The following is a 72089-nucleotide window of genomic DNA, read 5'->3' as shown; positions in this document are numbered from 1 at the left end:
ATCCATCACTGCTTGCACACATGAGCTGTGTGAGAACCCCAGTATCATCTGGGATATCACGAAAGTCAACCCTTCCTTTTTGGTATATTTCAATCTGGATCTGTATTATGGGGTTTCATAAAATTAAGTACATCCAGAAAAATCTCATTCAATTCTCTTATTTCATACTGGGAGAATGAATATTAAATGACTACGCATAGTATACCGAAGACTTCCACATGTAACATAAGGGCATGGGAATGTTTTCTTCTTTCTGTAATAAATGAAAGAATTATGAAGCCAGAAGGCTTAATCCAAAGTTTAGAGAAGGGCAAATAGTCAAACAGACCAATCTGTTCTGTGACTTCCCTACATGGAGGGGGAAAAAGGTCCATTTATTTAATACTTTCGGCCTGGGAAGGTCTGAGAAACTATACTTAGTCTGTTATGGATAGTAGAACTAAACTGTAAAAAAAGTGGATTTTGAAAGAAAATCTGTTATATTTTGATGAACAAGAAGTCAGGAGAAATAATGCTGGGATTTAAAACTTCTGGTAATAAAACAGAACCACAGAATCATGGACTGGTTTGGGTTGGAAGGGACCTTAAAGGTCATCTTGTTCCAATCCCTGTGCTTTGGGCAGGGACATATTCCACTAGATCAGGTTGCTCAAAGCCCTGGCCTTGCATTACCAGCAATGTGGAACCACAGCTTCTCTGGTGAATCTGTTCTAGTGTCATGAAGACTCTACTAAACACATTTTTTTGTTTCAAGTAAAAAAACACTGCTTGACTAACAGCTAATGTTATTAATCTTGACAAAGAAAGGTACAATAGTCTGGAACTGCTGATTAACTAGGACCATGGATTACATGTTCAATACTAATCCTTACATAGGGGGATCTTCTGTATTTTATCCTTGTCCCATATCAGTCCATGGCTGTCCTTCCTTCTGGCTTAGGAAGGGTGCTCAGCTATTTGAGTCCTTACAAATAGACTGTCATTATTTTAATTTCTGTGAATCTTTCCTTTTTGTCCAGTCATTCTTCTACTGTTCACTGATAAATAGCTAACTTTTACTTCTACAATGCCACAAAATGTATGTGCATTGTGTTGAAAAATGACTACAGATAATTCTTTCTAAATGAGACCAAGACTCTTAAACAGTTGTCATATTTAAGTTTTTGTTCACGTATAGGCCATTGCCTATGTTAAGGTTCATCAATCTGGATTGTTTTGATAGAACACTTTATTTTGGCATGTTTCATAATTTGCAATGCAATTGGCTTTTAATCAATAAACCTATCTTCATACAATGCATTCAGAAGAATTTAAGAAGGTTCAAAGTTAAGAAGGTGCCTAATCTTTAAACTGTGGTCTCAGAACAGTTATATCTAAAGCTGCAGTTATTTATTCCACTATTATTGTATTATTCATTATATTAAGGTAATATATTTTATTGTATTACCATTTGTAAATATTTGTGAATTGAGTGTGGTTTGGTTTTTTTTTGTGAGTTCAAAAAATATAGGCTTACATAAAAAAATATCTTTACATAAAATATGTAAAGTTAAAATACTTCCAATTATTTGCTGTTGTTTCAGGACAGCAGTAGAATACACAGCATATCCACTTGTAATGTATTCTCTCTGCCATTCTTTGATGAGAACACTGCTTTACTAGGTATGCATTTCCTGGAAATCACTGTCAAATGTAGAGGAAAATTCTGTTTCTGGAAGACACAAAGTAGTTGTGTCTTTGCTTCTTCAAACACAGAATACACCTCTTTGCTTATAATTCACTTTTTTTCTTTTCTCATCAAAGTCTCTTTCATCTCTTATCCATCAGTGTCCAGTGTCCAAAATAACTGAAGAGTAAAGCAAGATTTATGCTATATGATCACTGTTGAGGAGTACTTTGTCTTTCACCAGGGTTACTTTTGGTGCTCAGCTTCTTGAAGAAGAATAGTTTGTAATGGGCTACTCACACAGACACAGTGCTGCAGGATGGCAGCCTCAGTGTGCTGATCTTTTCCTGATACTTTATATCCTATTACTAGTATTTACAGAAAAAAAAAAAAAGCCCATACAGATATGTAAGAAGTAGTAGTCCTCTCTTTTTTTTTAAAGCCACTTGCACTTTACACTTTAAAAATTGTAAATAGCTTTATTTCCTGTTAATGGAGTAATTTATATAGTACCTACTATCTACATTGACAGCACTTTTTATCCACTAGCAAATGTGAGGCATTTACTGAATCAATTACTTGAGTTATGAAGAGGAGCACAAAGCCTCATTGCCACTCCATTCTTCTCAATAACAAAGGAGAAAACACATTAAAAACTAGCATTGATGGGTTGTTGTGAGATTCAGTCAATGAGCACTCCCAGAGTTGAAATTAAAAGGCAGTTAGGAGAAAATTGTTTTCTCTGGTCATCAGTCACAATGTGAAAGGCCTTTTTCACAATGATTAATTAAAAGCTGAAAAAAGACTGAGCTTTAATAAAGTGTCTGGATGGCTTTTTGGGAGCATCATGAGTTAATGGACAGTGGCTTGCCTTGACTAAGTGTTATTGCTCTAGTCCATAATTTCATCTTGAAAATGGGCAAGGGAGTGAATCTTCCTCTTAGTAATTGAGTATTGATTTGAAAATAAATGGCACTGAAACTCCCACTGAACTGTCAGGATATATTCTGGACAGCGCTGACAAGCAATGGCTTTTGGTTGCTGTGAAAGTTATGGATCAGCTTGATACTTAAATACATAGAGCTCCACTGCAATCTATCTTGTGATTTATCAAGATTCAGATGGTCAATACATGACATTTCAGAGGAAATAACATTTATGTGCCTGAAGCAAGAATAGGGAAACATTATCACCTTCCTTTTCAAATGCTTCCTTCAATTTGTGAAGCTATTTAAAAAGCAACAGCAAAACGTTGGTTGATGCCTTAAATAAATACTGTAACTTGTAGAAATTAAGCTTGAAATTATTTTAAAAGTGCTTTCAATTAAGGTGATTAATTTTGCATAGGCCCATTATTTTCAAATAACTTGGAGGCATTCAATTAGGGGCAGTATTGTCTGTGTAAGCTGGGAGGTAACAAAAGTCACCACCTTTAAGGTTTCAAGTACTGTACTCTGCTGGCTGCATTTAAAGGTATATAACCTACACTGTCACAGTCTTTAAACTTTGACTAATTATACAAAATAGACGTTGGACATTAAACTAAAATACTGTAGTGAAAGATTAGAGAAAAAAAAAACCAACAAAATTCAGCCAAACTTTTTAACCTAGTAAAAAATAAAGCCGAGTTTTAAGGGTGGAATTGTGCCAAACTGCCATAGAAATTAACAGGTATAAGATACCAGAATCAGAGGGGTCTTTTCTTCCTTCTGAAGTAACTTTAGACTTTGGATGGCAACAGCTCTGTATTGGTTGAGATCATCGCAGTATATCAAAGGGTTAAGTACCAGGTTCCTCAAAAGAGTGAAAAAAGCTTCAGACACAGGTGTGGAAGGGGAAATCATTTAAACACAGACTCAAGAAAATAAGTACAACCATGACTGCACAGTTTTTACCTGGGAGAAGTCTGTCTTTTTACCCTTGAAAAAAAATAAATTACAGGAGGTTATTACTTTTGCAGCAAAGCCTGATGACACTCCAGCCTGTACAAATGAGTTTAAAAAAAACCAAAACTGTACAATTGATATTCATGTCAGATCTCATTTTTTAGGTCTTTGTCTTTCTGAGAGTTCAAATGCCAAAGTCCTTGGAGCCTCTTGGTTGTCCCTCAATATTTTGAGGAAAAATTCCATGGGGTGTTTGTGTACTTGAGCACATCCATGTTCAGAAATGATTGCAGGGTCAGGGAAGACAGAAAGGCAAATACCTCCACAGCACATTGTTTATGAGCCTTACATAAGGAGATTAGAATGTCCAAATAAGAGAAATAAGTTTCCATTTTCAAACAAGGCTGAGCTCTGAGGCTGCTGTGCTGTGATGTTACAACAGTAGATCTTGTAAGGGTGGAAGGAAGCCGCTCTCCTTTTTCTGGTTGATCTTCAGAGGTGTCACAGGGTACTGTGATTCTGTGGCACTTCTAGAAATTTTGTCAGCCTGCTCTGCTATTTCTGGTTGCTGTCAATACACTTAAAAGAGTGCCTAGAAAGACATTGTTTTCACAAGGACTTGGCAGGTTTTCCTATTCAATTGTCAAACATCTTAAAGAGGTTTTCATGTCAACTATTTCCATTCACCTGCACAAGAAAAAGAAAACAATCCTGTATTCATAACAAAGCCTTCTTTCAAGTTCTTACTCATGACATGCATTTGCAGTTGATGGTTTCCAGTATTGTCTGTTCCCAGTTCAGCTGAGAACCCAACAGGACACAGAAATCACAAGTCAGAATACACTTCAAGGCTGGCTGCAGTTCTTGAGCAAACAGAGAAACAGGAATTGTATTCAGTGCTACCTTAGAAACAGATGTTACTGTGTTTTCAGAGCTTCAGGGGTTTTTTTTGTTTGTTTGTGGTTTTTTTTTGTTTGGTTTTGGGTTTTTTTTGGTTTGGTTGGTTGGTTTTTTTGTGTTTGTTGTTGTTGTTGTTTTGGGTTTCTTTTTTTGGAGGGGGTATTTTTATGTGTTTTATTTTGTTTTGCTTTGGTTTGGTTTGTTTTTTTGGTTCACTTAGTCTAGGAGTTCTAGAGTCTAGAACTTGAACAACTTTTTCACTCAGGGATATGAGAGCTCTGAGCTCTCTTACATTCATACCTCCCCTTTCACTGAAGGAATTGAAATCAGTAGATCTGGATTCCCAAATATGTGTCACACTCTAAACTATTGTTTTGTTAGAAAGTAAGAAGAAAAGGAAATGGGAAAATTCATGTTAGAATCATCCCTTTGCTGTTCTACTACTGTGGAGAGAGAATTTAAAATTCACAGGAATGGAGATCTAGCACATGAAAAGGATCATTATTCTTTCACAGAACTGAGAAGCACAATAGTTGTAATGTTTATAATGCCTATAGCTATCTCTTTGAAATGAATCCCAAATTAGTACTTTAAATGGGAATAAATTTAAAAAGAAAATGCTGCAAGTGTTTTTCACTAATCATCTTCTTAATGAACAGCTACCATATGTAATTTTGCAAAGTGACAGCTAACAGTTGTCAGTCTGTAAAATACCCCCCCCAAACCCTGGAAACAAAATATAGTTGTTCAGTTTGTTAATCACCAATATTATCAGTTGAGGAAATATATTATACAGAATGAAATGTCTTTATTTTTTCTTAATCCTTTTTCATACTTATAAAATTCATATTTAAGCAAATTGATTTCCTAAGTTCTTAGACAGAGTCTGACAGTTATAATTAAAAAGAAGAAATTGTATGGTGAGTGAAGCAGTGCTTTTGTAAACTTCTCTAGCTTAAAACTATTTGTTTCAAGATATATATTTTCATGTAAAGACAAATTCCTTTTACTGTTGTTTTATGACTGTTTTTATGGAGCTAATTTTTATGAAAGATTGAATATTGGCAATAAAATAGTCAGGATTTGTGACAGAAACACCCTGACAATATGAAATACACATTTTGTCAGTAATAAAAACCTCTCACTAAAACTTCAGCTAAATTTTTTAGCAGCACAGTTCTTGGAGCCAGAGATAAATTAATGCATGCACTTTGTGAAGCAGAAAGAGTATTACTGCTTCATCAATACCAATCGTACTAGTAATCATTTTGAAATTTCCTTTAAGTTGAGTATTTTCTTTTTGTGTGTTAGTAGAGAAATGTGAACCCAAGAGTCAGGATGTTTCCAAGGAGAAAGGAGGTCTAGGAAAATTACAGGGATATCCAAGATGTTCCTTCAAGAGATTGCTTCTTTCTAATGCCAGAGAAAGAGAAAATAGAGCAGCTTGCAGCCTGATACACGATGGTAGGAATTGGAATCTTTGGAGCACCATGGGCAGAGAAAACCTTAACCAGGCCTTGCATGTTCCCCAGCCAGTGCCTGACAAGCTCTTCCTCACTTCCAGATCTGCACAGACACATGTGGATGGGACAGAAAAATATTTTTTTGTGCCATTCATTTTTCACAGTTAATTTTTCTCTCCTTGTTTTAACATAATTTTGCCCACACATTCTGTAGGCAGCAGCTTTTTGAAAAATTGCAGTGAATTCAGTCAAGCTGAAACTCATCCCACCTCCACGGTCTGGACAGCTCCTGTGGCTTGGAGTGTCTGGGTTCAGAGAAAAAAAACTATTCAGGTGGGTTACCTAAAGGATTTTATAACATCTACAAGTGCATTATGCATACTATAAATACACAGACATTTTTGCTTGTTTGATCCCTGATGATTTTTAACTAATACAGGAGCCTCAAGGACTATTAATTTCAATTATCTCATGTACTGCCACAGGAAACAACACTGTTTCTAATATTAGAACTTATATAGAAACATACAGATTTTTTTTTTTAAAGCAGAAAATGGCTTGTAAGTGATATCTTTTATAGACCAAGCAACATAATTGGAAAGAAAGCAGACAATGTTCTGGACACACAAGTCTCCTTCAAGTCTGAAATAGAAGCAACAAACTTCAAGTAAAATACTTCTGAGTTTTAGAGCTTCAGAAGGAATTTTGGCAATGTTTGCAATAACGGGTAAAGTACTGATAAGGCTGAGAAATGAATGCTGATGTGTGAATGTACTCAGCCAGGAAGTGAAACAGCAAAAAAACCCCACCTGTGATGACCTGAAAATGATGGTACCTCAAGTAAGTACGTTAAAGCATGACAACAACAGCAGTTTAAATGAAGGTAAGACCAAATAAATCTGGTTTTAACTCTTACAATTTCTCTCACTCCTCCATGCTTCTGCCTCCCTCCTAGCACCCCCATGGTCATCCAAGTGGAGTCATGTCAGTGAGCACCGATTGCTGAGTAACCGTGGGTCGCTCTCTTGTGCTGAGCACTGGAGTTTCAGAAAGCCATGCAGGCACTTGTGCCCCCCATCACTGCCATGGATACCATAAAGGAGCTAAAACAGAAGGTCACTCAAATAATTTATAGGACCCAGATGTGGTTACTCAGAACACTGAAAACCAGCAGATGACAGTGTCCCTAAAACGGCCCTTTCTGAGGCAAATGAAACAAGCAACCTTAAAACAATTGTGTGTTTCTATCTCCATGTCTTTTTTTTTTTTTTTTCACCCTAAGGATATTTTTCTGTGTTTCAAATTTAACATGCTGTTGGGGACGTTAGACACAGTAATAAACATCTGCCTTAAAAAAAAACCAGGAACAACAAATCAGTACCTGGATGTGGTGCATAGAGATTACTGCATTAAGATGTCCCACCATGGAGAATTTTCCTGACCTTGGTATGCTTTTGCCTAGCTTTGTAGGTGAGTTTCATAAGCTACTTTCTTACAATATCTAGACAAGTAGTGTCCTAAGTGACCTTTCAAGGTTCCTTCCAACCTCACCTATTCTATGGCTCTTTAGGGACAGCCCTCACTGGGGCTCAGCAGTGATGGGTACCCCGGGCTCAGCTCCTGACAGAAGTTGTGCTTCCCACATGATGAAATGGAGGATGAGAAAAGGGGGGCTTGTAATGAAGAGCCAACAAATACCATGACAGGAAAAAAGGGTGGGTTAAAGAGGCTTGGTTAAAAGAGGGGGTGGAGACTTTTTAAATTGACACTGATGGAGAGTAGGTTTAGGTTAGATAATAGGAATAAATTCTTTAGTGTGAGGGTGGTGAGGCACAGAAACAAGTTTCCTAAGGAAGCTGGGGAATGTATTCCTTAAACATCTGGAACTGTTCAGGTCCAGGTTGGATGGACTTTGGACAATCTGGGCTAATGGAAAGTGTCCTTGCCCATGGCAGGGGTGTTGGCACCAGAGTAAGGTCTCTTTGCAATTCTGCAATTCTGCAATTCTATGACTTCTTGTGCCAGTGGTGCACGGCAAGGCAGTGGCTTCTGCCCAAAGCTCTGCAATGGGAGGTGGTGGTACAGGAGCAGCTCTTGCCTCCCATCAGGAGTGGTGGTGCATGGAGAGCTCGTGGGGAGCTTTGTGGGGAGGTGGAGGCAATGCTCAGGGTTTATGAGGGGGTTGCAGGCGCTTAACACCCTCCTCTGAGGAGCAAACCTGCCTGGCCCAGTCCTGTACTGTGATTTGTATTGTCTCATTTGTTTAAATGAATTAAACAAACTGCCACTGCTGAAACTGTCAGGTAACATTTTCCTGTGTCTCTGTGACTTTGATTTCTCTTCTTAGTTCATCTGACTCAGTTGATCATATGTTCACCTCCTCTATAATGTAAATGAAGACACTGTCATTGCTCTAGCAGGCTCTGATTATCTCCTGAAATTAAAAATATGTATGTTATTTTTAAATGAAATTAAAATGCTTAATAACTTAAGAGCATTAGGATGGATACTGTCTAGTTGCTTTGAAATAGATCTAATCATACAGAATGACATTAGTCTAGTCTTACAGTAGCACTGATTGCTGTTATGCTACCATGGTAACTTGTAGCAAATACTAGATTTTGTAGAAAAACATTTCTTTTTCCCATTAAAAAAAAAAATCAGTTGGAAGAATTTGTGGAGAATTTTCCACAGGTAATTTTAAAAGAGATATTTAAGAACAAAAATAAAATTTTCCATATAATTTTGTTTTTAATTATAATTTCAATTAAACCCTTATTTTACAAAGTGAAAATAAAATGAAGAGTAAACAGGTGTAAAACCCTTCAGCATGTTTTTATTTTGGCACTAATTATTTTTCTAATCTGTCTGCTTCCATGAAATATTAATTTCTTTGTTAATTTTTTTCTGAAAAGCAGGTGAAAAGCCAGTGAAGTCTAAAGTCTGCAGCAGAAAAATCACTTCCCTCTCCCCACAGTTAAGGACTAATTTGTTGGGCAGGGAAACAAGGGGAAAAAAGGATCCTGCAATTGGAATAGGACAAAGTTTGTCCAGACAAGGATAGCGTTTCACACCTGTACATTTGTATCTTCCTTATAGTGGAGGTTTTCTGAAAGTTTTTAGAAGCCATTCTGTGTTTAAAACCACTGGGTTTATACGAAAATATAAATATTGTATTTTCAAATTATCACAGAAGGAACATGCATTCCAACCATCCCCTTGCCCAATAATTTTCTTCTATGGATTCTCTCACTGGGACGTGAAGAAAAGAACCAAAATCAGGGAAATTCTGCTCTCCATTATGTCTATGTTTTTTTATCACACAGTCACAAACTTTCAGGCTTCACCTTACAAACCCTTGAAGAAACAGACATGCACATGTGAGGAAAATGAATATTGGTTAACTTGTCCTGTAAAATGTCTTTCTGTCAGAAGCACCTTAATTTCCATGTAGTGAAAACATCTCTAATTAACTAATCTGATTTCTAATCTCTTTCCTTTTGTTCCCTTTTGCTACCTTGAAGGATTCAAGGCAGGAACCTTTGGGAAGGTGAGCAGAGGTGCCACAGCAGCTCTCTGCATAGCACATTCCTGCAGACCTCTGGTCATGCTGTTTTGACCTCGAGCTTCCTGATAAAACAAATAAATTGCACTTTGAGCCTTCCAGAGAACCTGATTTTGTTTTTTAGTTTTTTGTTTTCTTATTTTTCTAATGGGAAATAGCGGGGGTTTTTCACAGAATATTGTTTCCTGGCAATAAACCAGCTTTTTCTCCCCTCTCCTCTCCCCTCCCTTTGCCCCCCCATCTTGAACTGAGATTTAGGAAGCAGACTAGAATCAGAACCAAAGAAAATGATTTCTCGTTACTCATGTTTAAAGATATAAAGGCTTTGAGAGTTTCTGCCATCTCATTTAGTACTTCTTTCCTTGGTACATCTTGTTCTAGCCATGTCATTATTAACTTTGGTTTGCTCCTGTAAATAGTATACTAATAAAAATAACATATACCAAGGACATGGCAGTTCACACAGCAGAGCAGTCAATTCAGATAATGTGGATGAAGGCAGTAAGGATTTTAGAGCAGGGGTCATTTTATTGCCTCTGGCATGGCACAAATCTTAACAGAATGGCAGCCTGGGTCATGATGGGTGACAGGAGGTGCATTTATTCTGTACAAGTATTTGCAATGAGGACCGTAATTATTGTGACAATAATGTTTACATGATTTAATGTGTCTGTAAACCACTGCAATTTGTCCCTTTCCTATGCAAAAATTTTCCAGAACTTATGTCTTGGAAAGTCTTTATTCCTGAAAAGATTCAGCAGTTTTAACTGGTTAATTACTTTTGCATTTAGTGCTCAGGAGATGTTGCTGGCAGCTAAGTCCCCTAAATCAGTTGTTGGGTGTAAAGGGAGTGGTTCAATGACAGCATAGACAAGGGTCTATTTGTGCACATATAACCTATCCTAAAAGAGGTCATCAGGCCCCTTTTTCCCCCATTAGCAACTTCTTATTCACAGAGAAAAAGACAAGGACTTCTGGCAATGAGCTATATTAATCTCTTAAATCAAGCAGTACTTTTGCTGAGTGCTTAATGTTCAGATTCTGCATCGATCCCTCACAAGATGACCTGTGTGAGAAGCTGCTGAGTCCATGTTTGCACAGAGTTTTGCATATAATGCAAGAAAGACAAAAAAAAAATCCCACCACAGGAATAATTTTCTAGTATTTTTAATGAATTTGGATGGCTGACCATAGAATTAATCTAAAAATTAAATTCAAATTCATGCATGTATGCTACCCCTTCTGGAGGCAGAGACCTTGCTTGGTACAATTGTTTTTCTAGATTAGTCCTGGTTCATGACCATTTCTAAGCGCATAATATTTTCTGCATGAGGCACCAATATGTTCTGTAATTAGTAGGGATTTATGACAAAGAAAAATAATGTGATAATTAATTATTCACTTGGTGTTTCTTAACAGCAAAAAATATAGATAACAATGAAAATAATTTTTCCTTTAGTTTATGTTAGCTAAAATAATCTTGGATGAATACAGAACATACAAAAAATATTTATTTTAATGTGATACTAAAATAATTGTTTTAAGCTTTTGTAAAAATAGAACAAAAGAACATTAGAAAAATAATCATTCTTCAATGTTTGACATTGTCTGGACAATAATATAGATTTCCTATAAAAATTACAAACATAATAACAGTTTAAGCAAACTCGATTCAAATCCTCACTGTTATTCTCTTTATGTGCATGTATAATTCCCATTGACTGAAATCAAGGGGAAAGCAAAGTGCATTCTTGATTGCTGAAAGTCACTTAGCCAGTCACCTCATCTGGGCCACAGATTTTTGATCCCCCATATTCCTTCCCTCAAAACAAAATGTTTGCTTGCTATTAATTTTGGGGTTTTTAAACTTTTTTTCACTTTGGTTTTGTTGAAAATACTGTATTTCAATTTATTTTAATTTAGATCACACAGTATTCTCTTTAAATTTAAGTGTGGAAGGGATAAAACACACAATTTTGAGTAGACCATGTCAAATCTTTCTGAACTCTTTTGCCATTTCAGCTTCATTTTCCATTTTAGCTTTTTCTTATGTTTTTATTAGAAGGCGAAATGCTTTCAAAAGGTCTTTAGAACTTATCTCATTGACAAAATGTGTCTCAGAACATGCTTGGTGACACTCAGAGAAACCAGGGGCTCTTCCAGTGACAATGCAAGGTTCTGTGTAATACATCACAAAAAGGCTCCAAACAATGGGTAACAAAGCAAAGAGAATTCTCAAGGCAAGCAGAAGAACAGAAAAATTGCATGTAAATCACAGAGCATGCCATGGCTCACAGCACTACTTGAGAGAACTGATGCTCTGATGCCATGCTATCGGTCTCTTTTAATTTTTTTGATTTTACATTTCCTGCTGTGTAACCTGCAGGCAGGAAATTTAAAGGACTTTTGTATACATGGAAGAATTCCTTCACTCTCTTATTGACATTTTCTAATCGTCTCTTAGGTGTCTCTTGCTAGAGACACTTTTTCCCTGCTTGTTACCTTGGAGGCACATGAGAATGGCATAAGGAATCAGAGAAGATCGATTCCCTGAGCTGCAAGTTCTGCCTTTGTTTAACTTTGTTTTTCTTGTGTTTATACTCTGGCATTCTACTCAAACAAAATCAACAGAACATTGACAAGAATTTGAAAGTAGAAGTGCAAAAAAGGTGAAAAAGATTTTTCTATTTCTTCCTCAAAATTAGGTATTTTCTAAAGGACAGACCTTGGCTCATCTCAAGCTGTAGAAAATAATGCTGAAAGGAGTGAAATTTACTTGTTGTTATATTGCCAGGGAGACCCACCCCCTTGATTGATGAGGTGCAAGCCAAGCAGGCAGCTTTGTAAACTCAACCATAGCTCTGTCCTAAGTGCACTGTGCACCAAAACTGATTGACAAACTCCTCTGCTTGGATGCCTCTGCTCTGCCTGCAGTGGTCTGGACTCCAGACATTGTGCTACACAAAGCAGGAGATGAAAACCACCAGCAGGAGAAAACCTGGGGTTTATAAAGATTTTATAAAGATACAGTGCCTTGAATTTAAATAAAGTCTGATATGCAAGAAACAATGTTTGTAGAAACATAATATTCTTCATTAGTATTTTTACACAGTTACCAAAACAGATTTATAGGATTACTGAAAGTCCATTACATTTAAAGCTGATCTTTAAGGTGCAGCATTAATGCAAAGCAATGGAAAATACCAATGTGACCTTCAGAACACATTAAACTTGCTAGAATGCAGAGGTGTGTCTATCTTAAACGAAACATGGGGAGTACGTTTTTTCTCTGTCTCTTTCTCTTTCTTTTTTGTTTTCCTTTAATAACTGGAGAGTGCAATGATGTGCCACAAATACTAACAAAAGTTGTTTCGTAGCACTTGACATTTTGGAAATGTTTATAACAGGTCTTAAAAGGATTTAAATATTTTGAGATAACAATAAAAACAAGTCTGCATTATCAGAGGTAAGCTGCTAGAATCTCTAAGGGTTTTTCCACCTTGTAATGTTTCCAATAATAGATTAGTGTCTAAGAAGCAAAGGAATTTATAGAGGTATTACACATTTAATTTGCTGCTGTGGGCATGTAACTAATGAATTAAAGTACATAGGGTTGTATCTACTTTGAGCATAATCTTGGTTTTGGGCAAAGACTTTCCTCTGCAAAAGCATTTTCTTATCTTAAGATAGTAGAGAAATAGATTTAACTCCTCACATAAATAATTGTTTCTTGACTATAAAAAACTGAGAAACTGCATATCTGTATTAACCAAGTTTCCAGTCTAAACATGTGTTAGGCAAAGAGTATAAATTACAAAAGTTTGTTTTGAGACATAAAATTTTATGTCTTTCTCAGGCCAAATGAGGTCCTGTACTAAGAGCATGACCTGATTAATGCAAAAACTTTCTCTTCAGTAATGACTGTTTACTATGAGTTGGCTGGAAAACACATTTATGATTATCACTTCATGAGTCAGCTGAAGAAATTGCTTGGTTTTAGGTTAAAAATGAGAATAATCCTTACTATCAGGGCTAGAAATACTCCCAGCACACTCACTTCGTCCCACAACTTTTTGTGGGGTGGGTACAGAGGAAGGCACTCCAACATGAACCTCCTTCTGGCCTTGGTGTCTTGGGAAAATTTGAATGTACAATTTTCTTAACCCTGTTCTGCTCCAGCAGGTAGGAGTTTCACATCTTTTGTGATAATATGTCCAAAGTGAAGAGCTGATAATTTATTTGAATTCTTATAAGGACAAATCCAATAGTGTGACACTTTTAAAAACACTCTGTTCAGACCTTTTTTCTGGTGGTGGCCTTCTCATAACTATACTAGGAGTGTACACAGGCATGAACATATGCTTTTCAAAAAGTGATGTACAAACAATAAAATATATTAAATATGTCTGGTTATATCATGATTGCAGGAGGACATGTTTTGAGGGATTTTATGTATTTTAGATTGGGTGACTTGTTGTCAAATCACTTATGGTTTTTATCTGTCCTTTTTTGAAAGCCTGGAAGGGCTTTAACCAGAAAATAATAGCATAATAGGGCAACTCTCTCTAAAGTTATTGCAAAATGAGTCATCAGCTATGCTAAATTTCTTGAAGCTCTCAGGTCTAACCCATATTTCCTTAAATGCTATACTTCAATCTGAAGAATGGGAAATCAGGCTTTGAATAACCATTGCCCAAATTGTGTGATTTTGTTTTCAAAAATGTTATGAGATACTTTTTGTCCTGGGTCAGCAAGGAGCTTTTAACTCCCTATTACTTCTCAGTAGAGTTGGGGATTTTAATAATTATTCTTCTTTCTCCTTTGCTTCTGGATGACCAACTCCGTTGGTTATTCACTCATTCCACTTCAGTCATTTGCACCTCTGAAATGCTTATCAGATTTGTTATTGATATATGAACTTAATTTGATAACATGAATTTTGTAGGTAAGGAGCTGAAAATGTTGCTAATTGGTGAAGAGGAGAAAAAAGAGGTAAAATAATCACCAAAGAACAGCCTTTTTACATAAAAATTTGAACATGGAACAAATGAAGCATTGCATTTCATTACACTCTACATTTCATGCCGTTCTTAGAGAAAACTTTGAAAAGAGAGTCTTACTTCCAGTTGCTACTGTTAATGAAACTGCTTGTTTCTGAGCTGTGCAAACTCCAGTGATTCGGAAATTAATCAGAAATAACTGTACAGATGAAACAAAAAATATATATTTAGGAAGAAAATTCTCTGATTTCCATGCTGCCTCATGCCACAATTGTCCTGGTTTCTTTGATGTTGAGCTGAATCTTTGTTTTACTAAAATAGATATGCTTCATTTTGAATTTTTTATGTTTCTACTTAAAACATATTGCCTTCAAGCTAAAAAAAAGTGACAATGGACTGGATTCAGAGAGAATATTCAAGAGTATAGATGAAAGTTAAAGATGGTGCCTGTCTGGTTTTGTGGGTAGGTCATCTTTATTTATTATTGTATTCTTGTTTTTTTGTTTGAAAATGAAAAATAAACCACCAAAAAATCAGTATTTGTATCTAAACCAATATCTACATCTGTACCTAAACATTTGATGTTAGGTGTTCATTTAATTCTTGAACTAAGTTGAATTAATTGAAATTTCATTTTTGAAGCAGCATAGGTTAACAAAAGATGTCACAGAAAAGTCACCAGCTTCTGCAGAGTGAGGCTATTATCCCACGTCCTTTGCTCCTCAGTATAATAAAAATAAAACCATATATTTTTCTTTCTCAACTGACAAGATTGTTTTAAAACAGGTTATTCAAGAACAACTCCAAACTCTTAAAATCAATTTTTTTTTACATCCACTTAAAGAGTAATCATTTTTCAATAATTAATTTAAGAGAATATTCCTTAGAAGTGTATACAGAAGGAGAAATAATGTCCATTTCTGTGATTTTCACAATTAGCTGCAATGTGTTTTCAGCTTCTAGAATGTATTTCAAGTTTCACCATTCAAGTAGAACAATTAGAAATAGTAAATGCAATCTCTTAGAAAAAGTTAAAAAACTGGGGAAGAAACTTTTCAAATTCTGTTAAAATATTCTTGCTAATTCTAAATAGACCTCTAACTAGGTAACTGTTGGCCATGTTAATTCAAGTACTTTGTCAAATTATGACTTTAATTTTCACCTATATTTGATATCATTGTCCACAGACAGCAATGCTCAAACCCAGCCTTATTCTTCCTCCAACTCTGCTGTAACTGTGGTTAATAAAGAATTCTCAAAATTATTACTGAAAAACTTTAGCAGTCACTCTTACAGTAGGCTTTTAATCAGTCTTCTTTTTTTAAGCCCAAAAAATGTCTTGAATAAGCTTTCATAACCAAAAAATAATTTTTAATGTTGTCATAACTTCTTAAATGAAAGGAATTTAATTTGTTTTTCAATGTTGGAAGCTGTGAGAAAAGAAAGCTCAAAATTCTATTCAGAACCTCCTTTTTGATAAAATTAAATGGAAATAACTTGTTTTCTGCCTGTTTAAATTTATAGCAATTCCAGATGAGGTGAAGTGGTGATGGAGGGAGAGAGCAGGAAAGTTTCCTTTTCTTTTCATGTGAAAATACAGCCCAGTGGGGTGGCTGCAGTGAGATCTGTGATGCAGCCCTGCCTATGCTCACTGTTCCCCATCTGCACTCGAGTCCCATTTGCTGCACTAACAGGCACTATTCCCACACCACTCTCTCTCACAGCTGTGCTACCAGGCAGCTGAAATGTGAGCTGCAAAGCTGTGTCCTGCTTATAAATGCATCTTCCCACCCTTTCTCTACAGGCAGCAGTTGTCTTACTTTGGAAAAGAAAGGATAACAGCAAAGCGTGTCAGGAGCTGGGACAGACAGCAGCTGGGGCAACAATTCAGTACATGATGTGAGAATTTTCAAATATCAAGAACTACTTAAAAGTTTTGCCTAGAATATAAAGGACCCTAAATGAAATTGAAAACTATATTTAAACAGCTGCTGCATTTTATATATTTGATCAGAGATTCTGCCCTGGTGTTGCCAACAAAATAATTTAATTATGAATTTCAGATCTTTATGTATCAAAACAGTAAATAGCTTATTGTAGGCTGTATTTAGAAGTAGGTATTTGCTTTATGTCTCAGGTTTGAATGAATTTGTGCTTTTCCAAATAGCCTTGTAGATATGATGAATTCATAAATTAATTTCCTGTTTGCATTAAAATACATAGATGCTTTTCCATTAATTTCAGGAGTAAAAGTAGTTTTTTATCATCTCTGTATCAGTTATCAACTGTATTTTTAATTTGATGCAAAGGAGTATTAGATTATTATTTACATGGTTCAGTTACAATAGTCATTGTACTGACCTTTCAATTAATTCTTGATTTCCATGGTGAACGTTTATTCATTTTTAATTGTTACTGCTTTCTCACTTATAGTGATCAAATTACACCTGATATTTCCATTTTGCAAGGCAATTCACAGCCCCTCTACCTACAATGTACTTCTCCATGAAATCTGATTAGAACAAACAATTGAATTTTGATTAATGCTTGCAGCATTTCAAAGGACCAGAGCAGTAGAGACAGACAGTAAAATTTTGAGGCAGTATAGGTACAAGATGACCTCAAAGCTTTGAATCACAAATAGATTTTCTGAATTTCAAATCAAATTATAGCTGTGTCATGAAAAAAATCTGTCAGTTTTTTTACCAGCTGATCTGTCCTTTGTCCATGCAGGACATTGCTGTCACCTGAGATATCAGCAGGTCCTGTGACTCTACTTTGTTTGTAAGAAGGAAGAAATTATACAAGTTTTCAAAAATGCAGCACAGTCATTATGGTTTTTGTATTCTGCAGTTACAAAATTATTTATATAGATTATCCCAGATCTATAATTTTGCTTTCTAACAATGCTGATTCTACATACAAAACAGAATTTTATGTGGTAAAATTCTTAAATATTCCATGATGACTTTGTGATAAGTAACTCAGAGGCAACCACATAAAAAATCTATACTTATAAAATATATGTGTGGCTGTAGTATGACCTATAACCATGTTAAAATTCACTCGAAGGAAGTAGTATTTTAAAAATGAAACAAAATTTTTCAGTAGAATTAAGAGAAAATTGATCTGGTACTAAAGATACACAGACATGAGGTAATATTGACTCCCAGATCATATTGCTAATCCAGAATATTTTGACATGAACCACTTTTAGACGAGTCAAAGTTCTTACTCCTTCAGGGTAATAAGTACCAGTAGAAATGTACAATTTTCATATTTACTATGGGGTGTTCTGGATTCAAAACAAAAATAAGACATTATTATATTAGATTATGTACCAAACACAATCAAGATTAAGTACTAGTTTAGATTAAACTACACAGGAGTGAAACAGCAAATGTGTGTTTTACCTGTGATTATTGGTCTTGAGAACCTTCTCTTTTCTGTTGAATCTTTCTTAATCTCTGCACTTAGCAGAACCACTGCCCTTTTGCCATCACACTTTGCACCACAGTGCACTGGAAGAGAGAACACACATAACAGGGGTTCTAGGAGAAAAACACAGCAAAATTTTTATTGTTTATATTTTTAATTCATTAGGACCTTTCTGTTCCTCAGCTATTCAAATATGTTATGAAAAAGTTCATCTGAATGGTGTACTGCATTTTTACCCAGACTTTCCTTTTTCTGCAGGATAGCAGGTCCTCCTGATGGAATTATTAAAAATTGGCTTTGGGAAAAAAAATAATTTTTTTTGAACAAATCTACAGATCTTGATTAATGATTACAGCCTGGTCATTCTGTAGGTCCCAGGCAATTTTTGCACTTGTACAATCCCTGGCTTTGAACACTTTTGTTGGATTTCCATTGCAAGATGGTAAGTGATAAAAAAAAAACAACATACATAATGGACAGTTACCTATATTTTTTCATTAATCCTCACAAGCTTCTATCAAATATCTTAATCTCAAACTATTGAAAAGATTGAGAGATTCTTTAAACAGCACTACAAATGTACCAATTCACACTGAAAGGAGTGAATTCTGAATTTAATTTTTAGATCTACATTATTCACAGAATTCTTCAGAATGAGAAACCAAGGACAGAAGGGAAATAAATCTATTCACAGCTGGAAGCTTTGACCAATAATATACCTGTGTAAAAGGGAACACACATTACTAGGAAGAAATTTTTTTTTTCCTTCAGTTTTGGGGAATTTCAATGAACTTAAAAATCATTGAGGTGCTTAATGTAAAAGAAAACTTGAGTCTCGTTTCTGATTTTTTGGCAGCATGATTTGATACGTCGTTTTCCACAGCATTTTTTTCAAATGAACCCCAGATAAAGGAAGAATTCAACACATACAGGAAGAGGCCACAGGGACAATAAATATTCACAGAACTGGTATAGTTTAATTAGGAAAATTTGTTGGCTTTAAAAATTTATATCAAGATTGATGTAAAGTGAGAAATATCAAGCATAATGAATGGCAGGAAGAAGTACCTGTCCTTTTCATCCTCTATGGTACTGCAGCTTCTTTATAATTGAACATCACATTCCTTCCTTACTGAGACAGAAGCCTTCATGGAATTCACTGTTCTCTTACTCTTCAGAAAATATCAGTTTTGAGGCACTACCTGTTATAAGGAGGTTTCAGCAAAGAAGACAGAAGTTAAAGACTGATGTCAGGCCGAAGATGTCTGTGAAAACTTTGTTAGTTGTCCAAGGAGAAATGGCATAACTCTTTCCATAAGAAGAAAAATTCCATTCAGCAACCCCTGGCACTGCTGTGCTCTCTATATCTGCCTCGAGGTTCTGAGTATCATCAGAGGGAACTTAACACTCACTACTCCAGCACTAATCACTGTGCCTCTGGATAACGGGAGAGAGATGGTGAAACCCATCTAAACAGACCATAAACCCCTAGAATGTTTGCTGTCATCTTTTGTGCAAGCTCGTGTGTGTGTATGTAGATATAGGTGTTTATAGGTACACCCACATATGTGTGGGTATACATGTGTGTGCACACATACAAATACACACAAACATAATGCACCAAATCAGACTGTGAACCACAGAAAAGTTGCGTGGTTTCTTACTCTGCAAAAGATGTAAAGTATCGCCCAGCATGAATCATGAAGTGTGAACAAAGACTTTCCATGGAGTAGCTTAGTATACTAAAAACCCAAACTTGTAACTATGGACCCGTTTGTGTACCCATATGGGAGAGCTGTGCTTTAAAGAACTTGGATTGTGCTGTCACTTTATACAGCCATTTGAGTGCTGTGAGATATCTGCTAATTATGACTGAAATACATTACAATCTGGATGTCTTCTCATCTCAGTGGTGACATGCTCTTGCATATTGTGTGGTCTGGAGGTGTACAAGTGAGAAAATGGCAGCGTTTTTTGCAGGACTGCTTTGTAGTACAGTAGGTTCAGGAATTTGTGAGTCATATTCAAAATGAAGTGTGGTTTCCAGTCTGGTTTCTCACACCTTATATGCATTTTGAGCTCTCTATTTGAAATAGATCTACTTATGTTTACAGAATTGAATAATCATTGATTAAAATGTTTGAACCTTGGCTTCCCATGGTTCTGCAGTGTACCTTAGCTGTTGTCAATTATTTAGCTGTCCACTTATTCTTCTGATTGCAGTTACAAACTCTCATCCTTAGTTGAGAAACTCCTCTTGATTATGTTTGCACTGAAACTTGATCTGTGGAAAGTTTAAATTTCAGCAAATTGACATTTCTGTAGAAACCCACCCCTACAAAAGTCATAAAAGAATTCCTGACAATTTTCAACTACAAAGTAGAGTTCAGTAAAAGAGACACATTTACGGCCTGTCATAGAGGTTATGTAGGAAGGTCCTTTATTTAAAGATTATAACATTTAATTTTTGATTATATGTGTAATTTAGAATTCAAAATGAAATACCACAGTGATAAATAGCAATCTGTACAGAAATGGCAATAGGAGTGAATGACAGGAAGAGGTTAAATGGTATGCTGACACTAATTTTCCACCACATCTTCTATGTGTTATAAAAAGAAAATTCATCACCAAGATAAAATCACAACACAAAAGATCAGGCAGGTAATACAAAAGGTGAACTAAAATTCAGTGTCAAAGTTCAGATACCTTCCCACTTCAGCAGGGATTTGATACAAAACCCAACAAACATATCTTTAATTCTTAGTATTTAAAAGATTTTAGTCACTGACAAACTCTTAATCATTCACTGAGGACAAAATTCTTCACTAACTTCACTTGTTATTTCTGTTAATCCAAATTGGGTTTCAAGGCTGTCACTGCATAAATTCTCAGTCCCGAGGGCTGGGAAAATAGACTAATTCTGTTTTCATTTAACCTTGCAAAAAAGTACATTTTGTGATACTGATCCAACATTTAACAATCATTCTCCTTGTACTGAGAGTTCCTGCAGGCTGTCACATTGCAGGAAACAGCAGAAGAAATACAAACCACCTCAGATAAAATTATTCAGTCTCATTATTAATTGTCAGAAGTGTGACCTGGCTCACTTTGTGACTCACAACAGCTGCTCTCCCCATGGGTTATGCAGAATTGTAGGGGGATAAGTTTGTCTTTGCTTTTGCCTTTACCTTTGCAAACATTGAGAAAATTCTTCAGCTTCCTACGTTTCTTCCTTTCATAGGAGCATAAATAATGTCTTGATACAAGGTGTTTTGTTAGGATTAATAAGTAGGAGGCAATAATAATAGATGGTAAAAATAGCCGATGCTATAAGGTGATGTCAAATTTATTGCAAGGATGAACAAATATATGTCCAGACAGGTGGAATTTATATATTGAGCAGAAAGAATAGATACAGGATTTTAGAGGATTTCAACCTCTCCCCACAAAACTTTTCAGCTGAGCTTTGCAATCAGATCTGGGAAAATATAATGATGCTTTTCCCATTTTTTTCCTTCAAGCAAATATCTTTCTACAGAAGAGACTAAAGTTTAATTAAGAATTTGCAGCACAAGTCTTTTATAATTCTACTCAATGTGGTAGATTATGGGGATTTTGTTATTTCTATATTCTACATTAGAACCTGTTGTAGTACAATGCCAAGTTAATTGGAACTGAATTACTTAGCATGCAACTCCATAGGTTTGAATTCCAAGATGGCAAAAGGTTGATTTCTTTTATTTCAACTTGTTCTTCCTGGCAATTGTCACTAAAAGACAATGCATTTAAACATTTGGATGAGGTTGCTATTCAAATTTTTTTTTTAAATTGTCAGTGGAAAAAATGTCTGCCATCTCTGACCAGCCCAAAATTTTATTCACCTCATATCACAAGCTCTCTTACAGTTCAGTGAGTTCCCTCCTAAAATAATTTGTTTTTTCATATACAAAAAATATCTTAGGACACAATATTGCTTGAAAAGAGGTACCCAGGTTATGTAGAGTCTTTGATATGTCTAAATAAATCTAAAATTGTCAGTAGGGCTAAGCTAAATAGTACATGTGAACAAATACTGAAAATGCTTTACTTGATTCACTGAGGTTTCTAAAACACTGCACAAGCTGGCCACTGCCAGGGGATGGCCCCCACATTGTCTTTATCCCTGATGGGTAAATTGTAACTGTATTCCTTTGTTCTCTTTCCATCTTTTGGACAAAGGTGTCACCGAAGGTCACAGTCAGAGGACTGACAGAAGATTCCATCAGCTGGAACTTCCATGCAAATCAAGTTTTTCTCAGACTTAGGAAAAACTGAAATTTGAAGGGCGAAAATGTGTGTGTCTGCACTCCAAACTTTCTTAAAAAATAGATAACTTCTCAAACATCTTTGGTAAAATAGAAAAACTCCTTTAAAAATTGTAGAACAAATTAGCTGATAATAACAATAATAGACAATACAATTTCTAAATAAAAATAAGAATTTTTAATTTAAAATTAGTGTTCATGCAGCGATAAAATTTGTTATGGTCTTCTTTAAAACTTAGTAAATGCATGTATTTCTTTAAAAAATACACTTAAAACCACCTCTTCTCATAGCTTTCAGGTATTATATTTAGTGCTATTTTCTGGTTAAGAAAACAAAAAAGAAATTTTTCCAAACAACACTAATTCATCTTTCTTTCCTTACCTTACTCAGCAGTCCCCTTGCTAGTTACATTTCCACTGACTGGCCCTTCCTTTTTAATTTTTGATTTGAATTTGGAGACTATGGAAGGTGTACTTGAATATGGATAAACTTGAGGAATAAACCTTCCTCACTATATCTGTCTTTACTAATAATTTTAGCATTAATTAAATTTTATTAGGTGGGTTTTTTGTTGCTGTTGTTTTGTTTTTTTATTTCTGATAGTATCTATTCAATGTGATTGTATAAACAAAGCTAGTTTTATATACATAAAAAAGTCTCCTTTGGGGAGTAGTCCAATGATCACAGTGCTAAAAATCTGATACACTGGTGTCAAAGTACTTTTAGTATATATATTACTTGAACTTCAGTTTTCCTTCTGAAGGTCTATAGCTTCATGACTGTGAGGGTGACATTCTTGGAAAAGTCTGTAATTTCCCTTGGCACCAGGTTTCATTTGTTCAAAATATTCCAATAGCTGATGCTTTCCTCTCACCATCAGGATTCTGATGCCTTCTGACAGTGATGATGGTGGCAGAATAAATTCTGGGGTTCTCTCCTTGATTTATTGCTTCAATATCATATTTTTCCTTTAACATTCATGGCTGTCCTTAGCAGAAAAGCCTTGCATTCAGCTCTTTGTAGCCTTCTTTATAGTCAAGCAAATGTCTTAAGATGAAATAAGGATGGGATCCTAGCTTCTCCCCGTTCTATAATAATTTGGAGTTTCAGTTTATCATCTTCACATATGTTGTTTTGATCTCTCTGCATTTCTTACTTCTCAGTTGAAACAAAAAGGCTGTATCTCAAATTCACCTTTTCTTAAAGGATTCATGCACCTTTTGCCAAGCAAAAGAACTGAGATCTTAAATACTTTTGTATGTAAAATAATTTTTTGTGTATCTTCATCAGCCAGTTCTCTAGAGGTCATAAGTATTTCTGAAGACACTGACAAAGGCATGGACAAGAACTTTGAGGTGAAAGAAGAGGAAGTAAAGGAAATACTGGAGGGCGGGAGATATCAAGGATGAAGTAAGGACATGCAAAGACTGACTTGGACAAATTGCAGTTCAGACTGGGACTGCAAAAACATCTAACCATCACTTCTTGTCTCTCTCTTTTCCCCAGCAGCCTACAGCTATAGGTCCTCCAGGCTTTCAAAACTGGCCCTGCTGATGAAAAACAGCAACTATCATCAATCATGCTGATTCAAAGTCAAGTACAGTGAAGTAGGAGCGTTCCCAAAAATCTTATGGCTACTGCATCAAAAGCTACAATAAACATGCGTGTGGACATGTGCAATTCATCATTTAAAATAGCTGGGGTACCTCTGGTATGGGTAGCTAAATAAAACAAGCATCTTCCATATATAAACTGAACATAATCAAGCGGATGTGTTTATTTTTAAAGGAAAATTATGACTATTCCCATTAGGCTCTTTGAGACCATTTTGTTAATAGTTTATCTAGTTTGTGATTATAATTTTTTCAGGTTAAAAAATTATCCTGGAGGTCACTGAGAATCTGGCAATTAAATGTTCAACTGTGCTTCTATTCATACTGAAAGGGAAAAATTTATCATGGTAGCACATTAGCTCCAGCTGTAGAACTTAATTTCCCTGAATGCCTAGAGAATTTCAATGACAGTTTCAAGAGAAGTAATAACTGTGGAAGTAAGGTATTAAAAGTATTGATATTAACTCTATTTACTTAGAGTTAGCAATTATATAACATTTTAATGCATTTTTCTGACGTTTAAATATTTGTAATGGGAGAATTTTGACTGTATAGGGTACTTATTTATTTTTCACCCTACCTGATAGTTAAGAAGACTGATACACAATCCCATTATATTAGTTACTTGCAGATTTTGTCAAAGAGTAGTCTAAGTACAATAAAGGAATTTGAATAATAATCCAGAACATTTAACCACAAGAAGGTTAAAGTCTACAGAATACATTAAGTGGATGCTCTTGTGCAGTCACAGAGCATTTGTTTCCCTGGTTTTTGGTAGTGCTCTCTGATACAAAGCTGAAAACAGTCCTTCACAACCACTAGAGAAAATTCAGGATCTGGACATGAAGCAAAGCTAACAAAGATGTGAAAAAGAGTAGTGCTGTTTCAAATAAATATTTTAGGCCATACCTTCTAACAGACAGTTGTGTGCTGTCTTGTAGTCAGCTTCTTACTCTTTTATTTGGGTGAAACGCATTGCAGTGCAATAAGAAATTACATGAAGTATGAAAAAATACACTCAAACAGGTAAAGATGAAAAATGAGAAAATTAACATAGTGTAACATTTACCTGTGTAGCAGCCAGACAGAGATGTAAATAATCTACTCGGTATACATGGTCAAATAAGGTATATTTGTTTCAGATCCCTTTGTCATTTAAACATTAAGTGTTTTTACTGAAAATACTACTAGCCAGAAATACTGTGCTTTGTTCTATGGGAAATAGACAATTTTTAAAATATGATTTTCTACTATAAGAAAGAAAAAAAATGAAAATAAAGGGGAATATATGCACCCCTAAATATAAAATAAGCAGGAAGGGAAAATTTGAATATCACTCAGTACAAAATTATTTTAGCACAATCTTGATGTGCAGTTCATATAATCCCAGATTCTAAGAAAAGAAAGGAATGGTTTTCATTTTTCCCTTCCTCTAAACTCTATTGTTGTAATCTTATTTCCATCAGATATCAAGACTTTTATTTTTTGTTGTTGCTTTTGTGTTCAGCCATTTTGTCAAAGTTGCTGGAGGAGACAAAAGTGGCTACTTACAGTCCTAGAAATGAATCTCTAGGCCACCTTTAGGGGTGAATTATGTGTACACTTGCAGGCTGGAAGGTGTCAGAGCTAGGAGTGGAAACAGGGATGTAGGGAGTCATACATATTCACACACATTTTTATTATCTCCCTGTCTGCATGGTGCTCACTCTGCTGACACATTGCCCTCATCTCTTTGTGTCATTAAAATGATAAGCCTGAAAAAACCCAAGTTTTTGTCTTTATCTGACACATGTATTTCACTAAGGTGGACAATTCTCTTTCCTTGCAGGCAGAACCATAAGACCAAGACATTCTAGCAAATGAGAACAAAACATGAACAAATGTGATGTGCTCTGGAGTAGCCTCTGGTCTTGAGCTGAGAGAAATATTTCTTTTGCACACTATGGGGTCCTTCTTCTGGGATACAGAGCAGTTGTGACTTGTTATCACAAAGAAAATTACATTATTTTAAAACTCTTTTAAAATATAAAATATTTAAAACTAAGACTTAAAATTAAAATGTTAAAATTTCAGTACCAAAAATTGCTGAAAAATATCTTCAAGAAAATTTCTGTTGGAGGGACTAGTAAAGAGACTTTTGCTCACCTCAAGGTTTGCCACATTCAAAGCCAAACACCTGGGCTTCTTGGACTCATGAACACTTTATGGTTTGACTTCCTACACCCTTCTTTTTTCACTGTTATGCTAAATACAATATAACAAGGAAATCTATGCTATCTCTTTCTTACAAAGGAATGCTTTAATAGGTAACTAAATGTTCAGGCAACTATACTGTTCACTAGGTGCAGTACTACCTAGTGAAATAAAAGCTTGTATTTTCTTGAACAAATCACAGTACAATTTTCAATTTTCCAAGCCTTTTAACAAAATTGAGGCAAAATTAACCATTTGAATTACTATGTATCTAATTCCATATATCAAAACACTACTAAGACTGACATGGCTAAATCTTATGCCTCTGTGCAACTAAATATTTTTGCTCCATGGCACTCCATGTAAATGACTTTTAATACAAGTTTATATTTTTATACCATTAATGTTTATACATATGCAACACACAGGTAAAACACTGAGTGTGGCAAGTTGTAAAATACTCATGGGGCTGAGATCACCACCTCCATGAAGGAGCTATGTCGTCATACTATATCTTACACTAACTTCATTAAGAAAAGGTGAAAAATAGAGAAGAGTTTCATATCTTCAATAGCTATTACTTATTTGATAGAGAAATATGAAATTTCAAATATATATATACATAATAAGTAAAATATTAATATGTCTCCTGCTCAGATGACATGGAAAAGCTCTTCACTTCTCTTAGCCACCACTGCCTGGTAAATCTCACCACCCTTCCTCCCCCTGCTGCTGAGAGGGGGGTTTCTGTGTTTTACTTTGACAACCATTGGATGAAACCCATAATATACAGTGCCTAGCACAATAGGAGGAATGGACTTCCCTTGGTAAGAAGAAAATATTAATGTTAATATTCAGTTTCACAGAAAAATTAATTCAGCCTAAGAGGTACAAAGGAGCACAAACACAGCATGGTAATGGCTCTTCACTGGCACCTTATCTTTGGCTTCATAAACATGAAGCATCTGAGGCAAACATCAGCTCATCTCCCAATAGTCACAACCCTGCCAGTAATGTTTATCATCACTTTTGCCTCCAGGAGGGAATCTGATCAATAAAACATATTTTTAAACTGACTGCTTAGCACAGTATGAACAATGCCATTTAGCATTTACATATCAGCTTATGCTTGTGCTGCTGCACACACACTGACTAATTAATCAATTAAAACAAAAGAAAACCTTGTACTGTCTCTGTCTACCTGGTGCATTAAAATCAGAGGGTTTTTAGCAATTTAGTTTAATAAATTGAAAATCTCTCCATCAATGTAGCTTGACTTGTACTCTTGTCTTTTATATTTTGTGTATGTTTGTGTGCTTGTAATAGTACTCTCTCCACACAGTATTCTGAGCACTAATTTAACAGCAATGTCACTTAGAAAGCTGTGATCCTTGTCTCAGAGCACTCAGGGATATGTACAATTACATCTCAGTGACTAAATGTCACAGACACAATGAAAACACTGAGGCAAAGAGTTCATTCATAAGGATATCCTGATTGAAGCAGAACAGGTTTTCTGTAATGGAAGAGCTTATAGCAATGAAGCAATGTTTTAAAATGAAAGAGCTCTTCCTACGTGCAGGAAAATATCTTCAATATTGCAAAAAAGAAGAGGGGAAAGAAAAAAGATCTCTAAAAGGAGGAAGCCAGTGCCATTGCTTTGGAGAAACAGCAAGGTTGAAGGTCAACTAAACTGTAACTGTGTCCCATGAATCTGCAGGTGACAGTGCCAGAGTACAATTATCTGTCACTAACACGGACTTAAGCATGGCCAAGGCCTGTGCTGAAAAACTCCCTGGAAACCAGCTAGATCATACAGAAGTAATCATTTAAACAGAATATCCAGTTTCTCCTAATTTAAGGTGTGATCTCTCAGGCGTCTTTTTCTGGAATAAATCTTAGTGAATGTCTATCATCAACCCTTACCTGGATGCCAAGAATTGATTGTACAAGTACCTCAAAAGACAATAGTTGTTCATGTAGTGTGGTGTTAACCCACGCTGACAAGGAAGAAGAATGGGCCAGTAAGTAATTAGAAAATTCTTTTTTGTGTATTATTATTTTTCATGCTTAACAAACTTTTTGAATGACATATTTAATTTTTACCACATATGAATTCCTTGGTAGATTTTGTGTTCAACAGAAGATAAAAATTCATTCTCAATGAACTTGGCAAATTCTGGTTTCGGTTGCTAATGGAAATTGTTAAATGCTTTAAAAGTGCACATCAATACATACGTACGTTCCCCCTCTTGCCCTGAAAATATCTATTTTCTTGCTTCTCAGTACAGTGAGTATGGGTATCCAACCATTTTAAAGTGTTCCCCAAAGTGAGAGCACAGAAAATTTTAGGCCAGTCAGACCAAGATGGTAGCTCATGATTCTCAGAGAAAATTAAAAGTCCTCCATCTCCAGATCTTTAGTGTAGGCCAACTGCCTCAGGCCAGACCAAGTGCTCCAGGAAGTCTCATCCTGTGTATTTTCAAGGAGCACTGGTAGAGAAAACAAAATTGACATTTTAGGGGCTGAAACAGGAAAACAATTACTGGTGAATATATGTTTCAAGAAAGGAAATCTTAAACTAAGTCAGGACAGTAAGATCAATGGATGTCTGGAAGGTGGATTTTAAATGGAGTACAACAAAAATGAATAATTTTCAATATTAAATTGTCTTCCATCAATATGTCAATAAATATTTCCAATTTAAAACCGAAATGGCAGACTTCTTTGGATTACCTATTACTAACATACAATAGAAAGGAAATAAGCAGAACATGTCTGTGAAATCTGAGATTGAAGCATTGAGTGAGACAGTGTGTGTTGTCACTCAGTATTTTTGACACTGTTTTTGGGTGTACTGCCATTGTTCCTACAAGAACCATGGACCAGCACACCACTGTGTAAATTGCCATTCAGTTTTACTGTAGAAAACATGTGAAAGGTTGGCTAGTTGTAGTGATTGCAGAAAGTGCTTCACTTCTGTGTTATTCCAGTACCCAAATTCCCCTGTGGACTCTGTATGAATTTACTAAGATATTTCAAGCATTCATGGCAACAGTTCATGCAAAGGATCAAGGAATCATAGAATAGTTTTGGTTGGAAAGAGGCATATGTGGATTTTACTAAAGGTCTAAAATTTTACCCAGCATTACCCTTTCATTACCAGTGAAAATACTTCAAATACTCCTAATTATAATCATTATCCTTTAATTCTGTGTACTGCAGTAAGTTCTCAAAACTACTGGCTTTGCCATAGTCTTAATACATGCAAAAGACCAATAGAAAATGGGGAGAAAAATCCAACAATAAAATCAAGAAAATCTTTACAGTCTCCCATGATTGCAAACAGTTTTTAAAACATCTTATGGATGTCAATGCAGTTTAAGATATTTAAAAGTAACATCTTTGTAAAGACATTTGTTTTGCATTAATCTCCTGACAATGGAAGATGGAAGGAGAATAAAAAGGGATGGCAAGGGAGTTCCTAATTCTATTGGCCAGGAAATAAGTCATGGAAAGTCAGGTTACAGAAAGGAATGAAGATCCATTTAATGTATAATTAAATATCCCTTTTAACAAATCAAGCACATATAATACCAACAAAAGAAAGCAGGAATTGTTTAGTACAAAATATGCTGAATGAAATGGAGATTTCTTTGATGTTAAGAAATGAAACAGATTTCTGAAATCGCATTATCTTAGTCTGAAAATGCTTCCTCCTCAGTACACTGAAATGTAAGAAGTTTCAAGAGAGGATAACAACAAAAACTAGAATAAAACTGAAGTAAAGTCTATCTAAGGATATAACTGTGAAGGATTATAACATAAAGAGACAGTCCAGAGCTGCAGACTGTAATACATCTGAGAAGAATTGGATATTCTAGTTTTCTCTTTGCTGGTGATTAAAGCTCATGAAAGTAATATAAATAAAAATGCAAGAATGAAAAAGTACGAGGCAGGAAGAGATATTGTTGATAAAGCAGTAAATGATGGTTCAAGGTTTTTAAATACTTGGGGTTTTTTGATTAAAACTATATTTCTAGCTAGTGTGAAATTTTCTAACTACACGTGTACACTAATATATGTGTATGCATGTAATTATAAAAGGTAAATGCAGACTTTTCCATAGCACATGTGGGAAATATACTTTTTTTCAGTGTACAAAATTGCCAGATAATCCTTGGCTTCTGGGGCAGTATTTTTATAATCCTGCAGTGGTGATCAAATTAGCTGTAGGATGTGCTGTGAGGTGTGCTTGCTTCGCCAGGCATTTGAGAAGAATAAGAGTTGCTATTCTGGTGTTTTTCACTTCATCTGGCTGTGGTATTGTCTGCGATCTAAAAATGTCTTCATGAATAACCTTTCCCAGAGGCCAACAGAAGATCATCCTCAGGACTGTTTCCTGTCAGAATCTTGTCTCCTGTCTTCTGGAAATATATTCTACAATGGACCTAAGTTTGCCCTTCCTTCCTTCCTTCCTTCCTTCCTTCCTTCCTTCCTTCCTTCCTTCCTTCCTTCCTTCCTTCCTTCCTTCCTTCCTTCCTTCCTTCCTTCCTTCCTTCCTTCCTTCCTTCCTTCCTTCCTTCCTTCCTTCCTTCCTTCCTTCCTTCCTTCCTTCCTTCCTTCCTTCCTTCCTTCCTTCCTTCCTTCCTTCCTTCCTTCCTTCCTTCCTTCCTTCCTTCCTTCCTTCCTTCCTTCCTTCCTTCCTTCCTTCCTTCCTTCCTTCCTTCCTTCCTTCCTTCCTTCCTTCCTTCCTTCCTTCCTTCCTTCCTTCCTTCCTTCCTTCCTTCCTCCCTCCCTCCCTCCCTCCCTCCCTCCCTCCCTTTCTTTCCCTCTCTCTCTTTCTCTCTTTCTTTCCCTCTCTCTTTCTCTCTTTTTATGAAATAATCAGAGTTTAGTAGCTTCCTAAGCATGTTGTAAAAGACAAAATAATTAACCACTGTGAAAATTCATATGTCAGGACAGCAGTATTTATTCCTAAAGAAAACTAAAGTCAGAATAGAATATTGAAGGGGAGCAGTAATTTGCTGAACAAGTATTAAAATTAAGATGATGGGTCAATTATTTTCCAAAGAGCAGTTGTACAATAGTACCTTCCAGTCTTGAAATTTGATGTCAGTGTGATACCTTTTTCAGACAGACCAAATTAACATTTCCAGGGCAAGGAAGGAATAGCAAGAAACTTTCAGGTATGAAAAAAAAGACTGAAGGTCCTTTTAAAATTATTTTTAAAGGTTTATTAAATATTAATTTGAATACTATTTAAATGTCTTAATAGTGATTCTTTGTCCAAATACCATTTCATAAAAGCTCCCCAGAAAATATGGGTTTGATCTTGTCACAAGTTCAAAAGGTGCTCTGTGTATTGTGCTCCATCTTCACTACTTAAAGCCAAAGTAAGTCCACTGTCTTTCAGACCTAAATATATTAAATTCAGAACATAATAGAAACAAAAAATCATTCCGCCTAAATTAAACTTCTTTTAAAGCCTGTGAGCAATAAGACTGCATCATCTGTTTGGAAAGATGTTTCAATTTTTCTTCACTCATTGCATGAGGTTACATAATAATCAAATTTACTGTAAATATTCACTTTGTAACCTGAAGTATAATGAACTTCCTTTTATCCTTTATGAAGGTTGTTTTGCAGGTCCTAGCTTTTTTTAAAATCATACTGCTTTGAGTCATCTTATAATTTAATATATTTTATAAAAAAAATTTCAGAGCACATTTTTCTCATGGAATTTAACCAAACTGCCTAAAAGAAGCAAGTCCCCATCCATGCTCCTAATTGATTTTCTCCTTTCAGATATTAGAGAATCACCTCAGCTTTTTCAGGGAGCAGAATTTCCAGTGCATATGAACTCACTTATTTATTCCTGGCTTTCCAGAAATGACTTGCTAGTATTTGGCAGAGCACTAAATTTCATAAATCACAACACTGTCTTTGGAATATGTGTGGAAGGAGATCTTCCTTGATGGGAATAGAAACACCCTTTAGGCACAAGATTCCTTATGACTTTTTAAAGGAGATTATTTCTGATTGTTTTTTCAAGCATTCCTGAGCCTAGGACATCCTTTTTTGTTTTTAGTTCCTGGAAAAATTATAATGTATTTGAAATGTGCTTGTTTACACTTTTAGATTAGCAGGATTGGAACCTAATTATACGTATTGCAGTAAAGAGGAGAGAACTTATTCATGAGACATGAGTGCAGAGGGTGAAAGAAGCAGGAATCCAAGATATGCCATGGTATTTACACACTGTGATTGCAGATTAAGACACTTATTTAAAAATTAATTTTTTTAAACACCACCTGCACCCTCCCATCGAAAAAAAAAAAACCCAAAAAACCAAAAACAAAACAAAACAAAACAAAACAAAACAAAAACACACAAAAAACCCCAACCAAAAAACAAAATGAACAAACAAAAAAAAAGAAACCAAACAAAAAACTAACCAACTATTTCTGGTTTGGAGCTTCTAGAATACAGTTCCAATGAGCACATTCCACTCTGTCTCTTGCTGTCTGTATGTCTGTCTGTCTGTCTCTCTTTCTATCTATCTGTCTATCTATCTATCTATCTATCTATCTATCTATCTATCTATCTCTCCATCTAATCTCACAGAAGCCATCAAGGACACCATATGGAGATGACTTTCCTAGACATTTACATCATGAGGGGTTCAATTTTACACTGAAAACTTAAAGTGTTTCAATATGTCCTCTTTTTTTTTTCCTTTTCCTCTTTTTTTAAATAATGATTGGCATTCACTTAATACATATGATTGATGATATTTCAATACTTCATGGATATTAACCTGTTCATAACGCCTCTTCATGGGTTTTAATCCAGCTATTTCATGAGTTTTAATCCAGATAGTAGGACTTTCATTGAAATTCACAGTGTTTTCCAATTTCTAACTGGAAATAATAAAGAAAAATAAATTACCATTCTTAATTCTTAAATTAAACCACTTTGAAAGCAAAGAAATTAAGTAAAACTACAGGAACATCAGCTTCATGGGCCAAGCTTATCTGAAGTTTAAGGGTTTTTCCTGTTAACAGGTAGCACTTTACAGGATGGCAAATTTGACAAAGTATTGAGCTTAAACAGATAACACCTAAGTTAATTTCAAAAGTAGTATAGGAGGAAGGGATATTACATGGAGAAAAACAGAACAGAAAGGTAGTTATGAGATTTTCAGGTTTTGACCATCATAGATTCATGGAGAGACAAGAGTCTTTAAGAGCTGTGACAGTAGCAGGACTGTAATAACCATGGAATAAAATACAGTGGTGGTTATTTGGCCTTAATAGGATTCTACTTTTGTGAAACATGCTGGGAGATTTAGAATAGGCTACAAAGAGAGAGACAGAGTGACACAAATTGGATTTAGCTACTAGTTTCATATGAATTTATGGGACCAATAAAGCAGGTGGAGTCACACTTGACAGTTTTAGGGGATTGAAACAAGGGAGTTCCAAGGCAAAAGCTATATAAAACATACAGTTGGAAGGACAAAGTTCACAAAACAACAACAGAAAAATGTGCACTTTCTAAAAGGAAATTGCAGCATTTAAGATTACATTTTTCTTAAAGACATTTACAGGTTTCTTTTCTTACACCACAGGTCAGTAGTATTAATATTTTTTTGTAAATAAATTGACCAATAAACTCTGTCAATTTTTTGAATACCGCTTTGTCACTCACTATTGTTAGCTGATATTTTATAATACTGTTAGAATGAGACATCATGCCATTGGCACATGTTTATTATTTTACTATAATAATCATTGTAAAATTATTAGGAAATTCATTATGCAGAGTAAATAAAGAAGAAAAAACTCACAAACAAAGAAATCAGTAGCTATTTTTTATCATACACTTCTTTATAAAACAGACTAATACATTTCACTGCTATTTATCACATATCCAACAGAATGCCTAATGAACCATGTGAAAGAGTGGTAAGTAGGTGGTAACTAACAGTGTAGACAAGAAATAAAAATGTATTAGGAAGTCTAAGATTTTTCCCAAGATAACATTTTTCTAAACTTAAAAGTCAACAACAACTTATGAAATATCTAGAAAATATTAATATTAAATTCAGCATTTTCTGGAATAAATATTGAATATTAAAAGCAGAGTAGAAGAGATTAGAAATTATGGAAGATTATGTAAAATGCAGATTTTGCTTACAGCTTCCTCCCTTTACTATGCTGCATTCTTTGAAACCTCCAGCTGTTACTGAGCGGATTGAGCAGCAACAAAACAGTATCCATATGAAATGCAGAGTCCACAGTTTTACCAACACTTCTGCATTAAAGTCTCTCTGACCAGTTTATGTTAAAAATGATGCAGGAAATCTTATTTAAAAGTAGAGAAGGGTAGAGGAGAAAACAGGTATGAAAAAGCTGTTGGTTGAAATATTAGGACATGAGCTTAAATGACAATGTACTGATTAATGAGTATGGGATTACATCAGCACAGGTTCTTACAATTTATGTAAATTTACAAAGAAAAGCAAATACTTCATGGAGCATTCTAATACTCCAGTTCTAACTTTTAACTCAGTATAAGTCATAAATTTCCTTCTTTAACTGAGGCTAAAAGAAATGAATATATATGTGTCTGTGCATGTGAAAAGAGATATAAAAGAGATATCTTTTGATATTAAGTAGGTGGCTCTGGGCATTTTATAATTATGAAATCCATTCACATCAGACAGGTCAAAGCATTTCTATAACTATCTTTCTCCTGTCTTATATTCATATTGTTTGTGGGAATGATTTGATACATTTTCAAGTCCTGACAGTAATAGCAAATGTTCAATAAAAAGTTCATTATACACCTAAAATGATATTCTTTGAGTATTTTAAGATGGGCGAAGTCTACTTCTTCCAAATTGTCTCATTACAACTTTCACAAAACCTTTCCCTAACCCTCATGCATTTCAACAATTCTATTAATGATGAAAAACATGAAATCTGGTAGCTTTGGACACCTTTTGACTTGACTGAAGATTGTTAAATAATTCATTCCTGGCTGTCCTCATTTGTTTCCTGCTTTTAAGTTACACATGGGATTTAACTGGGGTTTGTAGCTATTTCCTGCTTAATGACAAGTTACTCAGTAGGAAGATTTTTCCAGGCTCTTACAGCTTTACCACAGGTGTACATCTGGGTGATTAGATGAAGAAATGCATGATTGAGCCAAGATATTTGCATGAGTAGATGGGAACCCATGAGGCAAATTAAACAGCTCCATTAGCTAAAGCCATTTTAAAAATACATATAAGGAGGAATGCACTGTGTGCAAGCATTCTGAGGCAGTCAGGTGGACTGAGGTGCTGTCACGTGGAAGGCAAAGAGCAGGGGTGTTAAGCAATGCAGGCTGTGTTTGTAGATTAGATGACAGGTAGAACTTAAAACCTGCAGCTGTTGGCAATGCCTGAGACAAAGGAAACTCTGGAGGCTACACTGGGCCTTGCATGTTGTGTTTGACAGACTTGCTGCTTATAACTTTTAATTTCGTGAGCACAGGATTGTCTTTGCTTTTATTGTCTGTTTTATTGTCACACCTGACAGTCAAGTGTGATACATTGGCTCTGTAGAGGCAGATGGATGTTCAGAAAAGCAGCACAGTCATTGAAATGCTGAGCACTGCAACGTTTCTGATGTAGCAGCTCAACTCCTTGAGTAGGGTAAAGAAAGCTTCCAATGCTCTGATACATTGAATAGATAAACATGTATTAGATGGGGATTCATCAAAGGCAGAAAATGTGCATCAAAGAGAAGCACACCTGAAGGTCTGCTTCATTATAGTTGTAAAGCTGAACATAGCAGGAAATATTTGGTAAAAGAGAGGCAATAAATTCAGAAAAAAACCTCTTTTCCTCAAACCTAATTTTCCAGTATCTTTTTCTTGTTTTCCATCCTTGGAAAATGGAATAATTAATTAATTTTTGATAACATTTCATGTAATCTTTGTGTCTGGAAATCAAAATTATATTCACTTTACTGATAAAAACACTATTTCATAATTATGCAGTAGGTGTACTTGTAAAGATAGTGATTCTTTGGGGCAGAAAATATTTGAAAGCCTAAATAATAAAGAATTTTATAAGCTATGATTTTCATTGACAGTCAAGCAAGACTGAATTTGCTTTTTAGCATATATGTAATTCTTCAATGTATAAATTGACTTCCATGGCTGAAGTTTGATTTTTTTTTTCTCTACACTAAATTTGCACAATATGAATAATGCCATTATGAACCTGTAAGCTAAAACACACATATCTGCATGTGTCTGCAAACTTACATCACTCATTCCATGCACTTTCTTTCCTGGTAAGTCATGTTGCTTTTCAGGTGAGTGGGTCCATATCTAAGGCTGAAGGAATCTTTTTCTAAGTGAGTGGTTGTGAAGCAGGGCTCAAAATTTTGTCTCCTCAAGAGGAGCAGTTCTGGAAGCCAGAACAACCCTGGACTCAACAAGAAACTTCAGTGTCAAATGGGCCCAAGAGCACATTAATGGAAGTATGAGTAAAACATGAGGTTTGCATTCAATGTCCTTTAAAGAGAACTTTGCACGATTAAGTTTAACAATCAAAGCTGACTGAAATAATTGTGAAACACAGGAAATTTGCCCAATACAATGGAAAGGAGCAATGGAGATATTTTTGAGTCCTACTCCAGTCAGTAAATAGTCTAAGCAGATAAATAAAGGTGTGTGGAATTTCTGAGAACAGAAGGATCCTTTTCCCACAGCTTTATTCATAATTCAAGAAGTGTGTTAATAAACTGAAGAGGGCTCAGAGAAAAGCTGTGGCTAAAGGACTGTATAATTTGCTTCTATTCTAAAAAAGGAAGGATCTCTCGCTGTTTATCTTACCAAAGAGAAGGTTAAAGGTGCTCCCTATGCAGCAGAAGAAAATTGGTAATAGAAGGATCCTCAATTTACTTTACACAGACAAAATAAGACTGAGAATGAGGTCTGGCAAATGAACACGAGAATGTTAATGCAGTTTTTGGTGAACATAGTAAACCACACGAAAAACTTCTGGAGAATTTTGGTCAGCTACATGCCAGCAGGAATAGAAACAGGGTATTCTTCTCAAGTATGTCCTTTATAGTTGTGGGAAGTGGGAGTGAGAATTTGTTTTGGAAAATATGTGACCTGATGTGCAAAATTTCAAAATAGAATCAGTGAGATGTCTACCAGATTTTAGTCTATGGCTGTATATTCTGTAGCACCATGCTAGTTTTGTCATTCCTTTCAGTGAGTCAAGATCTTCATTCTAGATTATCTGTGTTTTTTCTATATTGTGGATTCCATAGACATGGGATTCTGAAATTTGTACATAGATTTGCTCCTGATAGATGAGCCACAGATAGAAGAAATAAAATAGAGGTAGGTGAATTTGAACTAAGGGTGATTTCACTATTACAGAGCCAACAGATCATTAAACAGACCAGCAGAGCTATTTTATTAGATGATATTTTAAAGTGCAAGCTCACAGGAAGTCATAGGTGTTAAGAGTAACATGAACTTCTACAAAAATTAACAAAATAGAACCACCCCATGAACTAGTCTGTCTGGAGTGAATTAATTATTGATTAGTTGTGTTCAAATGTTTGGTGAACTAGCAAAATAATTTTTGAAGTTTACTGGAAAATAATCTTTTCTATTCAGGAACAATTTGAAAAGAATAAGTTAATCTAGAGAGCCTCCTCTAGCTGTAATTCCTCACATTGAAAGCCATTTCCAGGATGTAATCCCTAATGCTGTTATCAGGATTTTTACCTAAGTTTAATGCTACATGTGCCTCTAGAAAAATTTAAGCTGAAATGAGAATGAAATATGTAGAAGCAAATCCTGTAGCTCTCCTATCTTCCTTTCCAGGACAAAGATATCCTCATGACTTCGGTGTTTAACTGAGGAATATGCAATTAGAAAATTTTGTCTTTGTCTTTTATTTTTGTCTTTTTCTCTGTACAACTCAGGAGCATATCATACATTTGCACATTCAATTTAAAATTAAATTTCATTAAGATGTGAAGGTGTCACTTTTGAATCCTCGGTTCATCCCTTTCCCATCTTATTCGTACTAAGTAAATGTAATCATATTAACCCTCACCTGCAATATAGAAATTGTGCTTTCTAGACTTTATCTAAGAATGAGCACCTAATGTGTGTGTGACTGTGTGTGCTCGCACATGCACATACATGTGAGTGTTTATGCACACAAACACAGAAGGATGCAGGTAATTTGGCATTTGGGATCTGCTCTGCAATACATATGGTGTGGCATCTGTACTGTATATTTATATTTTTATATTAAAAATAATATACTAAATACATGCTGTATATTTATATTTGTGAGAATGTGATATGGAATTTGTGGAATGTAGTATGGTCTAGAGTCTGTAGTGTCAAAGTGGGTCTTATTTTCTTCCCACCCTGCCAGGCTCATTTAAAGGCCCCTGAGGAATTTTTCCCTGCTGCAATCTCACAGTCATGTTTTAATCTGCTGCTAACAAGAAGAATTTTAAATATCTTGAAGGAAGAAGGAGAAATAATCATCAGGTCCTGTCCATATTCCAGATGCTGTTAAGTTTTACACATTCTGTCAGCCAGTCCTTCCCACCAGGCCATTGCTACTGGATAGTAGCCAGATTATAGTGTGCAATCACTGTCTGTGATGGTGGTTCCTTGTGTGTTGTGTCACTGGCCCTTGCAATGTATTCATCTGTAGAGTTTTATTAAACCTCCAGCTTGGAAGGTGTAGTTGCCAGAAGATCTGACTTCACCTGGGGAATTTGCAGCTCAGAAATCAACACATTCTTATTTTTAATACTGAGAAAGCAAGAATGACCATAATAGAAGAAATTGGTAATGTCATTGACACCCTAAACAGTTATAATTATCCTTTTATGGGTCTGCTAGTTGGATCCTTTTTCCCCCAAACTTAATTATAACTGATCACAATTATAACAACAGGCAGAATTTTATGTCCTTGTTCAGTTGTGCTTAATGTTTCATAGCCTCAGAGGGGGATACAATTTCAAGTTACTGCCAGGTCATACCTGAGCCAGCTGCTGAAGATATGATTGGTTATCTTTGGTATGTTCAGCTCCTAACATCATTTGGAGATCCTTTTTTCATAACATGATCTGTAGATTAACTCACCATCTACCCTGTATTATTTTCTGTACAAATGCCTGTAATACTCAATCTCACTATACAGGTTGATATGCAAATTAAAAGTTTCAAAAAATTCAAGCAAACCCCAAAGCTCTACAGCAAAAGTGAACAGAGTTGAAACCAAGCACATTCTAATTTTTAGCTAACATTTGCTGAAATATCTTTCACTGTTTGAGCATCTCCAGCCAACAGGAGCCAATATCCTCATGTTGTCTGTAGCATGCATAGCTGCACTAATCAGATCTTTCCTTGCTCTGCAATTCCTCTTTTTGCTTAGCCTAGCTGGGTTCTTCCTCAATACAGCTTATTGCTATGGTTACAGACTGCCTGCTGTATGTTAGGCCTGAGTAGGCTGTAAAAGAAAATATTTTACTTCAGATAGGTAAATGTTAGCCTTTTCTTATTGGAATATTATATACATTTATTTAAACTTTAGTTGAAAATATTTTTTTTGCAACAGCCAGTGCACCAAACATTTAACAGTTAATGACTTTTAAACAAACAGCAAGGCTTTGACCATGTGGAATATCTATGTTTCTCTTTGTTCTCTATCATGATATGTGAAGAACTGTGTACAACTAGGTAAATATAAAAGAATATGATATTTTGATCATTTTTCTTCAGGTTTATGTTATTTATTCTTCATGTTTTGAAGGTGGCAATGTAATTGCTTGGGATGGGGGAGCTGATTGATCTCCAAGTGTGCACGGACATTGTACAGCAGGAGCTGGCAACAAGAATGACACACAACACCCAGACTTCACATTCCTTGCATAACCAAGACTGTAGTGGTCCATGGTGCATACTTGCCAAATATATTTTTTGCTTTAAACAGCCCCGCTTGTTGTTTCTATGTCCTTACATTCCTACATGTAAAATTTTCAACAAGGGAATTTAGTTCATGTTCAGAGGTGTGGAAAAGAAGGCTAAAACAACGAATAGAAGGGTAGTTAAAATAAAATACTTCAGTCCTGTCAACATCCTCAAATCACTCATTATCAAGAAAGCAAAGGAAGCTGGTCCTCTTGTCCAGCCAAGCAACCCATTTTTATAGGTACAAAATCAGAGCTATGAAGACAGTTAGTAAAACATTTTATTGGGTCAACACTGCCCAGAGGGATGAACAATGAAGTCTGAAAACATATTCACATTCAAGTACACTGCACTACTTCATTTACACTGTCCTGATTGATGTATAGCTCAAATGACTTTCAAGTGTTATTTCATTTTAGTCAATGTATTAATAGACACAGAACTATTTCTGCTTGCAAATTCTATAACTGCATTTTTACACTGGGAAACAAGCAAAATATTTTAAGATTTAATAAATCTGGAATAAGGGGGAATTCTTAAAAGTACTGGAATTCTTTTACTCAGGTTTTGTAGCCTTGCTTTTGACATTGGTGGGTTCATGGGATAACATTGTTTTGTCATGTAGCCGTGATAAGTCATTATTTCATATCTAAAGGAAGCTGTTAATTTGGGGAGCTTAAGTTCAATTTTTAAGCATTAGTTTGGCCAGATATATATTTAATTTTTTGGGAAAAATAGTACATCTTAAGTTGAAAATAGAGAGTAAGTTAAACAGCAGTCAGAAATCTAGCTCAGGTCATGGTCATGGTATTCTTAAACATATTTAGAACCCTTCAACAGTTGTACAGCAATGTACACCTCTAGATCTATATGCTTCCCAAAACAGATATCATTACACTCTTTCAGTTTTACTAAATGTCATGTATTTGCACATTATGTCCATATCTTCAGCATAAGATTTAAATAAACATACATTTCTTTAGTTCTGGAATTATATTTGAATCGTTTATAGGTATTTGTCCTTTCATTTAAGTTAATTTGATAGACCAAACTAAATAGCACTCTGAAATCCACTAGGTTGCAAAACACTTAGTAATTTTATGGGCCTTAGCTAAAGAGTAAGTGAAAATCAAAGATTTATACCTACACAGGTTTTGCTCAGTTCAGTTAGGAATTCTAATCCTTCCGATGTGAAGATAAGAAAAGAACATGCAGTATGCTTTTCTTTTTACAAGTGTATCTTCAGGGGTCAACAAAAAGGAAGAGGAGTGTAAGGACATTCCCAGAATATCAACTGCTATAAACCAGGGCTATATAACTAGACTACTGTATTCAGTATATTACTTCCAGCCATACTTGTTTATGCTGCATGACTTTTAAAGTAAAATCAGATTATGTCACCTTACTAGAATTTAGCAGCTTTTATTAGGAATTGCATGTTTCATTGAAACATTATGCAGTTACAAATTAAACCACAGCTTTGAGATTCCTGGGAATTTCATGGGAAGAATGTTGCCATCCTTAAAGAAAAGTTCTGATTTTATTTTAAATGCAAAATTCAGAAGACTTCATCTTTACACTTTTCAGTATATCTCCCTCAACTGTATTGCATGGTATCACCACACAGCCACATTTTCACCACCAGATGCAATGGCTTTTATGAAGCATTTCTAAAACAGCTACCAGCCTCTGCAGCAGAAGTTCTTTTAAATTATTCTCAAAATAGTGCTGGGGAAAAAAAAAAACCCACTGAACAACAAAACACAGAAGTTGGAGCCAACAGCTAAATAATGGGTTTTAAATAGTATTGGGAGAAAGCCAGTATAGCAACTGCTTCTGGACAGAATTCATAATCTGTTTTATTCTGTGCTGAATGTCATAAACTACCTTTCTAATCATGCTCAAACGTGCTGCAAGCTCATTCAAGAACATAACATGCCTAAACCACAGTGCTATGGCACCTTGCAACTTAAATCTAGAGAAATGCTGAGTGGCACTCTTTACAATTCCTTCTCCCTAAAAGATATACAAAAGCCTGAATGCACACAAATTTTGATAGAAAGGATGCACAATGCACAGATTTTTTCCTACCCTGTCACAAGGGATGCCAGATATATCAAACAGTGAAGATAAAGGATTATCAACCTTTGAATCCTGTGGCAAACTGGCCTGTGGTGTGTTCTGTACGTCATAGTGTTTAGAAGCAGCAGGAAGCAGAGTGCTACAGCTGCTGTTGTAGATGCTGCAATCTTCCTCTGTAAGTAGACTATATCTGTGTCATCTTTCAGGGGTGGATAAATGAAATCATTGCATAAGCTGAACAGAAACTCTGGAGTTCCCAGTTCAAAGTAGTGCTAGTTTCAGGTTAAATTAAAAGGCTCAGGATTGTGTCCAATGGAATTATGAGTCTCCCAGGTTGAAGAGTTCAACCTGTTTCAGTGTTTCATCATCTGCATTATGTTAATTTTTTATTATATTGCATTGGAATTTCTCTTGCCACAATTTTTGTTCATTATTTCTTTTCTTTTTGCTCCCTTTGTCCTCTTTTGTCGAAAAGTACAAGCTCCATCTCTACAGTAAACTTGCTGGGAATAAAAAGCAGCAATTAATTTCTTTCCATTGCTCTTCTTTACTAGAAGTTTATCTGTGTTTTCTATGTATTACATAGGCACAAATGCACGTTCAGGAAATGCCGCAGTAAATGCCACAGCCCTTTCTCTGTGCAGGCAGGGGAACTCCCAGTGTGAGTCTAGTTGTTTCTGTCTCCTTCTTCTGTCCTGATGGCAATGATCATATTATCACACTATATATATTTAGTCAGCCCACTTTTTAGTTACTAAAGTATTTTAGCTTTTGTACGCAGAAAGAGTTCAGGCCACCTGCAAAACAGGAATGACAGGTTTAGCCTAGCTGCATCCTAGATGTGTCAGAATGGACTCATAAACCTAATTATCAATCAAATTAAACTTGGAATTGATTTTAGCCTGAGATCAGTCAAAAAGTGAATAAAAAAGGTGAAGTTTGGGCTTTCCAGGTTTCTTACATTAAAAAAAAAAGTCATCTACAGGTCAGGAGATGCTCTGGTATGTTTATAAAAAGCATAGGTTGTTTATAAATGCAGGATGTACACAGGCATACGCACTGCTCAGGAGATATATTTTCTCTTACAGTTTGTCTTCTGCACAAGGTCCTGATGGAAAATAGGTGCTTTTACCTGCACTTAAGTGTATAAATCTAAGGAATCTGTATCCAGGCTTATTTCCAATGAGAATTATTTCTTTGGGCAGAAATTTTGTGTTGAGCAGACAAGAACAACCAGTTGCTAAGTGAAGTCTTCAGAGGTTAAAACTGCCTGGGCAATACCATTTTTGCAACAACTACTGGATTTTTTTTTTTTAATATTTCAATCCAAAACACAAAAAAATTGGACATTATATTTTGCAAATGATTTATGGAAACAGATGTATATAGTAGTAAGAAGTAGTCAGAATCTGCATTTGAATGGAGATGTTTAAAAATGGTTTTATAGGAAGGAGGAGGAGAGGAGTGTGATGAAACTGGACAATTATTTGTTGCAAAAATACCATATATTTTCTCCTGCATTTATTCTGATGCCAATTCAGTCTGAGTAAAATTAGCATTGCTGGCACTAATATATGGCAGGCTCTGAGAGTGTTTACATGATTGCCACACCAATTATTAATAATCTTTTAGGTAAAGAACAAAAGGCATGAATTTTTTTATCCAATTATATATTTTTCCTTTTCTGAATAGTTAAATGAATAGTGCTTTCAAAAAGATTTTTTTCCTAGCAATGAACAATAAGGCCATGTCTTCTCCAAGGTGTCACATTGATCCAGTTTGTTCTCTTTAATTGCATTGATTTAATGTTATTGAACTGAAAACCCTTACTACCACTGTAATGCAGTCTTAAGGTGGATTCCTTTGAAATTGATACATACACAAGTATTGGGGCTTTTTCAAATTCAGCTACCATTATATCTTTTCTTGTAATATATCATGTACAGCCTACCACAAACAATTAAGTAGCAGACCAGGGAGGCTTCAATTGACAGTAAAAAAATCACAAACTCCAGTAGTCCTTTCCAAGCACTCATTAGCTTGGCACCATTGTATGTACCTTACAGAATATTGAAAATATAAAGAAGATTGTACCCTACATGAAGTGTTATAAGGCCACAGCAAGTATATTGAGCACATTCCCTCACACATAAAGAAAAAGGTGCTCTGCCAGTCTGATCCTCTTCCCATGCCCTGGACATTAATCATGGCACAATTCATTCTATGGAAGGTCATCACTTATGGAAGAATTCTAGGGAACTCTGTTCAAACACTCATCTCTACATTCCAAATAGCTGTATTTGATCAGATTACTGTCACCTTTCTGTCTGTTTTCTGAAATCAGAAAGGAAATACTTTTACCTTGTAGACAAGGGCGCCAGTAGTGTTGTGAGACTATCAAACATTTTTGAAGGTCCAGTTTGCTCCCTGCTTCCATGCATTTTGAAGCCTTTTACTGGGCTGATGGCCTAAAGAAAGGAGACATTTAACTTCACCCTAAGGACTTTAAAGTGCCAGTGACATGTACTTTGGAAGAGTGGGAGTGGTGTTAGGATGTGGTGTTGCAATGTGTCAAGACACATCACTATGTGCTCCATGTCTGCTTCATTTCACCCAACATCTGTGAAACATAAAGAGGAATCCTGGAGGATATGCCTGCTAAGTGGACATGAAGGACTTGGAACATTAGAGCTGTCTAGAACAATGCACTTCAAAATCTCCTACACGATCACTGCAGTGAAGTGCATTGTGTTACACTGAAGTTCCAGAGGAACGTAGGTCTGGGTAATAAACAGGTTGCAACCCAGAAAATTTTAGGTGGAACAGGTACTTGCTGGTAACAGTTCTTGATGGCTTGTCTTTCTGTGTGCCAAAAAAAAAAAAAAAAAGAGAGAGAGAGAGAAAACGTGAGAGTAGGGTAACTATGTTGAAATAAGTTTTTAAGTATTCACAGATGCTGTTGTGTTTTAACTCCAGCTGGCAGCTGAGCTTCACAAAGCCACTCACTTACTCACCCCTCTCACCCAAAGAATGGGGAGACAATTGCAAGAATGAAAGTGAGAAAACTCAAGGATTGAGATAAAGGCAGTTTAGTAGAGAAGGCAAAAGCTTCACGCAAGCAAAACAAAATAAGGAATTCATTCACCACTTTTCATTGTCAGGCAGGTGTTCAGCTATCTCCAAGACAGCAGCGCCCCATCACATGCAAGTGTGACTTGGGAAGACAAATGCCATCAGTCCAAATGTTCCCATCTTTCCTTCCTCTCCCCGTATCTTTATACACAGACCACGGCACCATATGTTGTGGGACATCTATCTTTGGTCAGGGAGAGTCAGCTGTCCCCCTTGTGTTACCTCCCAGACTCTTGAGGCACCAGCCTCCTCACTGGTGGGGTGCGTGAGAGGCAGAAAAGGCTTTGGCTCTGGATAAGCCCTGCTCAACAATAACAAAAACATTCTATATCATAATAATACTTTTCCAGCTCAAATCCAAAACACAGCATGATACTGTGTACTGTCAAGAAAATTAACTTCATCCCAGTTAAAACCAGCACAAATGCTTGTGAAAAATATACTTCCTTTCTGTGTAAACAAATATTTTGGGAATGATTCAGACATGATTTGACTGACAATTGTCATTAGTAGTAGAATTTGTACAGTTAGTATTTTGTGGGACTTCAGCACGTTTGCATAAAGTGCAAAATATTGGAAACTGAAAATAGTACTTTCTCTTGCTTCAGCCTAGATTTTTCATTGTGGTAGAAGATACTAAGATTTCAAATTTTGAAGCATAACACATATAGCAAAAAAAAAAAATTAAAACAAACTATATGCCCTCACTGTAACTTAAAGGCTCCTGTAGATGGAGTCTCAAGTATATTAATTCTCTTGGTAAAAATTGACTAGTCTCCTCAAAACTCTATAATAAGATAGTAAAGATTTATAAACTTAAGGAAATTATTTATTCCTGTGTGTATGGAGATTTCTTTAGGACATAAATTGCAAAGGTAAATTGCAGCCAAACCTAGGGCTATTCTACCCAAAAAATGTTCTCATTTTACTAAGGTAGTCATCAATGGCATTGTTCCAGAGCTCTTTGCTCACATGTTTCGTACATGTGATTAGGAATTCTGATGAATTATGATGTGATCAGGAATTCTTTTGGAGAGGCACTATCTCTGCTTGCTTGCTTGCTTGCTTGCTTTTAAAGGGGGAGCATAGCCCAATCATCCTTGAATTCTCTGGAAACCACTTATCAACAATATTATTTTCCTAGAAGAGTTTGTTTTTACCACCCATTTGGTCTACTTTTCATCTGCATAAGGAAGAGGAGGTGGGAATTAACATGGACATACCCAGTGCCATTCTGGTTAGGCCAGTCTGACTGTGCTGACCCACGTTGCCTGTTTGGGAAGGTGTGTGCACTATGAAGGCCCCAAAATACTCATCCATGTGTTGCAGATTGGGATTTCCTGTGCATGTTTCACTGTAGGCACACAGTTTGTGGTGACTGGGAGTGGGGCTGTGGCTGAGCCAGTGGGCACAGCTGTGAGCAGCAGGGGAGCAGCACTGAGCAATGAGCCATGGAGTGCCCAGGGGCACTGACCAACCACAAAGGGAGCAGAGGACACACAGGGGCAATACATGAACATGAGGGGGATAAAAGGCTGGGCTAAAGAACAAGAATGGCAGAGGTTTGAAGCTTTCTGAAGTGATGCAGTGTTACTCTGTATGGGTGGGTACCTGAAGCCTTCTGATGAGGCATGGTGTTACCCTGTATGGGTGAATGCTTAAAGCCTTCTGCAGTTGTATGGTGATACTCTGTGTATTGTGGCCATCTCAGCTGTGACATGCACTGTGGCCTGTGCTGTGACATTTTGTATGATTACACTGTGACCAGTTTTTGTGATCATTCCATAGACAAGGCATGTGCTGTGCTCCTGCATGGGAGAGAGCCTTTGATGGCAGGTGAAAGCACTTGCTGCAGTAGAGGCATGGAGAGGCCCTGGTCCCAGCTGAGATCAGATATTTTACTATCCTACCAGAGGATTTCAAGCAAGCCATAGGATTTCTCTCTTTCCCCTGTAGGTAATAATATAAAAGGGACACAAGGCTCAATGCAGCATTAGTGTCTTTAGGTGTCAGATAAGCAAACGAGCATTAGCTAGTTAAATAAACACACTAAACAGCCATATTTTGCTTCAACAAAGTATATTGAACAACATTGTCCTTTAGGGGATATATAAAGTAGAACTAAGCTACTAAAAATGTAAATTTATTCCTCAGCATATTGCTGTTCAAACTGGGAATGTTCAGATGTCTCTGAGGCATTTCTGGATAATTTTATCATTTTATGGCCACAATACTTCAGGGCCAGATAATAATGTTAGTTCCTTAAAATGAAATCAGAGGAAAGCAATTTTTTTCCTATTTGACAGTTCTGGAGGTCCCAAAGTCCTCTTCTGCTTGTTATCTTAATTCAACTTATCTCAGCCTGTTCAAATTAATATATGGTGTCAGAATTCAGGGAAATATGATCCAAAATTAAGTAAGTCACAGTGTCATTTCCAATATGTTATTATCATATTTTTGTATCATATGCATTCTAAGAAGTCTAGGATCCGCTTAACAGTTCTCTGTCCAGCAAGGTGTGAGAAATTTTGAACTTAATGAGACTGTTACAATTAACAGTAGAATTAAACCCAGAAAGCGGTATTTCATGGTTGAAGTTTGTTCATTCATTTATTCATTCCTTCATACATTCATTCATTGAAAGTGTTCTCACTGACTTCCTTGGAAGCAGCTGTGCATGCTATAAAGAGGAAATGCAATAAGCATGAAGGAACATGTAACATAGTTTCAATTTAATGTTCTCCATACAATTTATTTCTCTTTTGTTAAATTAGTTTCTGATTTCTAGACCATTATGTCTTGATACCTGGTGTAACCTTAAAAATAATACCACCAGGAAAGTCAGTTTCACTCATTTTCTGGACATCAGGCTGGAATTACTTACAGAAGAGTAAATTAAGGCTATGATTCCAAAGAACTTAAAATATTATATTTTGGATATATTAAAATAATTTAGTAATATTAAAGTATCCAGAGAAAAGGACTGTGGTCCTGCCAGACAAGAAGAGACAAAATATGTCAGTAGCACCTTTTGCCACTTCCCACTCCCCACACAGATTTAAAGAGAAGAAGGGACACTGGCTTAATGCAACTAGATTATTTAAGCTTGACAGTTAAAGGTTTTATTTTCTTCATATTTCTGGAGTCTACTTTCTGCCTTAATACTTAATGTCAATAATTATGAGATAGAATAGTAAAGCCTCCTTATATGCTCATAGGACACTCTAATTTTTAGCATTCAAAAGAGTACAAAAGAGACTTTTCATTTTTGAGTTTGTTTAGTCAGTGTTATTTGATACAAAAATGCATAAATAATTATCTGCACCAGCTGTATCCCCAACATTTCCAGAGATATGTGACATTATGTCCACTGTTTCTCATTCCCTATTTTGTACAAACTTCTTTTCCCCTAAACTTCAGAACTTTAATAAATTGAATAAGTGTGATGGAGAATGAGTGGAAGATTAATTACCTGAATCCAAGGATGAAACTTGCAAGTATTATAAAAGTAGTTATGAATTTAAGAAAAAACTATGTATGTTTAAAAATCCTACCTACAGTTGGAGAAAAAAATCACAAGAACCCAAACAAAGCAACAAAAACAACAACAATTATGCATTGAGGACTTTGCAGGGAGATTAATGGATTTATAACTTCATGTGAGATAAAAACATCTGTAAGTTCTTAATAAAAGTTACAAAAATACAGAAAAATGTGTTCTTTTCGTATAAAAATATATATTTAGTAACAGACTGATTTTATCAGTTGCATAGACAGACAGCAAACAAAAATATTTCTGGTTACACTTCCTCCCAGATATGAGTTTCTCCAGAAAATCTGTTTCTATCATTTATTGTTATCACCCTATACTGAGAAAAAAAAAAAACAGGCTACTTACAACCCTCTGTTGAGTTTTTTTTCTTTGGTAAACTCTGTCAGTAGAACATAAAAGTCATTAAAATCTGCCAGTTGTTAATGATTCTAGGGGTTTCTTTTTTATTATTTAAGTGTTTATTGTTTAAATGGTAAAGCAACAACAGAAAACCCAAGTCTTTATTACACCTCTAATCTATTGCAATCTAGACACAATTTAGCCTTTGATCTAGTTCTCAGCATGAATTTCAGCATTTTTCTACTTCTTTCTTTAAATATGCGTCTCATATCCATAATGAATATTACCTGAGTGTCTCTCAATAGCCCATTATGGTGCAGTCATCAAGTTGTCAGTGCAATCCAGTTCTTTGTTCTGGAATCCACACTTCAAAGATTATGTTAACAAATTGGAATGCAGCAAGGAAATGACCTACAAGAATGCTCAAGGTCTGGAAAATCTGCTATAAAATACAGAAATTCTGCATCTGTTTAATTTATCTAAGAGATTAAGAGCTGTCTTGATCCTATGCTACAGGAAAAGTATTTCAGATAGTAGATTAATTTTTAATCTAGCAGAAAAGAAAGTATTAAAGGATCCAGAAGTTGAAAGCTGATATATGACACATTCAGTCTGGAAACAAGATGAAAATACATAATAAAGAAATATTTTAAGTGAAAAATTTGCTTTGGGATGATGTATATAATCCAACAGTTGAATTTTATATTTTTGACTTTTTAATCATAATGTTATGATTAACTTTCTTTTAACTAAAATTAAAAGAAAGTTCATGTTTTATAATCAGCAATCCTTCCTATCACTAATAGGAAGAAAATACATTTTCAAAGCTGCTATTCTTCCACCTGACTCACATCTAGAAAATGTGTATTGAACAACCTGATTTGTCCACATGATCCTCACTATCACAGTAACTTGTGACTCCAAATTTGGAATTTACCCTAATCAAGAAAATTTTGCTGTCTAAATGCTTGGTTTAAATATTTTCCTAACTTGGAGTCTAGGGATTGTATTTCTGGTAACAAACCACAGTGCACAGAAGTCCCAAAGGATCCTCCAAATTTAGCACAGTTCTTTTTGTGTCCCCATGGACACCTCTGCACCTTATATCCAGACTATGACAGGCTGTTAGCTTTAGCAATACTCTTATTACAGCTGAGGTATGTTGACCCGAACCTCCAAAAGAAGAAAGGTGAATCAGTTGCTCCTCACTGCAGGGTTATGAAATGTGGGAAGCAGCAATATTTTCTCCAAGCCTCCTCCATCTTCACTAGTGGTTAAAAGATATTGCCACTGCAATTGCTTTTGTTGGGGAACTTGAATCTTCAGGTTTTTGATAGGTGTCTCTGAGCTCAACTCCGGGACAGAATCCTTAGAGGACTTTGTAAGAGAAATATCCAATTTCTGTGATAATAATAACTTATTGCAATCATCACGTTTTTCAGAGTTTTCAAGCCATAACTTTAGGTACAGGGAACACCTGTGAGCACTCACAAAATTTTTATGTGTAAAGTGGGCACTGATGAATCTGGATGGCTATCATTAACTTATACCTGAGCACAGGGGTCAGTTAGAAACTGTGTGCATCTTACTTTAAGAATACAATTACTGCTGCCTATCTGAGCCTCATACTTTAGGAATTTTTAAGAGCTCAGCACCCTGGTGCTTCCATCTAGAGCCTTGGATATGCTGCTGGGTGTTATCTGTTTCTGTGCTATGCTGCACACAGATAATCTACTTGACCGGAAGTTGCACTGACTGACCCTCTTTGAGGATATGTTAGTCCTTCATTACTTTTATGCTTCCCATCCTTTTAAATTCTCATATTCTCAGACTTACTGTGTACTATTTGGTTTAGATATTCTTTTTTTTTTCTTAGTTTTTCCTGGTTTTACTTATAGCCAACACTGATAGTATTAGCCATGAAATTGGCACCAAAGCACTTTAACAGCACAAAGTTGGTTTTCCTTCTTGTGTGACTCAGACACTACTAATCTGTGAACTGCTTAAAACCTATCTGTGTTTAATATTATTGAAGTAAGACTACATTTGACTCCTGAACTAGAGCCCCTGGAAGACTGCTTAATATTAATTTTTAATTATCTATTTTATCAGATAGTTTGATACATAGTTTTGTGTCAGATATTGCACTGTAAAGTCACAAATACCTTTAAGGATTAAATTATTTCTTATGCCACAACTGTACAATGGTACAGTCTATGAACTGCTTTGAGCTATCTCATTAGATAAGAAATAAATTGACTTAATAATAAAATCTTCTTCTTCACACTTTATTTCATTTCCAGTAGAGATAATTTAGATCTCAGTCCAAGATATACAAGTAGCTCCTATGCAGAATGAAAAACAAACATGTAGAATGTATTTTAGCGACTAACTGAAAACAATCAAATGTCTTTGATAAAACTACCCTTATTATGGTTTTATTCGATGAATTCTCTCATGAAATCTGATTAAAACAATAAACTGCACCAGTTTAAAAAAGATATTTTTTAAATAATAGCAAAAAAAGTAGAAAAAATCATTAATGTATTTCTGTAATCATGTACACATGCTATTACTAATGTCAGTATGATAGGTAACTACGTTCATTTTAACTACTTCAGAGATTAAATCAAAGCTGCCTTGTCCTTGTATAGTTTTTCCTAACAAACTAGACATGATGGATTTTCTTTCATTCAATGTTCAATCATTACATTGCTGTTTACCATTAAAGGCTGGATGATAATCCTAAACTTTGTTTCATGCTTTTAATAAAACAGAATTTACACTCTGAATTTAGACAATTTTGGTTTTTAAACATAAAGAACTCAGTTATACCATGCATCATGAAAACTGTGCCATCATTATGTGTTTTTCCCTGTTTTTATGAAATCCTGAATCTATGTGCCAAGTTGCAATTTATTAAATGTCATGGCTGGGTCATCTGACCAGTAGTTTGAGCAAAAAATTCATATCCCATGATTCTGAAGGCTGAAAGGTTAATACATAACAGATGCTGCTTTGGAGGAAACCATTCCAGGCAATGCTTTTCAATCAATGAGATGCTATTATGAGCAATAGAACCAATTTCTTTTAATCAATGAACCTTTATTACGACATTTATTGAGAAGCTCTGTGCAGTTCTTATAAACCATTCTCCGATCTTTGAAAAACAATTCTTTTTGTTTTTGAAACCCTTTTTATATTTTCTCTAGTTTTGTTCATTTTAAGGTAGTACACTGGATTTGCACTCTACCTTCCTGATTATAAAACACCAAAAGAAACTTGGTAGACAACATGCATTTAAACCTGAGGGGCAGTAAGGGCAGTGTGTGAGCCCTGCTGGGCAGTGGGGTACACTGAGCACTGGGAGCACCTCTCATGAGGAGCTCAGCCACATCTTTGGAATGGAATATTTTCTTCAGCTCCCATCTTTAGGGCAGGCCTCAGCACAAGCCTGTGACACCACCATATTGAGCACTTTAGTTTAATTTTGTGTGTTGAATGAAATTAGCATAATTGAGCAAAGATCATCCATAGTGGCCTTGCAGTGGTCTATGAGAGCTTCATCAACACAGGTAAGTTCACCCCATCAGGGCCCATGGTCTTGTGTATGTCCAGTCCTCTTCAGCATTCCCTGACCTCACCCTTTTCACTGAAGGTAAATTTTAATTGGTCCAGCCTTTGCCATGGTCTCTGGGACATGAGATATCTGGGAGATGATCTGTCATTTGGTAAATCAGCCTCTTCTCTATCCTGTCTAGTTAAACAATGGGCCCACAGTTTCCTCAATCTCCCTTCTTTCCCCTATGTACAGGTTGAAGGCTTTGTTTGGCATTGACATCCCTGGCCATATTTAACTTCCCTTGGGCTTTAATTTTTCTAACTTCATCCCTGTGTGCTCAGAAACCATTTATGTGTTTCTCCCATATCCTCTATCCTTGCTTTCTCCCTTTGTATGGTTTCTTCTTGTTTCTGAGTTTGGCTATGAGCTCTGTTTGTCCACAAAGGCCTTCTGGCATTTTTGCCTGATTTCATATTCATCACCATGAACTACTCCTGAAAATGGAAGAGGTGATCTTTGACTGTTTTACACCTTTCTTGCACAGGACTTTTCCAAACAGACCTGCAAGAGGCCAAAGGCTGAGAACATGTTGTTCTCAGTATGAGAGCACTTGCTGTGGCTCAATTCTTTCTCTTTCAAATTTGTTTAAAATTCATTAACTTCTCTGTGTTTAAGATGTCATTGATGATTTTTTTTTGAAAAACAGACCACCAGAAGATCACAGATATGATCTTTCAGCAATTTGAAGACCCACAGACATAATTAATAGTGTACATATATATTTTACTCTATATTATAATTTACCCATATTTAACCATATGAAAAAATATATATGCAATGTGAAATATGAAATATTGTTTTAGTGATAAAATTTGTGCATATAGTTTACTCTTAGTAATGTTCTTCTCTGAAAATATTGTGTCACTTTCTTATAAGTATGTGGAATTAAGTATACACTCTTCTTTAATAATTATTTGTCCTAAAAATAGTAATGGAAAAATTAAGTGTTCTCCACAATTCTTCTCCACACTTATGTCCATTCCATCTGTTCTGGAGACAGGGAAAATTTCAAATTGATAAGAAAGAAAAACATAAATGTTAAAATAGTTATATGAAATGTGAAAAAAAAAGAATTCATGCTGTTGTTTGGGTTTTCTTTTTATTTTTTAGCTAAGAGTGTCCTATTTATGAAGCAGTATTAATCATACATGTAATATCATCAAGTACATGTAGAGAACCCACAAAATAATCTTTAGCTGCACAGTCTACTTTCACAATGAGCTTTCTAAAGCAATGCAGCAGTGCTCTTATTGTGTGATTATCTTTCACTCATATTAAGTGAAAATACCACAGAAGCAAAGAGATGCAGCAAGAGGAGTTGTCTCCATGGCATATGTCATGTTCAGAGAAAAAGTACAGCTTTCATTCCAGGATATCTGCAAAAACCACTGGACATCTTGCCAAATGCTGTCTTTTGTAAAGAGAAGAAAAAGAGTCTAACACATGTTAGCAAGGCAGCCCAGGTGGACAACTGAGAAAGAATAGAGCAATGTGAAAGCAGCAAAATGACAGTGTTCTACAGTTGTCTAAGCTGGCAAGGAATTTATCCCAAGGCTGTCAGCAAGGCTTCCTTGTCCCACATTGAACAAAGCTTGCTGTGCCAAGCCACAGCCAAGGGTTTTCACATCATATGGGACCAGAGCTTCTCTGGAGAATACACAGTGTGTCATGTCCATGGGAGTAGTCCTGGGGAATTTCCAAGAGTTGCCTGTATTTCCTGGGGGAAAAAAAAATATAAAAATGAAGAATCTACTCTCTTTCAATTGAAAAATTGAATTAATAGAGAACTGTGTGCACAGAGTTGTATCTCATGAACATGTCTTGCAAAACAATCATCACAGGTTGTGCTGACTTCCACTGTGATCATGGGAAGAAGCATGGGACCCTTAATTGTTTTAGAAGACTGCTTTAAAGGAGAAGATTGGAATGGTCATAGTCTTGAGCACTGGTACCAAATTCCACATACCCATTGGCACTCACTGCTAATGCCTTATGAAGAAGGTGGAAACTGCACAAAATTTATTGCATGAGCTGGAGATTTTGGACACACTGGTGAGAGATATTGCATTGTAGACTTAATTCCATCACAAGGTCAGAGGGACCTGGTTCCACAGTTTGGAAATAGGGTGTCAATAGCTACTGACCAGTGCAGAGCAATTCAGTGACAGGAGCATCAGCATAAATACATATACACAGGTGGATGTAACTGTGATGTGAAGGGAATATTTAGAGAAGAGCCAGGTCCTTGTGGACTGTTGAAATGAATTAATGAAGAATCACTGTCTAGGAAATAAATCAATAACCAACCAACCAAAAATAAACCTCAATAGACTTACCTATAGCTTTTTTTTTCATTTTTTTTTCCAATAATTCCCAAAACAGAAACTCAGAAAAACTCAGGCTTGATGTCTTGCAATAGCTCTTCAACATCTTTCTGACTTAGTCATGCGCAAGAAGTGACCAATTTCCTTATTAGCTTTCTTGCTACTGGTTCCAACATACAGTATATAGTACATGTAAGAAAGTGATATTTACTTGTGCTGGAAATTAATATTTCCAAATATTTGAAATCATCTTACAATCTTTAATCTCTAAAATATTTCCTAAAAATCACTGCTGTATAGTTTAGGTAACAGAAACAGTTTATCACTGTAAATAACAGAATATAATACAGTAAACCATCCTCTAGAGCTTCATGTTAAAATTAGCATTGAGCTAGATCTTTGATTATGTGAATTTCTGATGCATTTTAAATGCAACACTGGCATTCTTTGTTAGTAGGTGCATGAATTGGCATTTATTGCACTTCTATTTTTAATCCCTTTGACAAGTCATAGTTTTTACTAAAAAAGCCCACAACCTATCAAAAGATTTCTTGTGAAGTGTTTAAATTTAATTATATTGAAACCCAGTTTGAAGTAAACAATTTTTGAAGTTTATTTCTGCACAGAATACCAAACAAGTTGCAAAACTGAGATTTTTCAAAATCTTAGTTTTTTTTTCCTGGATCAGTTCACTATTAGGGTGGGATTTTTTTAATGTTCTTTCTTTCTTTCTTTCTTTCTTTCTTTCTTTCTTTCTTTCTTTCTTTCTTTCTTTCTTTCTTTCTTTCTTTCTTTCTTTCTTTCTTTCAACCTGGCTTGTACTTTCACAATGTTTTTTCTACCAAATATCTTGTGGGATGCATAACTGCTGATTATAATCTTTAAAGCACTTTCTTTCCTATTGATATAATGAGTCAGATTATTAGATTTACTTTTTAAACTCTCATATCCTCACATATCCTCTTTTCTCTCCTTGTTATTCTCCTCTTTAATGAAAGGACTTTCCAAGGAAAAGATTTTCTCCTTAAGGAGTTAAATTCAATACATTGTATATGTAGTTAGGTTTTCATTGTTACAGATATGTGTGATAAAAATACAGATAAATGGTAACAAATGCAAATATTGGTAACAATAATATATTTGTATTGTGAACACTTCAATTATATATTCACTTAATTTTTTTTTCTTTTCTGTTTACATCTTGACCTGGGGACAGATAAATGAATCTGTTGCTTAAATTTGTCCTATTTTATTTTCTTGTATAGACATTTTTCATATACAAAAGTGTTTTTCAGTAGCCAGACTCAATATAGTTTTTTATAAAGAAGGATCACTTTATTTAGCATGAATGAAGTATCCTTGCCCTGGGCTTAAAGTAGCTGTATGATTTTAAATTATAAATTAAAGAACAATCTCAGCATCTGCATGGGATACAGGAGTGATATTTTTTATGCCAAGGAAAAGCCATGCTGTCATGTTCACTGTTGTTTCCAATATTTCATTCTTAGGATGGTGGGACCTAGAGGTGGATGCTCAGTCCTCGTGTGATAGCTTACAAAATTCCTAATTGCTTTTGCCAAAACATGACTTACTATTTTTGAAGGATACTGCAGTTAGAAAGGCCTGTAGATGATGAGACTATGAAAGGGAGAAATCCAACCCTTCTGTCACTTCTGTGGGTAGCAGTGAAGTCAGCAAACCTTTTCATATGACAAAACAATTAGACTGCAGTTGTTCATGAATAAATGAAGTCACCACAGTGCAAACAGAGTTTGTGGCCAAATGCTTCATGAGGAATCACTCTCCCAGGATGTTTGATTTGGCTTCCAGATGTTTTCTTATTTATCTTTTACAAATCAGTGAGGTTTGTGAAGGACGCTGGGCATTTGGCAAGTGCACGTTTGTCAACTCATCATGCATGTTCAGACCTCAGCAGCAGTTGCTCCTCTGTGCCCTTTGAAATGCAGTCATGGCAGAAGAGACTCCCAGTTGGATATGTATCCAAAGCCACACACTGCTTTGGACTTGCTCATTTTCAGCCAGCACCAGTAACCCCTCAGAAGTTACATGATGTTTTACACACACCTGCATGCTTGCCCCCCATCCCCAATCTGCAGAACTCGAGGCATCCGGTTCCATTTTCTTACATCTTATTTTTGCAGATAATACTAGCCTAAAGAAATAGAAAGAAATGTTCAGAATACCATGAGTCAAACAAAAATTTAAATGTAAAATGTACTCTTTGCAGCTCTTCTCTCATTTACACCTCTGCTGAGATTATCATCTACATTAATTTGGGCATCCAGACATTGAAACAAAATAGAGACAAACCACAGTACTACAGTCCAGTCTATTTCCCTTCTGCTAGAATAGTGGCATAAATAATGAATGGAACTGGCAGGTCAAGGCCTCCTGTGGTTCTTATTGTTTACCAGAGTAAGAATAAAGAACAGCTAGAAATACGGGAATATTTTCTAGTTTTCTAGCTTGCCATCCAGATCTATTACTTGAGCTCTCACCTAAAGGCATCCCTACAATGTATAATGGCAGGATAAGTGGAAAGACTTTCAGTTTCTAACTGGTCCTATTTTGAAAATTTAAAAAGAAAAAAAAAAAGAAAAAGGATTTAAGGACATCACTAAGCTTTGTTTTCACACTTATCCCGTGAGGCTGGAGCAAGCAGTGCATGCCCTGAGCCTGTCTGGATGAAAGAATGAGTCTGTGGCAAGGGACAGGCAGGGAGGTTTCACAGAATTCACAGAATGACTAGGCTGGAAGAGACCTTAAAGATCATCACACCCAATCTATGCCCTAACACCTCAACTAAACCATAACAATGAGTGCCACATGCAGGATTTTCTTAAGCACATCCAGGGATGGTGACTCCACCACCTCCCCTGGCAGACCATTCCAGAACTTTACCACTCATTCTGTAAAATCTTCTTCCTAATATCCAACCTATATTTCTTTTGATGCAGTTTGAGACTGTGTCCTCTGGTTCTGCCAGAAATTGTCAGTTTGGAGCCTGGTGGAGTGGTTCTCCTTTCCCCTACTGAGGAAGACCTCAGGGTGAGTGTCCTGAGCAATTGATGGCCTGTGATCATCTCTCACACTTTGTTCACCAGACCGTGATTTCCCCCAGTTTCTCACTCGGTGTCTGCTGCCTGATGGAGTGAGGCAGGCTGCCCAACTGCTTTTTGCCAAATGCCCTGTTCTGCATTTCTCTTGGATCTGAGCTGTGGGCCTGTCACTCACCCACCGAGCCATGATGGGGCTTAAAACTTCTGGTAAGCAGAGTGTAGCTAAATAAAATTTTGCATACAGTAAAGGGAAGGATATGGCAATGGAATTAAACCTCTTCCAGAAATCCATTGTCATTAGTGCCCAAAGGCTTCATTAAAGCTCCATTTATCCTGGCATTTATCATCTTTTCTGTCAAATGTAGCCTTCAAAGGATGCCTCCGAGTCATTGGGAGTGCTGTACTGCATGACTGCACTGTGCTCAATTTACTGCAGACACTGTAAGAACAACAAAACTCTTCATATTACATTTGCCCATCCAGCAAGCATCAGTTTCATTTAGCCAGAATCTCCTCTTTTTTCAGTCCATTTCTATGTAAAATTCAAGGTGCTATCTCTGATCTGTTAAGCCCTGTGTGATTTGTTTCTTGGCCTTAACCAAGGCAGTTAATGTCAAGATTGTCACATCACATTAACAGCCTTTCCAAGCTGCTGGACACCAGTCTGAGCCAGACTGAATCACTTAAAAAGGGAAATTCAGTTACAACACAGGCTAGCAGTTGGGATTGCAAGTCTAGTCATGTAACTAGAAATGCAGCAGTGCTCCTGAGGATCTGGATACTGGAATTATTATTTGTGGGTTTTTCCTAGAATACATCAGACAACCTTAAAGTAAACTTATTTCCCAGTGCAGAATGCCTATTAGAAATATTCCCAGTGAAAGAATCTCTTTTCCAAAGAGCTCATGCAGAATATAATATTATTTAATAATTTTATTGTCTTTAGAGGTATGGAAGTTTTAGCAACTACAACACAAGAAATAGAAAAATTGGATACATTCTTGGTATTGCACTGCTGAGGGAACCATGTGAAACACAAAATAATGTCTCTAACCTATGATTTTCCTAAATTTTTGCAGACTTAGTTTCCTCCACTGCTAATTTACTAACAGTGACCATCAGCTCCCAGTGCACACTGGTACAGACACCTGAACAGGTGCCCATTAACCAAAAAGCAGCGATCTGCAGCATCATCTGAGCACCTCATGAGGAAGAACCAGCAGCTGGGGAAACACTTCTGCACATTAGCTGTATTCATATACAGATTAGAAGAAATTAAAGACACCATGAAAAAAAAAAGAAAACCCCAATCAACAGAAAAAATATTAAGTTAAAAGTAGTTGTTAGATGCTGATAATAAAGAGGATCAGAAGTTTATTTTCTTTTCTCACCTAGAACTTCTTATTGACACTTCAAAAACAGTCTTTGTGAAAAAACCCAACAAACTATATAGAGAATATACTGACCATTTGAAGCCTTTTGAAATGACACTCTATTGAGGATATACGTAATCAAACAGAAGAAAGTGGCCTTTAAAAAAAAAAAAAAAAAAGAGAGAGGTAACTCAAACAATATGCACATCTTTGGTCAGAACCACAGTGAAATAAATAGAAGTAAACTTTAGTAGCCATATTTTTGAGACACATTTTTCACAGGCCAGAAGTTTTATTACGTATTTTATGTGCCTGTGATCATGTCAATTTATTTAAGGCCTTACTGACACAGAGTAGTACCTGGATACTCAAATAGTCTCATCTATTTCAGGACAACTTGCTTTCCCACTAGAATTCTGGTGACACAAAATAGGACTTCAGGAACAAACAGTGATTCAGAAATTGTTAGTAGGCATCTAATTAGATTTTACTAATTAGTTCCTATTAAGTTAAATTGAAAGTTAAAAATACACTCAATTAGACACCAGTAATGGAACTAGGACTCTTGAAATTATCCTTAACACAATAGTGTTGAAACTTGCTGCTGAACTGTGTATTAGTTGAGAGGACTACAATATGAAATACTGCACACTTTGGATCAGTGAATACAAAAAATATTTTGTTTGATTTCAGAAACTGTCTCTTTTGGCATATAGTTCCCATGGAGAGTTTCAGCCCAGTGTTCAGGGTGCTTGTGTCCATGTATGCTGCAGATTGAGACATTCTTTGGCCATGTGTCATAACAGGGCTGTGCAACACCATCAGTCCTGCTTGGGAGAGGACTGACACGGGAAGGAAAATGGGCATAAAGTGATATGTGATTTTTCAGGTTTCAAATGAATTGGGTACCTAGCATAAGTTTATTTGGTGATGTAAATTTTCTGCACTTACTAGCTTTATAAATTGCTGGAAACTCATTACAGAGCAAGCAACCCAAACCCCTTAGCACTGGCTTGGACTTGGTGCAGTCAGGGCCAAGAGACTTTGGCTGTTGATGTTAAAAGGCTCAGGATCATCAGAGGATCATAGAATGATTTGGGTTGGCAGAGACCTCCAAAATCCATCCAGTTCCAATCCGCTTGTCCTGGGAAGAAATGCCTTCCATTAGATCAGTTTGTTCAGGGCCCCATTTTCACACCACCATTATCAAAAGTAAAACATCTAGCAGTATATTGCTAAGAAAAAAAGCAAACAAAAAAAATACTCAGCCAAGGAGATTATATAAGGCATTCTGGGAATAATATTACTAATGGCAAGTCAGTGGGGATTGTGGCAAAGGTTTGATTCTCGCTTCCAGTGCATCAGCTTTAAACAAGACTATTCTGCTGCGGGTGTCAGTGGACTTGGGCTTGTGCAGAGGATGAAGGGCTCAGGCACAAGCAGAAGCTTCATGTCACCAAAAGACTGCCTTGTTTATGCCAGGATTTTAGATAGAAATACTAAGATTATCTTTTCATTCTTAAGAAGTAAGCTTTTTATAACATTATTCTTATGGCAATTTGAATAATGCTATCCATTATTATCGTTACCATTGGTATTGCAATTTCTATTTTTTTTGGCAGTTTTCCCAAATTAAATGAATATTTGCTGCTACAAAAGTTTGTAGCTTCTCTTGTTGACTTGCCAACAAGACTGTAGCAGCAAATAAACTACAGAAAGGATGAATTGGATTTCTGGCTTTGTCTAGTGTAGGTGGCTCAGTCAGAATGAGAATTTCTGTGAGTGTGGCAGGCATGTACTGAATTAAGAGTAGGTATAATGTCCCATGAGGTATTTTTAATGTAGATAAAGTGGTGGGATGAGGCAACTGTGAGTTTAAGTTCATGTCTACATCCCAAAAAATCTCCTCAACACTATGTACCACTGCAAGTTGTTATAGGGAGAGTTGTATATTTATTCAGTTTATCTAGGACTTTGTGCATTAAATGCTGACTTGTGCAAAAATAGAAATATTTTAATTGATAAAGAAGGGAAATATTTTGTAGGCTTGGAATGCAAGGCTTTTGTAATCCGTTTCTGCTAAGCTATGTAGGAAGTTTACTAAAAGAGTCCTCTCTCTGGGCAACATGTCTCAGAGGAAAATTTCAGCTTTTTAAGCTTTTTCATTTTAAAATATTTATATTTGAATTAAAAAAAAAAAAAGAGAGAGACATGGGAATGGTGGCCTATCTACTTATTGCAATTTTTAAAAATCCTTTTCCAGCAACAACAGTGTGAACATTTAATAATTTTTAAAAGTATGGACAGTTGAAAACAAGAAGTGTTGAGAGTTATTGTATATCACATTTTCTGGATGTTTCTGTTGGACACATTTTTCAACAAAACCAAGGTATGACAAAAATAGGAAGAATAACTTGTGTTAATGAAATGCCTGCTGCGTGTTACACAGTTAGCTCTGTGAAGAGCTGCTGACCTGACCCAGCTCACAACAGGATGAGCATGAGAAACAATTGTTCAAGGGACAAGGAGGGGCAGAGAGCAGAAGAGGACAAAAATCACCTGGTTTGTGATGCCTGCAAGGGACATACTGCTGATATCCAATAGTTCAATAATAGCACAAGACTCAAGGGGCTGTTCCTCCCTGACTCAGCCTTAATTGGGAAGGCTTACTTTAAAATTATTTTCCTGGCAAACCTTTCCTGAATATAGATAGCTAAAACACCCTAGGTTTATACACCCCAGCCTTAGTCTGGGAGAAGGAGGTAATAAAAAATACATTCTTTTCAAACCAGGGAACTAGTTAAAGTCTCATGATTTTCCATAAGCTTATAACATTTAATCAGGTGCATATAAAATGCTTTCGTTAATCAGGTGCATATAAAATGCTTTCGTTCATGTAGTTTAAAGAGTTTTTAATTGTGACTTTTTTCTTTTGCTCATTGATATTTAACTACTTAGTGCAAGTTTATAAAAATATAAAATTCAAGCTGTCGTAACAGGAAAAAGTTGTTATTTAGAACTTTGAGCTTATGTTTTAATATTTTAAATATTTTAAATATTTCTAAAAGAAGAAAAAATCAAAATTACTCCTGTGAGACAAGCAATTTTCATTTGGTTTTATAATTATTTTCTGAGGAAATATAGGTCAGCATTTCTTTGACTTTTCTTGTCAGGGATTCTTAAATTTAAAATGTTAAGTGGAGAGAAATGACAATGGGTGAATGCTAAGCTATTACCCAAATAAAACCAGCTATTTCAAATAGCATATTTAAACTCTCTGATCAAAGACATTATTTCAAATTGTCAGAAAAGTAATTTAAATTTTCCCCTCCTTTTTTTTTTAGTGAAAAAATGTTGTTTTGAAACCTTTTATTTAACAAATGAATGTAACTAGATTTTTTCTGTTTGAACATGAAGTGGTCCCAAATAGCATGATGCAGACATTTATTGTGCATGCCTGCTTGATACAGTGCTAATGGGAATAAGTTGATAGGACACCTGTTAGTTTTGATGTAAGTGAAAAACTAAGCAAGAAAAGTAAGAAAGCAAGGGAGAAATGACCATCATCTAAATAAAATCTGAATGCTCTGCAGGTTAGCACTGGAAACTTTGGCTAAAAGTTTGACTATAAAATCATGGGTGCTTTTGGAAAGGATATTTAACAGCCAAATATCCAAGTTGTCAGATGAAACTCTGTGGAGGGAACAACTGCTATAGGGAAAGTAAAAGCAGGGATTAAGGACATTTAAGTACTGTACTTCGGTTGTTAGAGATTACATTTTTCTAATTTAAGATACAGTATATGTTTCATTCTGACTCATGGAAGAAGGAAAGTAGGGATATATAGTTAATACAAATTGCTAGGAATAAAAATTAGGGAGGAAAATCCATACTGCCTTTATCCTAATTTGCATCTGCACTTAAGAAGAAGAGTGGCTATAATTGCTTTAGAGGAATGCAAGTGGAATAAGCTAAATTAATACTAGTTATGAAGCAAGATTAAAGAAGTTCAGCTTTTTTTCCTCATTTAAGAAGAGGAGACTTCACAGTGACATAGCTGAATTTTCTAAAAATATGAGGAGTGAAGATTACCAGAAGCGGAGAACAAAACATTAAGACAAAAAAGAACTTACAAAATTGGCAAAAGAGAGGATATATACAGAACTGTTTCAGATAAATAGGCCTGCTCCTACAGAATCTTTTACCAGAAGAGAGCAGACCCAGAGATACAAACTCAGGAGAAGAGAAGCAGTCTTCTAAGCAAAAAGTTGGTGCAATTTAATATAAACAAAACCCGAAACTGAAACTTAGGTTTGAGAAACGAGTTTGGACAAAATGATAACAAGACAAGCTTTCAGCTAAAAGTCAAACTTTTTCCAAAGCCTAAAAAAAAAAGAAAAGGGTTATTTTTTTTCTCTCTCTTTACTCCTCTTTTTCCGGGCACACATTATCATTGGTTCTGTTTAATAACATTTCAAAGTAGATTTGCTGCAGTCGTCCCTGAGCAATAAGGTCAAGAAAACCTGTTGGTATTACCAGCAGTATACAGATAATTGCTGGAAGTAGATGCTCATGCGTTTTGGAAGGATGGAGACATAATGGGGAGTAGGAGCAGAAATCAATATTTTATACTTTGTGTGTAATTTGAATTAAGAAGCATTGATACCTCAAGAAATGCAATTGGGTTTCACATTCTGATAGTTTTTGTAAAAATATATGGGTAACCGATATTACAGGTTTCAATACTTTAAATTTTGATTTTTTCTTTGACATTAACAGTGTCGGCATAACAAGAGCTAATAATGTGTTCTTGACCAACCTTTCTACACTGGCACAGAGCTGCTTTCATAGTAGAAGTCTGCTGTTATTTTAAGGACAATGTGAAATTCTGTGGTGATTCCACATCTCAGGAATACCTGTGATTCTTACATCTCAAAAAATGAAACACTAGATTGAAAGTAATATAGTGAAGAATGAAGAGAATGATCAAAAGTAGGGAATCCTGTATTTTTTACAGCAGGGAATACTAATCTGTGCCTGGAAAGTCTCATTCTTTGTCTGGGAAATGACTAGAGGAAAGAAATTAGAGTAATGAAGAGTCTATTTAGGGAATTATTTATTCACAGTTTCCCCAACAGAGATTAAGAGGATGGAGATGGTTTGGAGAAATTTGTCAGGTAGCGAAAAGAAATGTCAGTGCCACTCAATTACACTGTGCTGCATTTAGTCTTGATACCATATCTTAGATAGTTTCAAAAAGTAATTATGCAAATTCCTGAAAGAAGACCTTTTAAACAAAAGTGTTAGGAATTCTTTCAGACATAAATTTTATGAAAAATGGGAAAGCATACTAGAAGCAAAGCATTTCTGTGCATTTGTCTACCTTTTATATGCTAATCCCAAACCTCCAATCCTAGTAACGACAAAATGTAACATATTGACTAGGTGGACCCTTGCCTGATACAGAACAACTCTTTCTCAACATAAAGACACAAATTTTATCCATATAGCACTATGTTAAGCAAATTTTTACCTTTTAGCTGAGTAGAGGGAAAAAATGTTCAGAAACAGCAAAACTACTTGCTGTTTGCACATGCTGACATTTTAATAAATATGGTTTTCAATTATGTTCTAAAAGCAAATGACATTTTAGGTTTCCATTTCATTAGCTTGATAAATCAAATCTATTTCAAAATTCTGATTAATTTCAAACACTTTCTGACATGGTGCAAGAACAAGTATACTGATGCTGGTTTCATAACAATTTATACCACTCCCTTTGGAACCTCTTTGAGTATCTCTTTTCTTACCATTTTCATGGGATTTTTGAGGTCTTCATTATTTGTGATTTCTGGATTGACTGTTTCATATTTCACTGAAGTTACTTTTTCTGATAGCTTGCTTTGATCACTCTTGGTACCAGAGCTAAGAACCATATTGCTACCTACACATTTCATATTATGGATAATCCTGCCACAAATCTTCTCTTGATCCTCGCAGTTATTTGCTGCTAGCTCTGTGGAAGTAATTTTCATTTCCAGAATTTCAAGGTTATATACAGCAACACAGCAGGTAAGACAGGCATGTTACCTTCTCTGCTTCAACACACTTGTTTTCCTTGCTTGTAATTGAGTCTGAATCTTTCTGCTGTTTTATTAATTACATTCAGTTGTTTTAGCAGAACATTGAGTTGTCAATTATTCGTACTGTATTTACAGAATCAAATATTGCCATAACCTTTTTTCTTTTTGGCCCCACAAGGAAGATCATCACATAAACCAAACCTTTCCTGACAGATGCTAGTCTTATGTAAATATTTATGTAATACAAATTCTGGGCCCTTCCCAGATCCTCTCTGTGATGTTAAATGGTTCTGTTGCCAGATGTTTTTCTTCATTATTTCCCACCCAGGTTTTCTTTGAAGTGACTTAAAATCCTTACCTCTTGCTTTGTCTAAAAAGAACAAAGATAAAACCTTATTCCCATTTGTCCCCACTGCAAATTTTCACACTTCTGAAAACCTGCCATATTTCTCCTGTGTGGCCAGCTCTCTAAGAGAAACCTAGTTCTTACTAGCTTTCAGAATGCATGTTTTCTAGTTCTTTGATCATTGTTTTTGTTCTCTTATGCATTGTCTTCTAATAGTTTTCATCATTTACTGTATCAGGTGTAGGATAAAGAAGGATAAAAGGTTTAAGATAGTAAAATATCTCAAATATTTTGTTTTAAACTGCATTTAAAATTTTAGGTAATATATAAAGCTGTATGAGTCTTTTAGTTGAAGATTTCATATAGATTTATCCCTCTTTTTCCTCCCTTAAAGAAAATTATATTTATGTTAGAATATTTAGGTGTACAACAGCAATAGTATAAATAGTAGTTAAGTATGTTAAAACACACATTTTATTGAAATGCAGATTTACAAAAAACAATAAGAACTCATCTGTGGTTTAAATAAATGGCTCTATTGTAATTTTAGTGCTTCCTTCTAGCCTTTATCCATCTCCCATTTAAAATTAAAACAAACAAAAAAACAAGCAAACAAACAAACCAACAAACCCAGGAACCGGACTTGCTTATATATGGAACAGCCCTTGCTTACATATGCTGTTAATCCATATGGTTATTCCATTTTACTCTAAGGTAAAACTGGTTATTACAACTGTGGTTGTACAATTGTTTTGTAGCTAGCTGAAATTAAAGCTTCTATATTACATGCGCACAAATTATAAATTACAACAAAATTACAACAAAAATTACAACAAAGATTACAACAAAAAAGTTGTCAGAATATCTTTGTGTGAATATGTTATAACTATTGGGCAGTCATTTCTAAGTGATCTGAGATATCAAAAAGGGAACAAGTAACATCAATGCTGGAAAGATTAAAGAAACATGATTCTGAAAACAGGTTGTCATATGCCAGGATCAAAAATAAGGTACATAGAATAGGCATGGGTATTGTATGAGGGACAAGGTATTGTCAATGAGAGGCAAGGTCTGAATTCAAGGAAATATCATAGAGGGAAAATGAATGAATGGCCTGTGGGGACTTTGATTGGGAGACACAACTGATGAGGCAAAGCAAGAGGGATTCATCAATAGAGCAGAACACAGAACAATGAAGTTAAAAGAAAATCTTTGATACTGTCAAAAAGTATCCTAAATCACTCAGCATTCCTTGCAAAGTCATCAAGGTAGCAGATGGCAGGGCCCTAATGAGACTAGAAAATATCAATACCTGCTTTGAAAGAAGACTTCTAGAATTACACAAAACACTGAAAGAAATTCTAGTTTCAAATAGGAATCCCATACCCTCTCATAGAACTGTATCCATACACAGCTACATTCAAGCTAGGCAATAAACAGTTATAAATTGTATATCCGATATTTTTTTGCATAATCTAATTATACAAACACAATTGTCAGGATGACACGGTTGAGCCTCCACAGAGAAAGTATCAGTAAGCTTCATAATGTACAGTAAATTTTTGTGGAACTGCCTAAATTATTAAATTGTAGATTATAAGAATTTGAAGATTTAAAAAGAGTTGGTGTGCTTCAGGATGTATATCCTGTGTGCATTAACAGTAACTTGACTTCAATTTCATTATAAGATTAAGATTTCTTTTCCTCTCTATTCCTCTTTCTCCCTTTTCCTTTTTTTTTTCTATTCCAGTTCCCACACTGTCAATCATCACTGTTTTCCTCTGCCTTTCCTGCCTGTTATATGCTAATTATTTTTTCACTTAAAGTATTAGATATTTTATTTCCACTAATTTCTTATCTTTCTTTATAGGGGAGAAACACCAATGATCATGTAATAAAGAATTTCAAAACATAAATTGTTTCCATTAAGAAATTTGCAGAAGCTGTAGAAGAAATGGAGAAAGCAGAAGGCTGTGGACAGTGATACAAATAATCAGCTCATGCCCTTCTAACAGAAAGGGAGAGCTAAATGTGTGTGAAACTGCACAATAATCAATCTCCCATGGGAATAAGATTCTGCTGCATTTCATTAGAGATCGTTTCAAGGGCAAGATGGAAATGACAAGACTCAGCAACTGTACAGAAGGCAAGAGCAGGCTCTGACTATACAGCAAGACTTACAAAGGGCATAATCCTACCCTCAAATACCTAACACTTTTTTTCATCTACCCAACAGCAAATGCAAAAAAAAACCCCACTGACATACAGTACATGGAAACTGAAACAGCAGGAAGGCAGCAGTGAAATTTGAAATGTCAGTACAAGAATACACTGAAGTCCTGCTTTGGGATGCCATTCTGCTACAGTGGCACACAGTAAAAGTAGAACTGAAGGCTGAGTGGTTCCTCATTGCAACCACAGCTTCCTGGTGGTAGGAGGCCAGTAGAGGGTTGCTGATTTTCTCTTTCTGGTGATCAGCAAGAAGACACATGGAAATGGAATGGAGCTGCATCAGAGGAAGATCAGGTGGGACATTTGGAGAAGATCCCTCACCCAGAGGGTGGCTCAGGGTCACAGGCTCCCAAAGGAGTGGCTGCAGCACCAAGCCTGTCAATGTCCAGTGAGAATCTAGATAACACTCTTGGTGATCCTGTTTAGTGTTGAGCAGTACTAGAAGGAGCAGAGACTTGGACTTGATGATCCTTATAGCTGACTTCCAACTTTTGGTATTCTGATTCTGCAAGTCTGAACAGCTGTCCACAAAAGCAAATCTGTTTAACAAAAAACACCCCAATATGGATGCAGGATGGCCGCCAGCCAGGGAATAATGTGCTCTGACTCCATGATTCAGGAGGCTGAACAACTGCTTTATTAAGCTATACTATATTACATACTATACTATAGTAGTACTAAACTAACTAAACTCTATACTATATTAAAGAAAAACCTGACTCTTTCAGGCAGTCATGACACAGCTTTGACCTAATTGATCAATCAGTCCAAATAACCATCACCAGAATCCAATTAACAAATCACTCTTCTGTAAACAATCTCCATAACACATTCCACATGTGCCAAACCACTGGCGCAGCAAGTAGAGATAAGAATTGTTTTCTTGTCTCTCTCTGATCTTTCTCACTGCCTTCCCCAGGAAAAATCCTGGGAGAGAAAATTATGTCTCTCTCTGTTCAAAGAGTATGTGAATACCACACCCTTATACTTGCACGCTGTTCTTCATGAATTACCTTTGCTTCTTAAGTAATTTGGGATAGTCTATATTTCAGATTTGTAGAAACTTCATAAATAATTCTGTTGCCTGGAAACACATCACAGGTGAATTTTAGATCCAGCTACAGCAAGAGAATGCTGGAGAACTGCTTAGGTTGGATTTGAAACAGCTGAGACACCTGTCCGAATGCAAAATACATTCTTGTCCTGCAAAATATATTATAATGAAAATATTTTAAACCTTTCCAAAAAACAGTGTTGTGAATTTGGAATGAGCAATTATGTTTATTTGGTTTTTTTGTTTAATTAAACTTTCTGCACCTAAATCTGATAAATCCCTCTAAAAGGAAGATCTGCCATCAGCCACACTTTAGTTTACTACAGTTCCATGTTCAAAACTTTTGCTCTTTTGGGTTTTCACTTAGCTGTTCCCTCCAGACCCTTCAGCATCAAATAAACATTCACATAATGCTTTGAGGGGGCCATGCCTGCTTTTCATGCTTGACTCTATCTTTATTACAAACAGAGCCTTCTCTAGAAACCATGGCAGTGTAGCTTGAAAGGAATGAAGGACAAGCCTAAGAAAATCTGTGAGGAACTGGGATCAGTGGCTCAGGGAACTGTCCCTTGCAAAACAAAACGACAAAAAAAACCAAAACAACAAGCAAAAATTGAGGCATAAAGCCATAGGAAGCTGTGAAACAGATTTCCAGGGTTAGAGATATGGAAAGTTTTCATTTCTGTAAGAGCAGATGGATTCAGAGCAAGCTAGAGTACACAGAGAGCCGGTATCAGATACCTAGAATCAGAACCATTACAGTTGGAAAAGACCCTATATCTTATTGGATAAAGTATTTTTGTCTTTGCTTTACTTACCATGCCCAGAATTAATTTTTTTACAGTTTTGGTTGCTTAATAGCTTGATAGGTTCTGTTGCTATTAACATATATTTTAATATCATTGGAGCATAAGACACCAGGAAGTACAACTGAGTTGCTTTCAGGAAATGATGCACCTTTTATTGTTGAGTCAAAAGAAGAATTCAGTTCTAGCTCTCTGTATCAGATTAAAGGAGCTCACTGTCTGCTGCTAGAACAAGTGATCAAATTAGGAGGATAATATCCCCAGTCAAATCCATACTGCCATTTCAAATCAAAATCAGTAATTGTTTCCATCATGCTAGTGGTTTTCTACAAACACTAGAAATATAAGTGAAGAAAGAGGAATTTGACTCTTTAGCCTCAAATGAAGATGTCAATATACAAGACCTGTCAGAAAGCCATGTGAAGAGAGCAAGGAGAACACTGTAATATCATGATACCAAACATACAGAAAAGAGATGTAATTTTGCTGACAGCAAAATTTTCTTGTGTGTTAAAAGACGTTGAAATGAAAGCAAAGAAATTTTAACCACTTCAGTAACTAGCACAGAATCTGTGTGAGAAGCCTCAAAAGAACAAATAAAGCAGAGTCTGTATTACCAATTGTCTGACTGAGATGGGTTCATTGACTGTGATATGCTGTGAGATACCAAGGGCAGAAAAAACAACTGTACTGCAATTATCCCTATGCAGACTGGTCAGATGTCACACTGGAATGTGAATAAGAGATTAAATTTTTAGGTGTTTCCATGGAGTGACCAGATAAGAGGCCCTGAGGAGCACCACAACCTTGGACTTGCTTCAGAGCAATTGACAGGACTTGACTCAAAGACCAGATATTCTGATTCTATGATTCTAAAGCTTTAACAGCAACATGTTTAAAAAAAAACCAAAAAAACAAGAGTACTTTTCTGCTGCTATAGGGAATTAAAACCACATGGGCAAAGGACCATCCCAGAAATGCCACAACAATTGGCTCATCCCTAAAGAAGCAAAAGAAATAACCTCAGGTAAGTTAAACTTCACTAAGAGAAATGATGTGGAAATGCAAAAGATTAAAAGATACCTAAGATAATTGGATCCTTATGTTTAGTTTTTAATGTTGCTGAAGATGCCATACTGGGAGAATCTTGGCAGTACAAAATGTTGTTGGGAAAGACTTCAGAATGGGAAGAGGGAAGGAAGGTGTCATTCAAAAAGGTGAAGTAGCACCTAAATGAGGAAAACAGCAATGATCCAATAGACCATATGACCCAAATGATCATAAACTCTGTAAATTTGCAAAAATTTAATATAATGTAATAAATATTGCATGAATAGGTGGGCAACCTAATGATATCAAAACCAGTACATGATCCTTTTTCCTTCATTAGTAGTGAAGAACCTGCCCAGAAAGTAATTTTATTTTATAATAAAAAATGAGTAATTTGACTGAAGATACATAAGGATGAGTAAAGACAGCCATGTGCTTGAAATAAAATTTATACATTTGAATTAAAACAGGAAAAAAAAATTAATTCTTTAGTATAAATCAAGTGATTTACTAAAAGTAAAACTACTTTTGAGACTTGTGTTGATTTTAAAAAATCTGAAAAAAGCAACCCTTCAGAAGAATTGACATTTTAACCCATGACATGGAAAAAAACGGACATCACTATTGGTTTTGTTAGGGTTTTGTTAGCATTTTGTAATTGTAGTTTAGTTTTGCTCTTTTTGTACTGTTAGCATATCAAGTTTGTAAACTTTTTAAAGTTTGTAAATGCTATTAAATCTTTTGTCTTTGTGTATATTCTGCTCTACAGAGGAAGAACATAGGTGTTAAATTTTCATTTTTGAAGCAGCATTGACAGACACAAAAATCAAGAGGTGAACACACAAAGTTCTTCACTGATAAAAAATGAAGGACCAATTTGTCAAAGAAAACAATACTAATGTCAAATTTCCCCTTTTTTGCTTAAGGTGCAGAATTTCTCCCACAGTTCAGAAACGTAT

The 72089-nt window shown here is 35.7% G+C and overlaps 2 long non-coding RNA genes across 2 annotated transcripts; one reads left to right on the top strand and one right to left on the bottom strand.

The window, feature by feature from the left end:
• The first annotated feature begins 19815 nt into the window (after positions 1-19815).
• Positions 19816-23862, top strand: LOC135287006 (uncharacterized). Its single transcript, XR_010350932.1, has 3 exons — positions 19816-19915; positions 23517-23636; positions 23733-23862. It is a non-coding gene; the product is annotated as an uncharacterized LOC135287006 (long non-coding RNA).
• Positions 23863-42663: 18801 nt separating this feature from the next.
• LOC135287003 (uncharacterized) lies at positions 42664-46975 on the bottom strand. Its single transcript, XR_010350930.1, has 3 exons — positions 46880-46975; positions 44498-44604; positions 42664-42933 (listed from the first exon to the last, which is right to left on the bottom strand). It is a non-coding gene; the product is annotated as an uncharacterized LOC135287003 (long non-coding RNA).
• Positions 46976-72089: the final 25114 nt, after the last annotated feature.

This window comes from Passer domesticus, chromosome 1 (genome assembly GCF_036417665.1).
Source record: "Passer domesticus isolate bPasDom1 chromosome 1, bPasDom1.hap1, whole genome shotgun sequence".
Taxonomy (NCBI): Eukaryota; Metazoa; Chordata; class Aves; order Passeriformes; family Passeridae; genus Passer; species Passer domesticus.
This window is presented reverse-complemented; position numbering and strand designations above follow the sequence as displayed.